This window comes from Crinia signifera, chromosome 6 (assembly GCF_055691185.1).
Source record: "Crinia signifera chromosome 6, ASM5569118v1, whole genome shotgun sequence".
NCBI classification, from domain to species: Eukaryota; Metazoa; Chordata; class Amphibia; order Anura; family Myobatrachidae; genus Crinia; species Crinia signifera.
Window position 1 is genome coordinate 267,719,669 of NC_139222.1, and position 62,418 is coordinate 267,782,086.

General features: G+C 46.1%; 3 protein-coding genes across 5 annotated transcripts in view; 1 reads left to right on the forward strand and 2 right to left on the reverse strand.

The window, feature by feature from the left end:
* ABCC2 (ATP binding cassette subfamily C member 2) overlaps positions 1-23,419 on the reverse strand; it is a 57,047-nt gene extending 33,628 nt beyond the window's left edge. Inside the window, 6 exon segments of the mRNA XM_083149545.1 lie at positions 736-791; positions 2,364-2,474; positions 4,343-4,477; positions 8,077-8,223; positions 8,443-8,616; positions 23,267-23,419. Coding sequence (XP_083005671.1) covers positions 736-791; positions 2,364-2,474; positions 4,343-4,477; positions 8,077-8,223; positions 8,443-8,616; positions 23,267-23,308 — 665 coding nt within the window. The 5' untranslated portion in view covers positions 23,309-23,419.
* A 6,762-nt stretch (positions 23,420-30,181) lies between these two features.
* Positions 30,182-47,058, reverse strand: CUTC (cutC copper transporter). Of its 3 annotated transcripts, none has more exons than XM_083149549.1 (9): positions 47,025-47,058; positions 45,929-46,005; positions 45,742-45,801; positions 44,082-44,291; positions 42,142-42,177; positions 38,832-38,965; positions 37,276-37,303; positions 35,788-35,893; positions 30,182-34,218 (listed from the first exon to the last, which is right to left on the reverse strand). In XM_083149549.1, exons 2-9 carry the CDS (start codon positions 45,999-46,001, stop codon positions 34,107-34,109), a joined length of 759 nt encoding a protein of 252 aa, XP_083005675.1. In that variant the 5' UTR covers positions 46,002-46,005; positions 47,025-47,058; the 3' UTR covers positions 30,182-34,106. The 3 variants fall into 3 exon arrangements, with proteins under 3 accessions (XP_083005675.1, XP_083005674.1, XP_083005673.1); XM_083149548.1 differs by lacking the exon at positions 47,025-47,058 and adding an exon at positions 46,670-46,740; XM_083149547.1 differs by lacking the exon at positions 47,025-47,058 and adding an exon at positions 46,603-46,739.
* A 21-nt stretch (positions 47,059-47,079) lies between these two features.
* On the forward strand, positions 47,080-60,043 carry COX15 (cytochrome c oxidase assembly factor COX15). The gene is made up of 9 exons (XM_083149546.1): positions 47,080-47,275; positions 47,976-48,163; positions 48,702-48,824; positions 49,984-50,170; positions 50,278-50,445; positions 51,742-51,823; positions 58,318-58,472; positions 58,593-58,706; positions 59,652-60,043. The coding sequence occupies exons 1-9, from the start codon at positions 47,192-47,194 to the stop codon at positions 59,781-59,783; spliced, it is 1,233 nt and encodes a 410-aa protein (XP_083005672.1). The 5' UTR covers positions 47,080-47,191; the 3' UTR covers positions 59,784-60,043.
* Positions 60,044-62,418: the final 2,375 nt, after the last annotated feature.

Consider the following 62,418-nt stretch of genomic DNA (forward strand, 5'->3'; position numbering starts at 1 on the left):
TGGGGCCCATTTATCAACGAGATGATAAAATGTGTTGTGTATGATAAATGGTGCTCCAGCTCACAACTGTCATTTTTCAACTACATGAAGGGTTGGGGCTGAATACATGGCAGTTAGGAGCTGATAAATGAGCCCCCATATGTTTACATGGTCAGTTGATTAAGGGATTGCATTGTGTACCCTATATCATACTTAATTACTTTTCAGTGCTCGTCTTGGAATAATCCTGGAGAAATCTTGACATTGATTGACAATTTGGGGGCAGAGCGGACGCTGATGTCATTAAGCTCTGCCCCCATTTCAGTCAAATGCTGTGATTTGCGGCTCTTTGGAGAGGGGGCGGGACTAAAATGAGGAGAAATTATGCGATTTGTGATATTTCAGCCCCGCCCCCTCCCTGAGCTGCCGCGAATGCTTGCATTAAAACTGTGTGGCAGAGGGCAATGCGTGGTGGTGCAGGGAGAAGCCCGGGGTCCAAGGAAAGAAAATAAGTGGGTGATAAAATGGAAAGTTTATCACCAACCAATCAGCTCCTACCTTTCATTTTCCAAACGCAACCTGTGAAAGGGCAGTTAGGAGCTGATTGGCTGGTGGTTTATCACTCTCCATTTTATCACTTTTTAAACTTAGTACATCTGGCCCTAAGGTTTAATACATCCCTCCCCTAGTTATGAAGTAAACATGATGTAAAATGACTTTCCATGTAAATACACACGTAGAAAGGAATGGCCTTACCTTTCATACCAGGTGAAGGTGATTCTACTTAGAAAAGATGCCGTTAATTCTGGGTTCTAAACATAAAAGAAGTTTGCTTAAAATTTGAAATTGAAGAGAAACAGTATTTAAAAAAATATATATCTATTTCATAAAAAAAAATTCTATCGCCAGCCCCCACCAGCGGCCGGCTCTCGCCAGGGGCACGCGTGCACGAGACACTCGTGCGTGCCCCGTGGCTACGGTGCTTTCACTGCCGCCCGCCGACCCCCCTCGGTGCCCCCCGCCATCCCCCCTATCCCTGCCCATCTCCCTGAAGTGGAGACGGGCAGGGACCCACAGCGGCGCCGTCCGGAAACTGGGACGCGTGTGCGTGTGAGACGCAAGCGCGTCCAAGTCAGATGGAGCGCCTCTGCGCCGGCGCTCACCAGTGCAGGCATGCCGGCGATCCCCGGCCAAGAACCAGAGGCGCTCCATCTGTAGGCTACTTCAGTATCACATATAAAGCTGCTCTGCTCCAAAATGGAACACAGCTCTCGGAGATGGGAACGGGTCATTAGATCAACAGTTAAAAGGTCAACCACTATTGGTCGACAGTAAAAAAAAAAGGTCGACACGTGATAAAACGTTGACATGCCTTAGGTCGACACAAGCAAGCAAGGTCAGCATGAAAAAGTTTGTCATGGTGAAAGGTCGACATGAGTTTTTCAAGTTGTTTTGAGTATCTATGTTGACATAGGTCGACATGGACACCATATAAGTGAACCGGGTCCCCTCGCATTGCTTGCTGCACTCGCCATGCTATGTCCACTGGGATGGTAAAGTATGAACAAGTCGGTTAAAAAAATCATGAAAAACTAATGTTGACATTTTTCGTGTCAACTTTTTAATTGTGTTGACATTTTGACCATATCAACATAATGCATGGTGACTTTTTGATGTGTCGACCTTTTGAGTGTCTACCAATAGGAGTTGACATGGTAGGGAGAATAAACGACATGGTGCTGTATTGTCTTCCTGTGATTGGGCAAGATGTATCAAAGTTTTAAGAAAGGCAAAGTGAATTAACCAATCAGCTTCTGTCATTTTACAGTACAAAATGAGACATTTGGAAGCTGATTGGTTGGTACTTTATCTCTCGCCAAGATTTGATACTGATCTCCTCAATTGTGTTAATAAAACAACTTGGCCAAACCACCCCAATGTCACGCCATGTATTCATGTGTTACAGGGGGATGCAGTTACAATCCCGGCGGTCGGGATCCCGGCGTTCAGAATCCCGACGCCGGAATCCCGACCGCCGAAATGCTGACACATTCTCCCTCCGTGGGTGTCCACGACACCCCTGGAGGGAGAATAAATTAGTGTGCCGAGCGTAGCGAGGCAACGGGCCCGCTGCGTGGCGAGCGCAGCGAGCCGGCAAGGGGGGGTGATCCACGTCCCCCCCTTGTCGGCATTTCGGCTGTCGGGATTCCAGCGTCGGGATTCTGAACGCCGGGATCCTGACCGTCGGGATTCAGTACTGAATCCGTTACAGGCTCCATAAGAGAAAATATATGACGTTACCCTGCTCATGTATTTGCCGTACTGTAGTCCCCCTCCCCAATTATGTATGTATGGCTACCATGGGATAACTTTGCTGGTCTTACCTTCCTTGTGATCTCATTTGATTCTGAGATGGAGGAGACGATAATTATAATAATTTGGAGACCATATGAGATGAAAAACAAGCAGAATCGGGGGAGGTCAGGAATATCTCTCTAAAAAAAAAACAAAAAAAAAACAAAGGGAAAACTATATAAGAACAATGAGAACAGGTCACAAGATGTGAGCAGGGGGCTAATTCATGTTTGCTTGCCCTTGCCTACGCAGCTGCAAAATGCTAATGGCAAAGTCCTTTGCAACTGTGTACCCTAAAGCTGGGTACATACTAACAGATATACCAGCGTATTCTTCATACACGCTGCCCAATCTGTTGGGGCTGACTTCACAAATGGGCGGGCGCATCCGCACTTAGCTGTCAATCACCGGTGGATTCCGGCGCGCCTGTACAGGCAGTTGGAGGATCGCCCGTATACACAGTACGATGTTGCACAGCTGATGCAATATATCTGTGAATGACGGCATTCACAAATATATCAATGGTACACACCGGCCAATCGTGCATCGATATATCGGCCGTTCAATTGAAAGGCCGATATATCGGCCAGTGTGTGCGCATCTTTATAAACAGCACCTATGCCATAATTTATCTTGCCTCTGGGCAACTGGGACAAACTTACGCCACTGTATGGTCACTCAGCCACAGGGACTTTAAAACAGCAATGGCCAAACTGTGGCCCTCCAGCTGTTGTGAAACTACACATCCCAGCATGCCTTGCCATAGTTTTAGCATTCCCTACAAGCAAAAACGTTGGCAAGGCATGATGGGACTTGTAGTTTCACAACAGCTGGAGGGCCATAGTTTGGACATGCTTTGATTGGTACCTTTTCTTCTATACACTGCTTGTGGATATTCTCTGAGCAACATTAAACTGTATCGTCCCATCATGTTGATATTTCATCTTCCATGGTATCATCGTTCCATCTACTTTATGCCTTGATGGACTTCTGCCCCTTGATCATTTTGGCTCCAAGGTTTTCAGGAAAGTATTTTAAGTTGTTATTCAGAAGAGATACAGATTCAAGCTCACTGAACATCCTAATGTTTTGTATTTTTCTAGAACGTTTGCGACTATTTGCTTGTAGTTGGGAACTTTGAAGTCCCCCAAACACTTCTTTACAACTTCCTTAAAAGCATTTAAAGACTCTCTTTTAACAGTTTCCATTTTTATTTTCAAACTTGTTGTCTGTTAGGATAAGACGAAACGTGTCAGAGGCTTGGTCTAGTGGGCGCTGGATTGTTATCTCATTTCAGTGCAGAACACTGGCATTGTTACATCTGCCAATCGGAATTTTATCCATCTGTTATTGCTGTCGGCACCACTGGTAAATGAAGGTTTAGGTAAGACCTGAGCCCTTCCCTTGGGTCAGCACCTGTGATCTTTCTGCCTCCTTACAGCCTTCTTGACTGATAGTAACATTTTTCGGCATTAATAGCAAATACCAGCCATATATTATACTTACTCCTCCAGGGTCCTGCAGTGGAGTCTCTGCACTGCAGACAGAAATCACTTGAAAAATGTCCGCCGGGCTAGAGTTTGCTGAAGTTGGCAGACGATCTTGATCTTGAACATTTTAATAAAGTGGCAATAATTTACAAGGCATGTTTTTGGAAAAAAGTTCAGACAGCATCCCGCACAGCCGCTGAGCCCGGAGGCTATGACATTTGGCCTTACAGGACCATTATAAGATTATTTGTTTTTGTATCTACAGTATACAGCATTAAAAAATTAATGGATAGTGAAAGTAAATTTAAATTATATGGGAAAATGGGTATGTCGTGGAATTAATTTCCTTTTTTTTTTTGTACATGTATTTTGACTGAAATCCGCAGCTAGAAATCTATGGAAAAATCCTGCGCACATTTTTCTATATAGCGGTCTCTAATAATGTTTCTTACTTCAACCACACGTTTTGAAACATATATCGTTATTAAAATCAAGGACAAAAGAGTTTTCATTCTTACCTTCAGCGCTTCCCGAATTAACGATTGAAACGGGAAAACCCCACAAACGATAGACAGGGTCCAGAAGAGAAAGAGAGATCCAGAATCCGGGCGGATGCAGTAACGCCGAGCATGGTGAATTAGTAGCACCATGATCTGATTGGGAGAAAGAGGTCCAACAAGGAGTCATATTACTAGAATTCCCAAGAAACTCTATTATATGGAACATTCTGTAAATATGTTCTGATAATAATAGTTGAGGCCTAAAAAGAACACATGTTTATTAAAATAAAATGACTGAATAAAGCATTTACATTTACTGTCAAGCTGGCCACCCATTTGGCCATATATTATGTTGACCACCTGGCCACCCACTTGGCCATATATTATGATGACCTGCTGGCCACCCACTGGGCCATATATTATGATGACCACCTGGCCACCCACTTGGCCATATATTAGGATGACCACCTGGCCACCCACTTGGCCATATATTATGTTGACCACCTGGCCACCCACTGGGCCATATATTATGATGACCACCTGGCCACATATTATGATGACCACCTGGCCACCCACTTGGCCATATATTATGATGATCACCTGGCCACCCACTTGGCCATATATTATGATGATCACCTGGCCACCCACTTGGCCATATATTATGATGACCACCTGGCCACCCACTTGGCCATATATTATGATGATCACCTGGCCACCCACTTGGATATATATTATGACCAGCTGGCTGCCCGCTGGGCCATATATTATGATGACCAGCTAACCACCCACTTGGCCATATATTATGATGACCACCTGGCCACCCACTTGGCCATATATTATGATGACCTGCTGGCCACCCACTTGGCCATATATTATGATGACCAGCTAACCACCCACTTGGCCATATATTATGATGACCTGCTGGCCACCCACTTGGCCATATATTATGATGACCAGCTGTCCGCCCACACGGCTATATATTATGATGACCTGCTGGCCACCCACTTGGCCATATATTATGATGACCAGCTGGCCGCCCACTTGGCTATATATTATGATGACTATCTAACCACCCACTTGGCCATATATTATGATGACCAGCTGGCCACCCACTTGGCCATATATTATGATGATCACCTGGCCACCCACTTGGCCATATATTATGATGACCACCTGGCCACCCACTTGGATATATAATATGATGACCAGCTGGCCGCCCGCTGGGCCATATATTATGTTGACCAGCTGGCCACCCACTTGGCTATATATTATGATGACTATCTAACCACCCACTTGTCCATATATTATGATGACCAGCTGGCCACCCACTTAGCCATATATTATGATGACCTGCTGGCCACCCACTTGGCCATATATTATGATGATCACCTGGCCACCCACTTGGCCATATATTATGTTGACCAGCTGGCCACCCACTTGGCCATATATTATGATGACCTGCTGGCCACCCACTTGGCCATATATTATGATGACCTGCTGGCCACCCACTTGGCCATATATTATGATGACCTGCTGGCCACCCACTTGGCCATATATTATGATGACCAGCTAACCACCCACTTGGCCATATATTATGATGACCAGCTGGCCGCCCGCTGGGCCATATATTATGATGACCACCTGGCCACCCACTTGGCCATATATTATGATGACCACCTGGCCACCCACTTGGATATATATTATGATGACCAGCTGGCCGCCCGCTGGGCCATATATTATGATGACCAGCTAACCACCCACTTGGCCATATATTATGTTGACCAGCTGGCCACCCACTTGGCTATATATTATGATGACTATCTAACCACCCACTTGGCCATATATTATGATGACCAGCTGGCCACCCACTTGGCCATATATTATGATGACCTGCTGGCCACCCACTGGGCCATATATTATGATGACCACCTGGCCACCCACTTGGCCATATATTATGATGACCACCTGGCCACCCACTTGGCCATATATTATGATGATCACCTGGCCACCCACTTGGCCATATATTATGATGATCACCTGGCCACCCACTTGGCCATATATTATGATGACCACCTGGCCACCCACTTGGCCATATATTATGATGATCACCTGGCCACCCACTTGGATATATATTATGACCAGCTGGCTGCCCGCTGGGCCATATATTATGATGACCAGCTAACCACCCACTTGGCCATATATTATGATGACCACCTGGCCACCCACTTGGCCATATATTATGATGACCTGCTGGCCACCCAATTGGCCATATATTATGATGACCAGCTAACCACCCACTTGGCCATATATTATGATGACCTGCTGGCCACCCACTTGGCCATATATTATGATGACCAGCTGGCCGCCCACACGGCTATATATTATGATGACCTGCTGGCCACCCACTTGGCCATATATTATGATGACCAGCTGGCCGCCCACTTGGCTATATATTATGATGACTATCTAACCACCCACTTGGCCATATATTATGATGACCAGCTGGCCACCCACTTGGCCATATATTATGATGATCACCTGGCCACCCACTTGGCCATATATTATGATGACCACCTGGCCACCCACTTGGATATATAATATGATGACCAGCTGGCCGCCCGCTGGGCCATATATTATGTTGACCAGCTGGCCACCCACTTGGCTATATATTATGATGACTATCTAACCACCCACTTGTCCATATATTATGATGACCAGCTGGCCACCCACTTAGCCATATATTATGATGACCTGCTGGCCACCCACTTGGCCATATATTATGATGATCACCTGGCCACCCACTTGGCCATATATTATGTTGACCAGCTGGCCACCCACTTGGCCATATATTATGATGACCTGCTGGCCACTCACTTGGCCATATATTATGATGACCTGCTGGCCACCCACTTGGCCATATATTATGATGACCTGCTGGCCACCCACTTGGCCATATATTATGATGACCAGCTAACCACCCACTTGGCCATATATTATGATGACCAGCTGGCCGCCCGCTGGGCCATATATTATGATGACCACCTGGCCACCCACTTGGCCATATATTATGATGACCACCTGGCCACCCACTTGGATATATATTATGATGACCAGCTGGCCGCCCGCTGGGCCATATATTATGATGACCAGCTAACCACCCACTTGGCCATATATTATGTTGACCAGCTGGCCACCCACTTGGCTATATATTATGATGACTATCTAACCACCCACTTGGCCATATATTATGATGACCAGCTGGCCACCCACTTGGCCATATATTATGATGATCACCTGGCCACCCACTTGGCCATATATTATGATGACCTGCTGGCCACCCACTTGGCCATATATTATGATGACCAGCTGGCCGCCCACTTGGCCATATATTATAATGACCACCCCTATGGCCATATATTGACAACCAGATGACCGCCTGCTTGGCCGTGTAGTATAAGTATTAAAATTGTACTTCTGTTTTCCTCGCAAAATAATACAAATTTTGCCGGGATTTTTTGTATTGGGGAGACTTTGTGGCTGCCACACACCAACATGGCACTGACCACACCTATACATCTCTAACCACACCAACTCAGTAGTCACACCTGCTCCACTTCTCACAATAGCCCATTATTCATTTTCAGCCCCGGGGCCATGTGGCCCTAAATCCAGCTCCTCTTATTACAGAGCTGTTGCACAAACTCCTGAACTGCAGCCTCTCCTCATTGGTTACTTGTGTTACTGCATCTTACCCATGTAACAGTGTGCAGGGGCGGATTAATGTACAGTACAGCGGGTACGATTTTCTCAGGATAAGTGGCCGATTGTTCTTGAACATGTTCCCAAACGGTGATGCCAATTTCAGCAACCGATGTAAAGAAAAGTAACAAGGTGAAGAACTGTGAAAGAGAAAAATCAATTTAATCGTTAAATGTTACTTATGAACCAGTGTGTGTGTATATATATATAAATAGAGAGAGAGAGAGAGATGAGAGAGAGAAAGAGAGGACTGTGGTACCACAGGAGAAACACTGAATAAGGTTGGTGATACCCAATCAGTGCTCTGAACCCGTACAGGGGAGGAGCTTGTGCAGACCTGTAATGACAGAGCGACTCACCTGCTTGGCCAGGTAAAGTTTGGTGATGGGGGATTTCGCTTTCTCCGATTTGCACCAGTTGAGGAGTTGCCATGGAGCGAAGAGCCAAAAGAATATCAGAGGGATCCAGACGAGGACAGTTTGTTGGAAGCATACTGGCAAATCTGGGTCTGCCCTATCCAGGAAGGACGAATTCTGCATGCAGAACATATTGGACACACATTTCACGCTTTGCACATAGGTAGAATTTACAAATATTTAAAGCAAAAATGAAAAACAGACCATTTGATTTCGCGAAGAGGTTTGGCGACAGTTCTATGTTACTATCATAGCCAGCCCTAGGCATAGGCAAACTAGGCAGGCCGCTCATACAATTGAGCCAGCAGCACAGGATCACCAGTGTAGTGGGCAGAGACAGTGGGGGCAGTGGCGGGCAGTAACAAAAATCCCCACCTTCCCTGGAGGGCTGCTGTCCATGCCAAGCCGCAGCAGGTCCTCCTCCCATGGGCCTTTGCGGAGTCCAGCAGAATGAAATTTCACTGACTGACTCCCTGGGGGAAGGTTGTACCATAGTAACAAAATAATAGTAATACTGTGTAGGCAGCATTAATGTGTGGCATTATGTGTATAAGGGCATTACTAATGTGTGCTATAATGTGCAAGGAGCATTACTGTGTGGTATGTGTATAAGGGTTACTATTACTGTGTGGCATTAGGTGCCACAGTATAAGGTGCACTTCTGTGTGGTGTAACTTGTATAAAAGGCACTACTGCGTGATGCAATGTGAATAAGGAGCAACACAGTGTGGTGTAATGTGAATAAGGAGCAACACAGTTGTCAAAAAAAATTCATATAAACAATGAAAATATGCCGTTAAAAAGAATGTGGCTGTTGCCTACAGTCCATACAGTACCGTACTATGCATGATTGACCAGCTGGATTTTTGTGCCTGGCTGATTCCGTTCCTAATATGCCTACTTACCTACCCTTTCGGAATGGCCGGAGGGTCCTGAAAATCAGGTCCCCCTCCCAGCTTCCCAGAAGGGTGGTCAAGACTCCCAAAATTAGCAGTGCCCCTGCATTTATCCCTCGCACCCCCTCCCTCTGCCGATCAAATGCTGGCACATTTGTGGCTCTTTGGGGGAGGGGCTAAAATGATGCAAATTTCATCATTTAGAACCACCTCCCTCCCATAAGAGCCGCGAATCTTGGCATTTACCAGAATGAGTGTGTGGCTTAATGGATGACAAGCCCCACCCCCAGAAACCGCTGCTGAGAGATGCCCGGAGAGGAGACCCTCAAAGTAGGCAAGTATGCCATTATTCCTCACTTGATGGTGTGCCGCAATGATAATGAAGTTTTTCCAACTGTAGTGGTTTAATCGAGGATGCAGTTTTTGGAGTAAAAGAATGGAGATGGAATTTGCTTGTGAATGGTAATGTTGCTGCTAAACCTGATACATTACCATTCCCAAGTGAATTCCAGCTCCATCTTTTGGTTCCAAAAACAGCATCCTCCATTAATCCACTACAGTTGAAAAAGCGTCATCCTCATTGAGGCACAGCACCAATTGAAGCATAACAGGAACGGACTCAGCTGGTGAATCACACACAATACGGTACAGTATGGACGCTAGTCACCGGTCACATCCTTTGTAACGGCATATGTTATACTTGTAGCATTTTCATGGTTTATATGCATTCTTTGTGATATTATTTTCCCTATATATGTTTTTATGAATATGTACATTCAATTTTCACAATATTTCCATAAACCACCAACTGTCGGCAAACGTTGGGTCTAGAAAAACTGCAAAAAAACATGTTGACATCTCGACTGTCGAACTAATGCTTGTGTCAACCTAATGACCCTGTCAACCTAAAGTCACGTTGACCTTTTACAGGTGTCGACCTAAGCCCTGTCGACCTACAGTGGTCGACCCAATGCATGTCAACTAAGTGACAGTATACCCATGAAATAGTATAAATATCCCCGACTCCCTGAAGAATCTAGCAATCTCCCTGACTCCCTAAAAAGTCTAGCAATCTCCCCAACTCTCTGAAGAGTCTAGCAATCTCCCCGACGCCCTGAAGAGTCTAGCAATCTTCTTGACTCCCTGAAGAGTCTAGCAAGCTCCCTGACTCCCTGAAGAGTCTAGCAATCTCCCCGACTCCGTGAAGAGTCTAGCAATCTCCTTGACTCCCTGAAGAGTCTAGCAATCTCCCCAACTCCCTGAAGAGTCTAGCAATCTCCCCGACTCCCTGAAGATTCTAGGAATCGCCCTGATTTCACCAAACCCATGTTATGCAGCTGTTACATTTTTTGGGGGGGGGAAAAGAAATCAGAGATTCATACCTTCACTAGTAAGCCCACTCAAAGCAAATGCTTCCAAAGCTAGTCTTCTTCCTTGTGATTGCCTCTGTGTTTGTGTATGTGTGAGAGAGAAAGAGGTGTAGTTTCACTCGCTGGCAACAGATGTGTGTTTCAGAGTGTTTCAGAGACAAACAAACGGACACTAGACCTATATATATATAGATGATGCACAGAAAGGGAAGGTGTATTACAGGAGTGCGCACAGCAGCTGGTCTGTAGAATTCCTATATAGGGTTCACCTTAACCCCTAACACCAATAGCAACACAAAAAGAATGTAGGAACTACTTAACCAGCGTTTGCTGAATTCAATTTCAGGAAAGCCACAAAATCCTCAGTCCCATGTAATGAACAATCATGTAGGGAATAAGGAAAGATGAATATAGTGACGTACAGTTTTTAATCACATCACTACATATACAATCAGGCACAAAATGACACAAATTCATAAAAAACAAACTGGTATAAAATGACAGGTACTCCTCCTCCCGCTGACCAACGCGTTTCGATTTACACTGAAGAAAGATTCAGTGTGAATCGAAACACGTTGGTCAGCGGGAGGTGGAGTATGAGTGGTGTCGGCTTTGGGAGTCCTGAGGGTGGTGTTTGCCCCTGTTACATACATAAGCACTATTAGAACTGCTTGTCAGTTCTCTCATACTGGTAATTAACCACGAATTCCACCCTGCTCAAACCTGTCATTTTACCCCATTTTGTTTTTTATGAATTTGTGTCATTTTGTGTTGCTATATATATATATATATATATATATATATATATATATATATATATATAGAGAGATTTTGCAGTTCCGCACTCCCAGCCAGCTTTGAAAAACAGCAATTGACGTCTTCACAGCATGAGGGTCAGGATACACTGACACTGTTTCCCCGTGTTCCTTATAAAGCACAGGTTACTAATTGTATCAAGCTCAGCTGTGTTCAGCTGGTACGAGTGCCTGTGTGTCTCAACACTAGGCGCATCATGTGATTACAACGTGCCATGTGATTGGCTATTAGCGGCAGTTCATCGCAAAAACAAAATGGCTGTGCGTTCCAGACGCTTTCCGGTGCGTTCCACCGGTTTTTCGCTGTCTGCAGATATTTTATACAAGTGCAGGTGTGGGTATGCAGCTACATACATAGCGCTAGGCATATCCTAAAGAGAAGGGGCATAAGAAGTATATCAAATCGCACTATAGCCCACAAAAAACGGAGCCAGACAGCTCCTTGTGCACAGTATAAAGATGGCCGTGCGTGTCAGCTAGCGATTTTGCGTTCCAGCAACCTATAGCAAATTGTGCAGTGTCTTATATATAAGGAAAAACTGGGGGACAGTATCAGTTAACAGTTCCTAGGAATATACAGTAATATTATATAAATTTCTTCATGACATTATTTATAAAAAACGTCTTTATAGAAAAAAGACTAAAAATAAGGATACAGATAATACAGGACTTGTCTATTATGAATCCTAATAGGAGGAAAACAATTTTTTAAATTCTCCATTTTCTATACAATGCAATTCATTCATTTAAATATACAAATTATCATGAGGAGTTAATTCACTCAGTTGATCTCGCCCAAGTGCAACATGACTCGTACTTGGATATATGCAGAAGAATTTTTTATATATATATAAACATGCACTTATATATCATTGAGAGAATAGATAATAAATCGATACATAAGGGTGATTAAAGCAGAAGAAAAATAGAAAAAATAGAAAAATAGGGGGGATGTACTTATGGTCCGTACCACCCACTACACCACGACATCATTGATCACCACAAAGTTTGATATAAATTTACAAAAAAAGGGGGATAGTACGTATCAAAGAAAACAATTGAGTGGGTTGTTTTCGTTTAAGCCCCTTGGGGCTACCGTATCAAGATCGAATATCCATCGAGCTTCCAGTTGTTTTAAAGTCTTAACCCTGTCACCACCTCTTGGGGGTGCAGGAACGTGGTCAATAAGCATAGATTTAATGGTTGCCACCTGGTGTCCAAATTCCAAGCAATGTTTGGCAACCGGTTTGTCTGTTGCACCCGTTTCAAGGGCAAGCCGAATGGTATAGCGGTGGTTTGCCATCCGCTCTCGAAATGGTCGTGTCGTCATCCCCACGTAGTATGATCCGCATGGGCATAAGGGAGCATTTGGTGGCTAATCAACACACGCAGCCCCCCATTGAATTCATTATGTCATTAACGGAATTAGTTCTTACAAAGAACCACTTCATGTACGGTGCCGAACACTTTTTACAAGTGAACGGCACCGCCATGGGGTCGAACCTGGCGCCCGCATACGCCAACTTGTATATGGCCAACTATGAGAAGAAGTACATTGTTTCGCCTTATGGCGATAAATTATTATGTTATTTTCGTTTCATAGACGATATTTTTTTGATTTGGTCAGGAACAAGAGAGACTTTTTTGGGGATGATACAGGGTCTTAACCTAGTACCAGAGCCTATCCGCTTCACCCACACCATTGATCACCATACCATCACATTCCTAGACGTGGCAATTTTTAGAGATGGGAATGCACTGGGCTTCACGCTATACCGTAAGACGACCGATAGGAATACCCTACTTCAAGCAAGAAGCCAGCACCCAGTTCAACTCAAGGAGAGTTTGCCCATCTCTCAGTTTTTGAGGGTACTACGCACCAACTCCTCAATGGAATTGGCTACAGGGCAACTTGTAGAGATGCAAGAACGCTTTTTACAACGTGGGTACTCACCACAGATTATCCAGAGATGTCTCAACAAAGCCAGAGCCCACCACCTTAGCCCTAAAGAAATGCAGGATAAGGATGGCAGATTGGTACATGTCAATACATTTGACCATACAGCACATGAGGCCAAGGCAGTCTACAACAAGTATTGGCCATTACTCGAAAGCGACACATCGCTCAAATTGCGTAATTACCCCCCCCCCCCGATGATGGCATACCGCAAAAATGCAAATATCCAACAGATCCTTATGCGCCCAAACTTGAGACCAACAGCAAAGGGCACACAATGGCTACGTTCAGCCAAGCCGGGATGTGTGCGTTGTAAGGGGTGCACTACGTGTAATGCAATGTTAGCAGGAGACACAGTGGCACACCCGCACAGTGGGAAACGCTACAAAATTAAACATCGTCTAACCTGTATGTCAGCATTCATAATCTATATCCTGGTATGCCCATGCGGATCATACTACGTGGGGATGACGACACGACCATTTCGAGAGCGGATGGCAAACCACCGCTGTACCATTCGGCTTGCCCTTGAAACGGGTGCAACAGACAAACCGGTTGCCAAACATTGCTTGGAATTTGGACACCAGGTGGCAACCATTAAATCTATGCTTATTGACCACGTTCCTGCACCCCCAAGAGGTGGTGACAGGGTTAAGACTTTAAAACAACTGGAAGCTCGATGGATATTCGATCTTGATACGGTAGCCCCAAGGGGCTTAAACGAAAACAACCCACTCAATTGTTTTCTTTGATACGTACTATCCCCCTTTTTTTGTAAATTTATATCAAACTTTGTGGTGATCAATGATGTCGTGGTGTAGTGGGTGGTACGGACCATAAGTACATCCCCCCTATTTTTCTATTTTTTCTATTTTTCTTCTGCTTTAATCACCCTTATGTATCGATTTATTATCTATTCTCTCAATGATATATAAGTGCATGTTTATATATATATAAAAAATTCTTCTGCATATATCCAAGTACGAGTCATGTTGCACTTGGGCGAGATCAACTGAGTGAATTAACTCCTCATGATAATTTGTATATTTAAATGAATGAATTGCATTGTATAGAAAAAGGAGAATTTAAAAAATAGTTTTCCTCCTATTAGGATTCATAATAGACAAGTCCTGTATTATCTTTATCCTTATTTTTAGTCTTTTCTATAAAGACGTTTTTTATAAATAATGTCATGAAGAAATTTATATAATATTACTGTATATTCCTAGGAACTGTTAACTGATACTGTCCCCCAGTTTTTCCTTATATATAAGACACTGCACAATTTGCTATAGGTTGCTGGAACGCAAAATCGCTAGCTGACACGCACGGCCATCTTTATACTGTGCACAAGGAGCTGTCTGGCTCCGTTTTTTGTGGGCTATAGTGCGATTTGATATACTTCTTATGCCCCTTCTCTTTAGGATATGCCTAGCGCTATGTATGTAGCTGCATACCCACACCTGCACTTGTATAAAATATCTGCAGACAGCGAAAAACCGGTGGAACGCACCGGAAAGCGTCTGGAACGCACAGCCATTTTGTTTTTGCGATGAACTGCCGCTAATAGCCAATCACATGGCACGTTGTAATCACATGATGCGCCTAGTGTTGAGACACACAGGCACTCGTACCAGCTGAACACAGCTGAGCTTGATACAATTAGTAACCTGTGCTTTATAAGGAACACGGGGAAACAGTGTCAGTGTATCCTGACCCTCATGCTGTGAAGACGTCAATTGCTGTTTGTCTTGAGAAAGGCCACCTGGTGGCCGAAACGTAGACCTACACCCTCTTTTGTGACTGGTAATGTACCAATAAATTTTCCATGATGAGACGCTGGTGAGTGCCCTTATTGGATTCAATAGATCCTACCCTGCTCTATATATATATATATATATATATATATATATATATATATATATATATATATATATATATATATATAGATGATATGAGATCTGACCTATTTAGTATATTTTAAATAAGGTTTCTTGTGGCAACTTATATGGAACCACGTATAAAACACAATACATGAACAAGATCTTACTAGCTGCTTTGGGCATACCTCCCCACATTAGACAAAGGGGAGGCGGGACACTGGGGAATTTTTTTGGGGTGTGGCCTAGCGGCAAGGGTGTGTGTCCTATACTTGCAATGCTCCCACAAGGCCACGCCCCTGTTGCGCCGCTGTGGGAGCATGAAAAGAGCACAGTGTCTATTCACGGATGACAGAGGGGACTCACAACCGCACCAAGCCACCCCCCCCCCCCCCTTGGGACACCGCTAGCCCTGGGCTGGACGCGGGAACATTGCAAAAATTTGTGACGGTCCGTGAATAGCGGGACAGTTGGGGAGGTATGGGGCTGAGTTACATTTGGATGTGAGTCATTGTATGATACACCTCTCAGATGTAGCAGCCACGTCCGCACTTCTAGGTGTTAGCTTCACAATCTCCCTGACATGCTTTTTTCAAAATTAGACAAGACCTCAGCTCAATTTCAGCACTTGGACTCTCCTTCTTTAACTATTACTACTTACCAATGTCATGCTTTAGTAACCTGTAGTTTACTGATGTAACACTTTAGTGTATGTTCTCATTCCTTCCCGAGTAAACACTTTTCTGTGTCCTCCCTGTCTAGGGGAGAGAGCTGCACTGTGTGACACTCAGAGGTAGATGCTGAGGCATTGACTAGGGACCGCCACCGACCATCGATGCTTATAAATCATCAATGGTTTATGGCCAATGTCGAATAGTTTTGCTATCGATGGGGGAGAAAGAGATGGTTTCCCACCATCGATGTCAAGCTTAATTGAATAGTTTTGTTTTTGCTTTTTCCCCAAGGGGCCGGGACACGGAGCATAGCTCCGCCCCCAACACCCACAAAGCCCCGCCCTCTTATTCTGATTGGCCCACAGGCCAATCAATCAATGAAAATGGATGACCATCGATATGTAAAAATATCGATGGTCATCCATTGAATAGTAATACACTATCGATGGCCAGTTGCACTTTTGCCAAAGGCAACAATGGCCATCCCTAGCATCGACAGCTCTACCCTGATACAGGAAGGGGGTATGGTCAATGTGTGGAAGGTGTAGACAGAACCCTCCTTAAAAAATATAAAAAATTATATTCTACACACAGCTATTCTAGTGGGCTGGGAGTCTGGGACTGAGGGGTGTATGGGTGGTATTTCTCCCCATGCAGAGAAAGTAATACTGCTGCAGCTGCCTTTCTCCCCAGCCTAGCATACAGCAGTGTGAATGCATGCCATCACCAATGCATAGAGGTTATCATACATGATACATGTAGGCAGGGCACTCGGCTTATCATTAACCTGATAATACACTATGTGTGTTTGTATATAATGGAGATTACTTAGGCAACTCTTCAAAGCAAAGAGTATACGCCAAACTCTACAAGCTTAAAGCATACAGTTAAATGGAAATATATAACTATGGCCAGGTATAGTTATTCAGTTATTCATGTTGGGACTCTGCTGCTCCTCATCCTGTGCCCGAATCCACCAAATTCTACAATTTATTTCTGTTAGCTAGGAGGATGCAAGCCAATCACTAAGTCACTGACATTTTCACTGCCTCAAAGAGATGCCAGATGGAGAACAACCACCATTTCAAGCATTCGGTTAAAGACCGATTAAAACCAAAAAGAAATGTTGGGTAAAACATTTTCATTGTTGCAACAAGTGGAAACAATTCCCAGAAATTCAGAGGTTTTCCTTAGCTGGCTTTAATTTACAACACTTCACAGCTTACTCCAGTGTATTCCATTCCCCATTGATTTAGAAGTGTCTGTACACAAGTGGAAATACTTTATCGACTTGCTGTTGCCAGTCCGTGTTGCTGTGTAAGAATATCTACACGTTTCAAATTCCTATCGCTGCTGCCGATAACCTAAGATGCCCTTATGGACTCTTGCACACACAGCGGGAACTGTTACTTCTACTAGTTAAATGCCAGCCAAACTGACGGCTTAGTCCCTATCTGTTCCTACCTCCAATTTCTGTCTTCATAGCTCCCTCTCTCTATATCCAGCAGGTTTGAAACATATCAGTTTGCTTTCACTTTCTATTAAGGAGTCATTTGGTCTGTCGAGTGGCCTCTAGCGGTCACTGATGGTACTTCATCTCAGAGGTGAGGAGTATTTAGCCTTTATATATATATATATATATATATATATATATATACACATATATATATATATATATATATATATATATATATATACACATATATATCTCAGAAGTCCAGGCACTCAGGCAGAAAAAGCAAAAACTTGGGTGCACCTCAATCCCAGAAGGATAAGTATAAGTAAAACGTCCGAGGTCACTCACAAGATTGGTAATGCTGCACGGCGGCAGACTTACAGTAAATGAGGCAATAGACACAAGGCTGTGTGGGTCAACGTTTCGGGCTGGTAGCCCTTTATCAAGCATGTCTTGATAAAGGGCTACCAGCCTGAAACGTTGACCCACACAGCCTTGTGTCTATTGCCTCATTTACTGTAAGTCTGCCGCCGTGCAGCATTACCAATCTTGTGAGTGACCTCAGACGTTTTACTTATACACATATATATATATATATATATATATATATATATATATATATATATATATATATATATATATATATATATATATATATATATACATACATACACACATACTAGGAAACCTGCTCAAAGCAAATGCTTCGAAAGCTAGTCTGCTACCTTGTGCTTGCCTCTGTGTTTGTGCATGTGTGAGAGGAGAAAGAGAGGTAGTTTCACTCACTGCCAACAGATGTGCAGCGGGTCCCCGGCGGCTCCCACTCCTTTCTTATCTGGCCAGATGCTGCTGCTTAGAGGGACTCCGCCGCCTCCTCCTCCCTGCACCCTGAAGATTTACAGTACATGGAGGAGATCGTCACTGGTCCGGGCTGCACATTGTTGTGCTGCACGCACGGACTCAGGTGAGGGGGGGGGGGGGGCAGGCGTGCATCAGTACGGGGGTGGGGGGGGGGTTTGCAATAAGAAGCCCATAGGCTTCTATGGGGTATCACCAGCTTTTTCTGGCGATACCCCCACAGCGAAAACCCAGCGTGCGGGTTTTCCATGCATATCAACCAGGGTTTTTAGGGCATTTTTGTGTTAGTGCATCCCACCCAAAGGGAGGAATGTTCTAACAGGAAAGTGTGAGCAAAGACCCGTTTTTGGCTTTGGCGGCATTTCCCATCAACCTGTCCAGCAATACCTGATTTTGGTGTATCTGTACTGTCAGAGGGATCCAATTGGATTCTTACCAGCATCCCACCATGGCCAGGGGCGTAAAGAGCTGTGCCGAGCTTAGGTAATATTTTGGGGGTGTGGCCTAACTACAAGAGGCGTGTCCACGCTGCCTTATGCATCTTTTTTTAAAATAATATTCAGTGCCACAAAGCAATGAGAAGCAAAGATTTGTGCACACTATCGAAATCCAGAGGTGGGCGCGATCAGGCAGAACGGACTGCTGGTTGCAAAGGTTAGTACATATGCGATTAGTATTAGTAGTGATGTGTGACATCCCGCTTCACGTGGGCAATTAGAGGGCAAGTTAATTATTAGTGAGGATTGTAGTTCCTGTCTAAAATGCGCAGGGGCTATTCAATTGCTTTCATTTCCCATTTCTCACCCCCTAATCCATAAAATTAGGGACAGGATACAAAGGGTAAATGAACTAAAATGGGTGTTCTGCTAAAGATGATGTTGCCATAGCAACCAATGAGATTTTATTTATTTATTAGCACCTCCTAGAAGGTAATAGATAGATTCTGATTGGTTGGTATGGCCAACATCCCATCTTCAATAGATCTCCCATTTTAGTAAATTTACCCCCAAAGAGGGCCGATTTTAGAGGCTCCAAAAAAGTTGCTCCATGTCGGATGCTAGAATGTCTGACTTGACCAATATAATGGCGTGCGACGTTTCCTCTCCTTTTACAAATCCGATCCAACTTCTGATGATTTATTCAGCCGGGTCGCTGTGTGCAGCTAAACACCTTAATTGTTGGTTTGCTCCTGGGACAGACAATAGTCCAAATCCCGCGTGCGAGCCGGCATCTGCGATGTGAAAGGGGTATTAGTCTGACCCTAACTGTCATCTGTAACAGAGAAAGGCTGATTGAGGCTGACGTCACTGACCCTCCTCTAAACCGCCTGGGGAAGCCTTCGTTTTTTTCCACCACACCCAGAAAATGACCGGTTTCCGTCCAGAAATGACGGCTTCCTGTCAATCAAACAGCGATGACTGTGACCAAACTGTGTTTACATAGCAGTTGAGGAATTTTGTCGCAATTTGAGGCCGTGCATGCAGCTGAGGCGCACGCCCAGTCATTCCATAATCGGACACAGCGTCCGTAATGTGATGGGAAACGGGTTGCTAGACGTGATTAACCCGTTCACACTGCACAGCAACAAACCGGTAAGAACCCTTCTTTTTACCCAGTTCGTTTTTCCTTGATGCTACCGGTTAGCTGTAACCGGTAACCCCTTTCACATCGCACCAATTACCAGGTCAAACCGGCAAGAAACCGGCATGAACCCGTAATTAGGTGCGATGTAAAAGCGGTATGACTAACTTGGGACAGTCAGTAGCAGCTGAGTAAAATGGTGATATGTAATGAGTAGGCTGCATGAGACTTGGATGTACATTGGAAGACAGCACACTGGTGTTGGTGGAAGTACTGATTACAGCAGAAGCAGATGCTAACTTCCAGCTGAAGAAGAGGGAGTACTGATACAGTCTGAATCCACAATATAGGAACCCTCAGATATCAGATAGGTAATGCATGGCAACTGCTTCTGCCACCGGGGACCAGGAGTACTACGGGACTTCCTGTACTGGCAAGGTACATGTGGCAAGGTGTACAGTAGTTTAAATATGGAGTCATGTACAAAACAGTGTGAAAGCTGTGTATGGCTTGAATTGCTCAGCTGATCTTATCGTCCCTGTTTTCTAGAAGACGAGAGTCAGGATTCTGTGAGTCACTACGCAGACTTGTCGTCCAGCTAGGCCATATTGCTGTGATTGTTAAATATACCTCTCCAGCATCTAGCTGCAGAGAACCAGATTCTGATTGGCAGGCAGTGCTGATATTCAGTACTGTCGGCCAACGGTTTTCAACTGCGCTTACATCCAAATAGCTAAAAAGTTGCACAGAGCATGTGTGCCACCATGTTTGTATCACAGAGACACAATGCAAATCTGCAATTTTTTGCCCGTTTTTTAAGGCAAAACAGATTTGCCCTATTCAGTCGCTTTGACAATATTTCGTCTGGGCGAAAAATCCGGCACAGATTGAATACCCCCCCAATAACTCCAAAGATCCCTTTTTCCTTTTGCTCTTACTTATGTATTAACAGTTTATTACATAACACAGCAAATTCCGTTGCCCTTGGAAACAGCAGTGATAAAACAAACTAGGTAGTTAGAGACAATTAGACAAAAGCCCTGCTCGCAAGCTTAAAATCTCTAGGAATATGGACGTAGAAACCATACTTTCTGTACACACTCTTCTAGAAGTTGCAGGAGGCTCCGGCATTTTTGGGTAGTTCCTGCAACCCCAGAAGAGTGGGTACCACTCTGGCATTTCACCAGCTTCCTAGAAAAGCAGGCATTATACCTAAGTAAGTTCGGAATAATTGGTCCTCGAGGAGGGGGCGGGGCTAAAATTAGGCAAATTGCGGCACAATGATGAGGATGCTTGGCTCCGCCCCCAACAGACCCCCGCTTCTTCCAGAGAGGGGTCTTGAAATGTAGTCAAGTATAATAGAAACATAGAATTTCATGTCAGATAAAAACCACTTGGTCCATCTAGTCTGCCAGTGTATATGCACAAACTAGGGCTATTATTTGTCAGGAGCCAATTAACATAACAGTACATTTTTGGAGCGTGGTAGGACACAGGAGTACCCGGAGGAAACCCACACAAGGACGGGGAGAATATACAAACTCCACACAGTTAGGGCCATGGTGGGAATCGAACTCATGACCTCAGTGCTGTGAGGCAGTAATGCTAACCATTACACCGTCCGTACTGACATTATCCTATCAACAATTATGAAGAAAAGAGAAAGATATGCCAGATAGAGATAATTTATACCATCACCATTTTTACTTGATATTTCTGGGCTGTCTGTCTATTGCAGTCTATTACAGCAATTCTTACTCTATGTTTACATTCATGTTACATAGTATCTTCATTTCATTTACCCTTTCTGGGCTCGTTGCCAGTATTCTTTTATAACAATCCCTTGGTTTGGTTACAGTTACCAAATAACAAGAACACACTGAATTCCTCCTCTCTGACTGATCTCCGTGGAGCTATACACTATGCACATACTATATTTCGCATTATCAGAATAAATCTCAGCTGGAGATTATCTGTTCAGACTGTGGTATTTCTCTGGTAGATTATCCAAGTTTATTGATTTTTATTTCTGCTCTCAAAAAGTCACTAACTGGTATCGCTTACATAAGTAAACGCAGGGAGGGGGTTCCGGATGCCTGGAAACCCCCCTCCTCTTGGCAAGTGGCTACAATTATGACAATAACAACAGTGTGCAGTATAAGGGACAGACCAGAGTTGGTGCACATGCCCACTAGACCAGAGAGTAACTACCAGGAAGAAGAGACAGGAGCCTTACCATGAGGTGGGAGAATGTGAGCGCAGAAAGTGCAGTACTGGTTCCATTATGTTTGCATATTTATTATAATGGTATATTTAACCTTTTCTTGACCACTTATATACATTATTTAAATGTATGATACAGCCTACACTATAGACCAGGGGTTCTCAAAGTCGGTCACTCAGTTCACATTTTCCAGGTCACACGTCAGGTGCAGTCATTACTCATTGACACATTTTAAAAACACAGGAGGAGCAAATTATATCACTTGCAATTCTGTGAGGAGACCTGCAAACCATGCACTGTGTGGGGTCCTGAGGACCGAATTAAAAAAAAACCTTTGCTATAGACCAGGGATGGGGAACCTTTGAGTCTCCAGCTGTTGCTGAACTACACATCCCAGCATGCACTGCTACTGATTTGCTATTTGGCCATGCTAAAACTGTAGCAAAGCATTCTGGGATATGTAGTACAACAACAGCTGAAGGGAAGAAGGTTCCCCATCCCTGCTATAGACCATCTACACTCTTAGATATTGATACTGTATTCCATACAGTATCCAGTGTATAAAAAGACCAATGTGTACATTAATGTCCGGGGATCGTTACTTGGTTCTTCTACACCAGTGATTTTCAACATTTTTACCTGGCGGCACACTAAATAAGATTTAAAAATTTCCAAGGCACACCATGAGATCCCCACAGGGAAAAACACATTGGCCCCCACAGGGAAAAAAACAAACCTATTGGCCTCCCTATAAAAAAAAAAAATCACACTGGACCCCACAGGTAACGAAAATAAAATACATTGGCCCTTTACATGAAAAGAAGAGACCAGCAAATAACAGTTGAACTGGTGGTGGCTGTAAACTGGTTTGGGCATCTCTAGATCTGGGGGCACACTGGAGAACAGCTCAAGGCACACTAGTGTGCCACGGCACACTGGTTGAAAAACACTGCTCTACCACTTCCCAGACTACTAACACTTAGTATATCAGTGTATGTTATTGAAACACCCCAACATTCGTGGCTCAGCTAAAATCCATAACTAGTATAGACTTACCCAGAACACGGAGCCACAGTATTCATCCAGAAGCACAGACATGATTCACCTGGGGTGAGCAGCCTGGCTCCCAATCTTGTCTCTCCCGGTTATTATGTGTTATGTATTCCTCATGGCTGACAGCTGCAGCAGTGTCCTTACTCTGTGATTCAGCAGGTTAAAAGTCGCCCCCCGCCCTCCCGTCTCTGTATACTCCCCAAAAGGGACATCTCAGTTCACCGCAGTCCTATAGCACTAGAGTTGGGTTAAATGTTAACCATCTCCATAACTGATAGATGATTAGGAATAATCTCAGCTACTGGAATACGGTTGTTTTTAGTACATGCAGGGAGTTGACTGTCCCTTTCATTAATTGCAGTAACTCATTGCTTATTAAGCCCGGAGAGGACTTCCGGAGCCCCCTAGTGCCAGTCATTCCTGTCTCGTGACGTAGCGAAGACTCACGATGACACTGGAAAAGAAAGGATTACCTAGTCAGGGATATAATATAGTATATATTAGCTGCAGCGATTGTAGACTGGGGCTCCCCGCACTGGTTATATCAGTGTTGGGATATGGAGAATACTTAAAGAGCTATGTAAATCTTTTTATAGCAATGGTAAGTAGGAATAACCATCATATGTGGAAACTTTTACTTATACCGATGGAACTGCTCCTGCCGATAGAATCACCAATCGCCGCTGTGCGCGGAGGCTTGTGCTCCCCGTTCTGTCGGAGCCCGCCAATGCCCTCTGCCGGCTCCCCCATAGCCCCCACTCGCCCTGCCCTTCTCCCTGAAGCGGAGACGGGAAGGGAATCTTCTCCCCGCCGCTGTGCTGACGGGGACACGTGTCCTCGTCAGATGTAGCTCCTGTCCACCAGCCTGCACCAGCTCAGGAGATCTGGCGATTCGTCAGGCTGGCTGGCGGACAGGGTCTGTACATGCAAATTTTTACATTTGTACTAATTTGTTAAATAAATGATACACTTACAGACGTGGCCACACTAACTCCCCTATTCTTAAATTGTGGATATTTGGCGCATCACAGAATATGGTACTAAGCAGTGCCATATGTTCTTCCACACGGTCTTGTAATGAATAGGAGGTACATTTACTAAGATGGTAGTTCTATCTATTATCGTCTAGAAGGTGCTAAATAAATAAGTAAAATCTGATTTGTTGCTATGGGAAACATCCCATCTTCGATAGAAATCCCATCGTAGTAAATTTACCCCTAGGGGCGGTATTCAATCTGTGCCACAAGGTGAAGTATTAGCACAACATTGAAGGCTGTCAGTTGCGGGGTTTTTTAAAGACGAAACGGCCGTGGATTGTGGAATCCGCGGACGTTTTCCGACAACCTTCTGCCTTTTTGCCGATCCACGGACATTCCGACAAGCGACAGTTGGAACATTGAATTCCGACTGTCGAGTTAGTGACGGACTGTCAACAAAGAAGAAATTACTGACAAACCCCTTGGCGCAGATAATAATCTTTTTCTCTCTGGTCTCTCCTCAATGTTTTACCATAAGATAAAGAGAGAGAGAGAGAGAGCAAAATAGTGTAATACAGTCAAAAAACCAATGTATAGCTTATAAGGCAACACTCCATAGGTAGGGACTCGTACCGTGTGGGAAAGTCTACTTTTTAGGGTAGACTAATATTCGCATATGGGGGAGCGGTCACGTCACCACCAATCGATTATTCTTCAGTAAAATCCAATATACGCATATAAAATGAAGAAAGCTGGTATAGTGGATTAGTGACGGAAGTCGGATTGAATACCCCCCTAGGTGTCTTAAATCCCCGACTCGTCAAAAGTGCACCGCTTGATTACCTGGGCATGGTTGCGGTCCAATTGGTAGATGTGCATGTCGACTAAGGTCGACACAGACAAAAACAGAAATGGTTGACAAGAGTTTTTCATGGTTTTTTTGTGTCCATTTGTACATTTAACGCGTCACTCCTCCTGGAAGAGATGTCTCTCCCAGCCCACTCCCACAGTGCCCAGCCCACTCCTTTGAGACACAAAGACTAATCGAGTGTGCCTGGTGCCACAGGGGTGCAGAATAGTAGATTGTATACAAGTCCTTTACTTTGGCGCCATCACAATGTGGTCACTACAGCAGGAATTGAGCGTCTAATAGTAATGTGTGTAATGAAACAGGAAACCAAATCAAAACTTGTGAATCTTACAAAATTGGGAATGACCAATTGACCAAATGACCAATGACCAATTTCAAAAGGGAGATTCTCCTTTAATCAAAGATTAATATCGGATATACAGAACTTGATGTGTATCAACATAGATGAGTAAGCAATTAAATCACCCACAAAAATCTGCAATGTCATCCCCAGGCAAAGCTGGAGAGAATAACTGGCGGATCCACGAGGACTCCATTCAATGTCACTAAAAGTAGGGAGGAGAGGACTTTGGGTCCAGTGTGCAAAGAGTCTAACAGCCAAGTCATTCCTCTGTTAATTATTAGAGAGGGAAAGTCATCATTCTTATCACCCATTCTTCATAAATAGCTTGTTTACAGGTTGCAAACCTTAACCCACATCCATATGGACCCTATGAATTAACCCCTGAACTGCTGGAAATGTTGGTACTGGTTTCCTAGCACGGTGCGCATCGCATACCATAAGGCATACGATGGTATGCAATGCGATGTTACGTGATGGAAGCCGATGTTATACAATTTTAAATTGTATACCATCGCATTGTATGCCATATACAATGGTATATGGCATATACAATGGTATATGATTTAAAATTGTATAAGCACCCTAATGGGTGTTTTCAATGTTAAATGTGCCTCCTATAAGATAAATAATTGTATAAACACCGTAATAGGTGCTTACAATTTAAAAAGCACCCCCACGCCACCCGTACTATCAACGCCAACCCAAAGCGTGGCGAGCGACCCCGGTACGCGTCCTATGACCTTTTCATACCCCCACTATCCACGTCGGCGTGGAGTTGATATTATATAGTGTGGCGAGCGCAGCAGAATACATGTAAAGTAATACGCGTGCGCTCGTCACGCTTCGGGCTCAGTGGCTTGCCACACTGTATAAAATCAACTCCACGCCGACGTGGATAGTGGGGGTATGAAAAGGTCGGAGGACGTGTACCGCCGCCGCTCGCCACGCTTCGGGTTGATAGTACGGGTAGCGTAGGGGTGCATTTAACATTGTAAGCACCCATTAGGGTGCTTATACAATTTAAAATCGCATCGCATGCCGGCATATGGCATGCGATGCGATGCCGTACGACTCAATATCGTGGGCGCCTTGCTAGGAAACAAGTACCGAATTTATTTTTAATTTTTTTTGTAAATCATAATTACAAAGGTGGAAAATAAACTTAACGCACATCCAATTCAATTGCATTTTTCTAATTCAATTGGTTATCAGTGTATAATACATACTTACTACGTTTTGGGCACCCCCCGTCGCCGCCCCGCCAAGCACCCCTACCCCGCCGCCCATGCAAACCCCCCTCAATCCCCCACAGCCTTACCCATCGCGCTGGTCCCGGCGGCTCCGTTCTTCTGCTGAGGACCACCAGAAAATGGCCCCCATGCAGCAGACAGTTTCAGAGAACTGTGTGCTATATGGGGGCGGCCATTTTGTGGTGGTCCTCATTAGAAGAACGGAGCCGCCGGGACCAGCGCGATAGGTAAGTCTGCGGGGGATTGAGGGGGGGGTTTAACTATAGCACCGCAGCCCCCGGCGCCCCCACATGCACAGCGCCCCCCCCCGCGGTGGCGGGGGCTGTGGTGCTATAGTTACGCCGCTGCATACTTGCTAATTATGTCAGAGAGACTCTGAAAATAATGATGATCTCTATGGAGGAAATTTACTAAGATGGGAGTTCTATTTGACATGGGCTGTTGCTATGGGCAACTAATCAGAATCTACTTATTTATTTGGCACCTTCTATAAGATAATAGATTGTATCTGATTGGTTACCCATAGCAACATTGCAGGTGAAACAGAACTCTCATCTTCATAAATTCCCCCCCTATGACTTGGAAAAGACAAGCAATCTCCCCGAGGACAGGAGCGGGTTTGCACAGCGCAATAGAATCATGACGCTATTATAATCTGCTTTCCCATGGAGGAAACACTAGGGTGGACAATAAGGAGGCTGTGTGCTACAATAAAATGGCCGCTACACTGATGGCTTGGCTGCAGGAAAGGTTGTGTGCCCAAGGAAGCATTAGGAGTGGTGGGTTGCTCATTATTGTGCTGTTATGATGATGGGATCATTTTTATGTGGAGGCCTGGAGCTCTATACCATCTGCCCCATTGTTAATCTGGCCCTGAAGGACACAATGACAAAATATTATCTCAAAACTGTAAACACAATGGAAGAGGAGACATATAAAATATATTTGAAATATAAAATGTGGTTGAATAAAAAAATTATAATAAATGTTATTAAAGGGAACAGAATGCAGTGAACGGAAAGAAATCACTGTTCAAAAAATCCACATTGATTAAGACTTCTCAGAAGTAAGGGTCTATCTTTCTTGGAGTCGAATTTGCAGTCACATGATCACGTTTGCATCAAGTAGTCTATCTTTTGGGCAGGTACAAATTGATTGTAATATGCATACTAATGAGAGTGGGAACAATGTGAGAACGTTTAGTATACCGACTCCAGCATTCCGACTGCCTTCAGAAGACGAGCGCCAACATTCCGACTGCCTTCAGAAGATCAGCGCCAACATCCCGACTGCCTTCAGAAGAACAGCGCCAACATCCCGACTGCCTTCAGAAGAACGGCGCCAACATCCCGACTGCCTTCAGAAGAACGGCGCCAACATCCCGACTGCCTTCAGAAGACCGGCGCCAACATCCCGGCTGCCTTCAGAAGACCAGCTCCAACATCCCGGCTGCCTTCAGAAGACCAGCGCCAACATCCCGGCTGCCTTCAGAAGACCAGCGCCAACATCCCGACTGCCTTCAGAAGACCGGCGCCAACATCCCGGCTGCCTTAAGAAGACCGGCGCCAACATCCCGACTGCCTTCAGTAGACCAGCGCCAACATCCCGACTGCCTTCAGAAGACCAGCGCCAACATCCCGGCTGCCTTCAGAAGAACAGCGCCAACATCCCGACTGCCTTCAGAAGAACAGCGCCAACATCCCGACTGCCTTCAGAAGAACAGCGCCAACATCCCGACTGCCTTCAGAAGAACAGCGCCAACATCCCGACTGCCTTCAGAAGAACAGCGCCAACATCCCGACTGCCTTTAGAAGAACAGCGCCAACATCCCGACTGCCTTCAGAAGACCGGCGCCAACATCCCGACTGCCTTCAGAAGACCAGCTCCAACATCCCGGCTGCCTTCAGAAGACCAGCGCCAACATCCCGGCTGCCTTCAGAAAACCAGCGCCAACATCCCGACTGCCTTCAGAAGACCAACGCCAACATCCCGGCTGCCTTCAGAAGACCGGCGCCAACATCCCGACTGCCTTCAGAAGACCAACGCCAACATCCCGGCTGCGTTCAGAAGACCGGCGCCAACATCCCGACTGCCTTCAGAAGACCAGCGCCAACATCCCAACTGCCTTCAGAAGACCATCACCAACATACTGACTTTTGTGAGAACACCAGCGCCAACATCCCAACTGCCTTCAGAAGATGAGCACCAGCATCCGGACTGCTGTCAGAAGACCAATCCCGGAAATTCGAATGAACTAGGATGATAACGTCGGAATATAGACAGCTGGCATATCGAATGTAGGTCATCTGGGTGGTATAGGCTGTGGGCCAATGGGGGTTAGGCGGCAGGGTGCATGGGTTAGGGTTAGGCACTAGTGGGGAGGGTTAGACTGCAGCAGAGGAGGTTTAGGGGGGTAGGGGGGAGAGCATTAGATTCCTGTCGGAGCCACATCTCGGGAATCTCTGTGTCAGGATGCCGGAGTTGGTCTTTTGACCACTCGCATCCTGACCGCCGGGATCGAGTACGTATCATGTACTGGCAGGCACATGCTCAGTCTGCGCTGAGAAGCCATCTTTGACATCATAATACATGGTATGCAAAAAAAAAAAAAAAATCCCTTTTTATTTAATAAAATCACTGCGGTTATAAAATAAGACACAACACTAAATTGTTACCTTATTCCACAGATGAGAACAAAGACCCTCCTCCCCACCCACTGCAGCATGAATAATGGAACTGTCCCACCAAAAGGAGGAGAGTTGAAAGGTATGGGTAATCTGACATTGCTTCATGATAGGAGTAATGTTGCCAATAGAAATCACTCAGATTTATAGATATAATTCTATAGAATGTTCTAGATGAGGGGTGGTCAAACCTGTCCTCAAGTTCTACCAACAGTTCACATATATCAGACAACCTGTGGATCTATAGTAGGAATGAATGCAGCATTTATATCAGGCAACCTGTGGATCAATAGTAGGAATGAATGCAGCAGGTTTGAAACTGTGACAGTTAGTAATGACTACAGCTGTGCACCAGCTAGGGAGTCTGGGAAATGTGACCGTTAGTAATGACTACAGCTGTGCACCAACTAGGTGATCTGGAAAACATGGACCATTGGCAGATCTCGAGGACCGGTTTGGCCACCCCTGTTCTAGATAATGCACATAGGGGTGGGTTAGGCTGCAGGAAGGTAGAGTTAGATTATGGTGAGGGTTGGATCAGGCAGCAAGAGGGGTGGGATAGGGTTAGAATTAGAGGTAGGGTGAAAAAATTGACAGTGGGGATTCTGGCAGACAGGGATTCCAGTGTCGATTTTCTGACTGTTAGAATCCCGATTACCGGTATTTCATACCCAAACCCTTACATAACAGGGTTACTCGGAAAAACAAATAGTTATCTAAACAAAGGCAATATATAACTTTATGGTATTTCTCAGCAATAAGTTGGAAAAAAGAGTCCAGAAACAGCTACCGGTAATGCAAAACATTTTTATTTGGTTAAAGATTTTTTATTGATTTCTATTACAATTAACCAGAAATATAGTTACAACCACAGGTGGAACAGAACGTTTGATTTAAACACTGCGTTTTCTCCGACCTTCTAGCATGAAATGGCTCAACCCAATGCACATCCAACATATATATACTGTAATACGGACACGCTCCCCTTCCTGTATGTATAACATACAAGCACACCTCCACCCAAATGATACATTGTACTGCTTCCAGGTATATAATAATTGCCATGCAGCACCCAAATAACACATAATGTACTACAGCGTGATCTTCTGCCGCGTCTCTCCACAGCTAAATACAGGACACGCACAGATTAACAGATTATTTCCACTTTATAAGACTGCACAAAAGAACTCGAGATCTGATTTTTAAAGCTATAGCACAAGTTGAACCAACCTGATCAGACAGGTAACGAGGCTTTTGTGGACAAATCTAACAGGGAAAAGAAATGTGTTCTATCCCAGACAATTCCTGCTATGTCTTTACTCACACCTTTGTTACAAACAGAACACAATTTGTCTGACCACACTAAGACATATATTCATTAAAAAGGGACGATATTAAAGAGCTAAAAAAAAAACAAATCGGGGTTGGTTTTTAGTATAATTCCCCCTTTAATTTCAGTGGTCTGCGTTCAACTTTATTAGCAGAGCAAAAAAAAAAGCACACAACTGGGCAAAACCATGTTAGAAATAGTTGGGGGGTGTGTTCAAACCGAATTCTAAATTGCACTGTAAAAATAAAGCAGCCAGTATTTACCGTGCATGGAAAGTATATATAACCCACCCAAATCTAACTCTCTCTGCACATGTCACATCCACAACGTGATTTTGTCCAGTTTGAGCTTTTTTTGCTTTGCTAACAAAAGCTGAATTAGCCCCTTAGTCCAGAACAATTTTTGGTTATCAGAGGCCAAAACTTCTAAAAACTTTACAGCTGAACCCCTTTTAGTCAATAACGTAAGGCTTTCGGGGCAGAACATGTATAATTTAAAAGGACTTACACAAAGCTTCCATGTAGTGGTTAATGTGTCCCCCGCCTTCAACATTTGACCAAATAAAATAATCTACCTGGACGATATGAAGTCAGGAAGAACAAGCAATGCATTTAGTGAATAGCAGAAAATAAGATTTATGGTCTTACCTTGTTAATAAGTTTCTTTGAGTCCATACACTGGGTATAGAGAGGTGAAGGTGGGGGCACCCAAGTTACCATTGTACCCAGCATGCCCCAGCCTCCCCCTCTCTCCTATACACCGCCCTCTGACCCTGACTCACCAGTTTTGTTAGCAAGCCAGGGTAGCAGCGGAGCTAGAGAAAAAGGAAGACCACACACACACAGAAACTCGCAGGCCATGCAAACATGAAATCCCTGCAATAGGAAGAAATGCCCACAAGTCAGGTGCATTTGGGAGGGCGTCCTGTGCCCCCTGTGGACTCAAAGGAACAGATTTATCAAGGTAAGACCATAAATCCTATTTTCTTTCTCATCTAGTAGGGGACACAGGAGTGAATACACTGGGACGTCCTAAAGCTGGCCCCTCAAGGGCGGGGGAAGCTCCTGGACTGCGCCAAGGACATTCCAACCAAACAGAGCCATGGGACTGCAGAAGAGCCACAATGATCCACAAATGATCCTGTAGCAGTCCCAGAGATCTGGACAATAAGAGCAGATCATTGAGGCAGGGCACAATGTAAACTCCCTGACGACAAAGGTGCATGGCCATGACTGCCATCCCCTTGGTGAAGACACATGGGGCAGTTGACAGCCCAAAAGGTAACACCTGAAATTGGAAGTGGTCATCCAGAATGGCGAACCTCAAGAAACGGTGGTGGTCTGGTCTGATTGAGATGTGCAAGTATGCATCCTGGATATCCAGAGATGCCATGAAGTTTACTGGAGTAAGCATTATAGAACGAAGAGACTCCATTCAAAACTTTGAAGAGACTTCCCATTTTGACCTATCCTTGGGAGTTAGTGGGTAAAAGTCAACTGCTTGGACATCTGGAACCATACAACCTCTAACAGATCCTCCAATTGAGCTGACGGCGGAAATTGTGCAGGCTCCATTTCATGACTTTTAAACAGCGGAGCTTTGCTTCTAGGTAGAAGCGACGTCTTTAATCTGAAGAACTGACCTAACCTCCTTTAGGGGAACCTCAACCTCAGAGAGAGACAAGGATGCATCACGCGCTAAGGCGGGCGGGGGGGGGTGGGGGGTGGGGGGATTCCTGTCCTGAAAAGGAGTCGAATCCAGAGTCCTCCACAGATAGCGGATGGGAGCGGTCTCGTCTAGCAAGCCTGTGCCTGGCGCCTCTGCCGTCCATAAGCTGCTGTACTGAAGTAGAAATACTAGCCAAGCCCTGTGCTAAAGACTGTAACCAGGGATGTTCAGTCGTGGGGCCACTGGGACAACTGCGCTGATGCACTGTCACTCACAGCAACCAAGGACGCAAAGCAAACTGGAGGCGTAGCTGATAAGTGATCCACCAGCTGCAACATTCCCTGCGTCAACGTGGAAGCCAAGGCAGGTTCCTGTGGAGGCACTACCTGCAGAGGATCTTCTCTCTGCTGGACACAGCGGGAACAGAGATGATCTGCATCGTGAGAAGAGAGTATGTTAAGACAAACTCTACAGGTATGAGGCACTGGAGTAGCTGCCTCCTTATCAGGTCTGACCTTTGGGGGCATAATGTACTGTAGCAAGTACTGACGGACCCTGAAACTACAACTTAAGCACACTCTAGTAATACTAGAATAAACACCCAAGGAAAGTGTTCATATGTAGGGAGATGGCAGGCCAACACAGTAAGGTATCGTTAAAGCTTAACCCTTTGTGTGCCAATGTTGGTGTGAGAGATGTGCAAAATATTTGCTAAAAATGCCAGCGTCGCTCACAGTGACTGTTTATTTTTGGCGCCATGATTAAAAAAAAACTTAAATGAATGAACTTCAGATCATTTGCCGGCAATAACTGAAGTGATCGATATTCTTAGACTTTGACCCGGGCATTTTTAGCGGATATTTTTCAAAGAGATTAAAATGGCCACCACGCAGCCTCTGAGGGGAGAGGTGAGGGACATACAACTCATGGCGAGCAGTCAGTTAGGCTGCAAGCAAGCCCCAGGGGCGGAAAAAAAAGCTACAGGCAGCCTCCAACCCACTCAGGTGCCAAAACCATTGAGGACCCTTTCTGTAAAAAGTCACTGGTGGTCTAGTGGAAGGGTGCAGCATCGCCAGACCCTCCACTGCACCTGCCCCCACCAAGTGGGAGGGGATCGCCGCAGGGAGCCCTGCCTTACCTACCTGGCATCAAAATACGGCTGGTGGGACTGCATGAGGCCCGCTGCGGAAGTCACCAGCCAGGTCAGTGGTGGTGCAGCCACCACCGGGTGTTGGAGCAGGGGATCAGATTAGTAAAAAAATATATATCCATGGGGTTTTCAGCAGCAGCAGACTGGTGAGCCAGGGACAGGGGGCGGGGTATAGGAGTGGCTGGGGCATGCTGGGTAGGTGCCCACTTCGCTCCCTCACCTCTCTATACCCAGTGTATTCACTCCGGTGTCCCCTACTGAATGAGAGAGAAGAAAAAAAAGGTCCTTTACAGTGCAATGTGCTAATTCCCTTTCCAGCATTACGGGTACGGTCCAGCCACTGATTAACAGACGCAGAACATTACGGGTGTGTGGGTGAATGAGCTCAACTCTCAGACACTAGATTGTACATGTAAAACAAAGAGCCCATGTGCTGTCATGCATTATCATCCATAACAATGTCTGTCCTCTTATCTACCTATCCAACCAGCCCAGCACAGTATGGCAGGCAGCGGTTTCTTCCGTGTTGATGCAACACCTCATTCTCCCAGGAGGATGGCGCGGTTTGCCTTAGAGGAAATTCTTTGCCATAGCATTCAGCGTCCTGACTTTTGCCACATCAGCAACCTTGATAGAATACTCGGAGGTAGAAAGTGCAGCTCCCATAGATACGCAGTTGTTTCTGGCAGAGAAAACACATCACAGCATGTTGCAGTAGCTCATATACTGTAGCCAGACAGATGCTTGAAAATGAAAACTTGGCTGTCCATGCACCAGATCACTTGAGAACAATATGTAACTGTCAATAAAGTTATTGCAGGGTTTGCCTACAGAGGGCAGCACTCACAGGCACTACAGTTTCAGATAGGCCCTAAACATCTCCCTACGCACATCCTGCTAATTCGGTAAATGACCACCACAATGGTGGTCAGTGGCACGAGTGTAACAAGCTCCGTGTTGTTGGTCCCGTGTGGTTCTGACAAAATAGCAGCTAGCTTTAAAGTGGCAATTAATTTTAAGGTGCAAACAAACTGGTATGCATGAAAACGAATTGCCACTTTAAAACCAGCAGGTGTAGAGAGTACAATGGCAGAGCAAAGCGCAATGGGACTATACAAAACTGAACGTCCGGCCAGTAACTAGGGGTGTGGGAGCGATGCCAACACCAACGGGCACTGGAATTGCACCATCTCTGTTCCACAGCACCTGCATTTGGATAGCAGCTTGTCCGGGACTGCACCCTGCCACCAGGAGCAGTGCTAGACGTGCCTAGATGCTCTGGAACCAAGTATAAGGTAGTAAGGGTGATGTAGAGTGATATACATTTCAGTTGACTGATGGGGTGTAAATGGGCTGTTATAGGAGTTTTCGTGTAGTCTAAAGGCCCCTATAGACTTATGCGACTTCTCGGAGGGAGAAGTCGCATAAGAGTTTCCTTGAACCGCCTGGGAGCTTCCTGAATGGCAGGAACACATGTAATATAGCGCATGCGGTCATTTTGGGGCAGATGTAACATGTGCAGAGAGAGTTACATTTGGGTGAGTTATTTTGTTTCTGTGCAGGGTAAATACTGGCTGCTTTATTTTTACACTGCACTATAGATATCAGTTTTAACAAACCCCACCCAAACCTAACTCTCTCTGCACATGTTAACATCTGCCCCACCTGCACTGCGCATGGTTTTGTCCATTAGAGAGAGAATTTGCTTTTGCAAGTGAACCAGAATCAGGCCCTAATGCTTTAGTTTTTCACTTGTGTGCTTCCCTGGGGTGACTGGCTTATGTCGGCTTTTTTTGGGGGTCCCACGCCCCGTATTCAAATTTAGTATTGATGCGCTAATATTTCTTGGCCAATGATTACACTAAGAACCTCGATTGCTGATCAATTATGTGGAGCGCGCATCTGAACTGTGTGTTCTTCATTTAAGCCAGGCATGTCCAACGTTGGCCCTCCAGATGTTGTGAAACTACACATCCCAGCATGCTTTGCAATAGTTTTAGCATTCTCTAATAGCAAAACTGGCAAAGCATGCTGGGATGTATAGTTTCACAACATCTGGAGGGCCAACGTTGGACATGCCTGATTTAAGCAGAACGGTTTGAAATAAAGATTGCTTAAACCTTATCAAATATCCACGGAAATCCAAACACACAATAAAAACAGAATATAAAAAAACCGATCCACAGCTTAAATAAACAGACAAATGATTATAATAATGCGTATCCCGAATCTATGGCTCTGTGCTCCGTACCTATATTTCATTAATGACTCCTTGGTAGAGCGAGCAGAACAGTGGAACTCCTGAACTCCTGCGCCCTCCAGGATTCTGTGCAGGTTCCGCTCTGTAATACCACCACCTACAAGGCCACAACACGGAAAACAGTCACAGGGTTTAGGGATTACATTTGTTACTTGGTTATTAGGTGATATTTTTCTAATAAATACATTCCACCTCTGACCATCGCCTTATCTGTAGGGATTACTTCCTCTTGCGCCTTCATTCATGACTTCTCTTGTGCTGCTTCCCTCTCCTCCGGAACTCACTCTCCTGCCTATCAGACAGACTACCAGCCTGTGCCGTTTCCACGTTCCCTGCTCTTCAGTCATTCGACCTTCCTCCTATTGTTAACCCTTTGCAGTCCAATTTTTTTTTTTGCAATTTAAACAGTCTGGTTTAAATGAATTGTAATTTTAAATTTTTTTTATTCAAAAATGGTCTACATTGAATGATGTTAATGTTCTTATTTTAAAGTGGTTTACCACTGGATCTGCTACTAGTGCTAGGACTGTTGAGCCTGACTAGACGTTCGACCTGAAAGGGTTACCTCTCAACGATCTGCCCTTCCTCACCTCCTAGTTACCCCCGGACTCCATTAGTCTGTAAGCGGTCACGAGCAGGGCCCTCCTTCCCCTTACACTCTTGTGCACTATCCATGTTGCCAATCACAGCCGGTGTCTATGATCCTTTATGTCTGCCCTTCTCTGGGCACTGGGTCTTTGAGTTATATTTATCATTTATTAACAGTTTCTTATATAGCACACACACATGGGTTTCAATGTCACTCACTATGATGTCCTAGCATTTCACTGCTTAGTTTATCCTTAGGTACCATCTGGTTGTACTTTTATATTGAGATGGTTGTGTTTCAGTTTGATGGTTATTCCTGTAATGTGCTACAGACACCAGGCGGAACCATATTAAAAAAATAAAAGATAATTTCTCTTCTAAAGGACAGTTCTAGATTTGCCATTTTCCCCAGATCTGAGTCAGGATGCCTACTGTGGGAGCCAGGCGCCTACTGTGCGAGCCAGGCGCCTACTGTGCGAGCCAGGCGCCTACTGTGCGAGCCAGGCGCCTACTGTGCGAGCCAGGCGCCTACTGTGCGAGCCAGGCGCCTACTGTGGGAGCCAGGCGCCTACTGTGGGAGCCAGGCGCCTACTGTGGGAGCCAGGCGCCTACTGTGGGAGCCAGGCGCCTACTGTGCGAGCCAGGCGCCTACTGTGCGAGCCAGGCGCCTACTGTGCGAGCCAGGCGCCTACTGTGCGAGCCAGGCACCTACTGTGGGAGCCAGGCGCCTACTGTGCGAGTCAGGCGCCTACTGTGCGAGCCAGGCGCCTACTGTGCGAGCCAGGCGCCCACTGTGCGAGCCAGGCGCCTACTGTGGGAGTCAGGCGCGTAGCAGGGTTTAAAGAGAAGGCATTTAAGGCGACAGAAACTTTCTGGTATATATACACCTACCTGGCATCACTATAATTCTGCCTTTAGCCTACAAGAAAAACAATTCATGTTATTCCTGAAATGCGGATACAGGATTTGCACTAGGAGGATGTAGAAAGTAAATGCATATATAACAATGTCAGTCTGCATACAAGTAGAATGTTTTACACCAATACCATAAACTATACAATATGATATATGTTGCAGGTAAATGCAGATATTGTACATTTAATCCGAACACAAGGATTTTACTATACATTAAAATGATAAAGTATAAGAAACTAAAAAATCAGGTATGAGTCAGGGTCACAGCACTGATAGGGTTCATGTTCCCCCCTCCTGCCCATCCCAGCGGATGTGCACAAAACAATCTGTAGCCAATCAGATCACTGCAAGTTCCATAGCAGCATAGGGGATTTCTGGAGAGGTATGATCTAATTTGGTGGAGAGACCGGACCTCTTTGTCGAATCAGGTGAGGACAGGGGCAGTGACCTGATGTGAGGAGGGGAATGGAGGCAGCAAGTAGCCGAAGACTGCGTGTTATACAGTGGAAGGAGCAGGGTCTCCCAGCAGCACAGAGTACATCAGGAGATGAGTTATGTGTCAGTGAGGACAGGGCTGCATGTGATAGATGCAGTGACATGATGAGAGGAGGGGAATGGAGGTGGCAGGAAGTCACAGACTGAGAGTTATATAGTGGGAGGAGCAGGGTCCCCAGCAGCACAGAGTATATCAGGAGATGAGTGATGTGTCAGTGAGGACAGGGGCAGTGACATGATGTGAGGAGGGGAATAGAGGCAGCCGGCAGCCACAGACTGAGTGTTATATAGTGGGAGGATCAGTGTTTTCAGCAGCACAGAGTATATCAGGAGCTGAGTGATGTATCAGTGAGGACAGGACTGCATGTGACAGATGAAGTGACATGATGTGAAGAGGGGAATAGAGGCAGCAGGCAGCCACAGACTGAGTGTTATATAGTGGAAGGATCAGTGTCCCCAGCAGCACAGAGTATATCAGGAGCTGAGTGATGTGTCAGTGAGGACAGGGCTGCATGTGACAGATCTAGTGAAATGATGTGAGGAGGGGAATAGAGGCAGCAGGCAGCCACAGACTGAGTGTTATATAGTGGGAGGATCAGTGTCCCCAGCAGCACAGAGTATATCAGGAGCTGAGTGATGTGTAAGTGAGGACAGGGCTGCATGTGACAGATGAAGTGACATGATGTGAGGGGGGGGGGGGAATGGAGGCAGCAGGTAACCAAAGTTAGTGAGAGTTCTACAGTGGAAGGAGCAGGGTCTCTCAGCAGCACAGAGTATGTTAGGAGATCAGTGATGCGTTAGTGAAGACAGGGTATATTTATGCTGTGGGGGAAGGGAATAAGGGCAGCAGAAAGTTAGATACAGTTATTCGGATCACCCAATAGCACAGAGTAGGATGTTAGGTTTCTTTCCCAGCCGCACATGACTTGATAAATACAGCTCAATAAACTATTCGGGTTTCCTTCCTAGACTGGGAAGGATATTTCTGCTCATAGACAATTAGCGGTCAGGCCATGTAAACAGCGGATCAATCTTACCTGTTCAACAAGTCTCTTTATTAATGGTAAACCTTCCAGCGCAGAGCTGTCACAGCCACTGGTCAGCACTCGCTCAATGCCCAACGAAATCAGAGTTTCCATAGCAAGGAGAGGGTCATAGACCATGTCGAAGGCTGCAATGTAACAGTACATACAGTAGCCCTATGTTACAAGGAGTCTGTTATCATATCACTGTAGCACAGATCACATGCTAATAACAATGACAAATTACTGGAGGTGGCGGATGTTGGGGGGAGGAGTTGGGGTACATGTTACTGGGGAGGCTGCAGCCCTGTAGGCCTTGGGTAAAATCCATCCCCGGTGGTGGGATAATTGGGGAGTTAGTGGTATTGCAGAGTGAAAATATCCACAAAGTACTGATCAACTGCTGGGTCAGTCACGTAGAACAAGTCCGGTTTTAGAAATAATATGGATCTGAAGAATGTTTTCGGTACTTATGTATTATCTGGGCTCCCATGTTAAATGCACCCCATTTTTTCCTACCCCTACTATCCAACTACGCATGGAGTTGATTTTATATAGTGTGGCGAGCGCAGTGAGCAACCGTGCCCGAAGCGTGGTGAGCGCAGCGAGCCCCGCGAGGGGACGCGGTCTCATAAGAAAAACGGGAGTCCAGATATTACATAAGTACCTTGTTTTCATTTGTTAATTTCAAAAGGAATGGTGATCAATAAAACCAAAATCTCCCATATTGAGAAAAAAGATTCCATTCAATTCCAACCAGTCCATAGGTTACGCATAAAGAGCAGGAATATGTATTCATTGCTGTCACTCTGATTATTCAAAAAATCTACTTCTCCATCAGTTATTTGAAAAAATGGGGCAGATGTATTAAGCCTTAACAAGAGATAAATGCCAGGGTGATAAGGAGAGATAAACGTCCAGCCAATCAGCTCATTACTGACCTTTTTCAAACCCAGCCTGTAACATGGCAGTTAGCAGGTGATTGGCTGGACGTTTATCTCTCCTTATCACCCTTGGATTTATCTCTTGTTAAGGCTAAAGGCCCCCATACACTACGCGATTTGGCCCAGATTTCACCCGATTCTGGAGGATTGGGCCGAGAAATCGGGTGAAACTGGGCAAATTGCGTAGTGTATGACATCCGATCTGATCCGATGCGCGGTCCCGTGTACATCGGATCAGATCCGGATGTCGGATGGTCTGCACATAAGATTAATCATGTGCAACCATCCGGGGGAGTGACAGGAGCAGGCTGGGGGCGGGGTCCGGTCCTGGGTACCTGTAGGTGCAGGGTCAGGAGCGGGGACCGCAGATGCAGAGAGACCGGGTGCGCGGCGCGAGAATAGAAAGAAATCCCATTCAAAGGACTGGGCGGCCGCTGATTGGCTGAGTTCTCAGCCAATCAGCGGCCGCCCAGTCCTTTGAATGGGATTTCTTTCTATTCTCGCGCCGCGCACCCGGTCTCTCTGCATCTGCGGTCCCCGCTCCTGACCCTGCCTGCTGCAGCGCCGCTACATCTGAAGAGGCTGAGGCTCTCCCAGTGCACAATACAGATTACAGCCTGCACCTACAGGTACCCAGGACCGGACCCCACCCCCAGCCTGCTCCTGTCACTCCCCCGTTCGGTCCCCACTCCCATCCTGCCGCTTCCCCCCCCCCCGCCCCGCCTGCAGCTCCCCGGATTTTTCATGTGAGAAATCGCAACCGATTTGTCACATGTAAAATATGGCACATCAAGTGCCAAATGTTATCAAGCTCCCCTGGGGAGCTGCTGGGGAAGCTCAGGGTAAATCGGGGCTGACTTGTCCTTAGGACAAGTCGCCCTAGTAGTACATCTGCCCCATAATCCCTTTTCTATAGAGCTCTGATAAGGTGAATTCATGACAACTTGTAAACATATAGAAGGTATTGCCTGGCTTATTAGCATCAATATCAAATGGCAATAAACAAGTCATGTCACGCTGCCTATTGTAAACAAGAGACATTTCTCCTGGTACCTGCTGTACTAATTTGCTACCTAGTCTACAAATTGGCATCTTCATTCAGAATGTGCTGGAAACTATCCCAAAAGAAAATTACCACTTGGCCAGACTAGATGAGCCAAGTGGTTGTTATATGCTGTCAAAGTCTGTTTCTATAAATGTCATCCCCCATCCGTATTATGTCCAGAGAGGCCAAGACTGCACAAACACACAGGTGTTCCAACTTCTGTGAGATAACTATTCCCACAATAAAAGAGGACATCACATAGGTACTGTATGTGGGACATCACATAGGTACTGTATGTGGGACAAGGAAAGGAGTCTCTGATGCAGCCTAACGGTCCCAACTGTTTCTGTGGCCAGATGATCATTATCTCCCGCAAAAACAAAATCGACATGTCGACTGTGTTGACATTCAGGTAAAAAAAACTGTGAAAAACCCAATGTCAACCTTTTCACTGTCGACCTAGACATTGTCGAACTAATGACATGTCGAACTTATGACCTTTACACCTAATGACTGTCAACCATCGGGCTGTAGACCAAATGATCCCAACCCATTCTTAAGGGGTGCACAGTCACACATGGATAGGCTGCTGAGTGCATTAAGCGATTTTGCGATAATGCACTGAACGATTTTGACTAAGTGGATATTTTGCAAAAGGCTTAATACACACAGCCATGCGGCTAGTCCAAATTTACTTACACTCTATCGCCCGTATTGTACTCACGCTGCGATTTTGGAGAACCTTCTAGGTGATTTTTGACTATCTAACCAAAATCGCACCATATGGACACGGCTTTAGAGGAGTTAACGATTGCACAGATTCCGCTCAGGGAGAAAAACAGAACTTACAGGGTGCTGTAGTGGGCGCTGGAGAGTTCTTCTTTCCTGTCCTGACATGCCCAGCTCTGTAGTGGAAGGGCTTATGGCGGATTCAGTATTGAATCCCGGCGGTCGGGATCCCGGCGTTCAGAATCCCGACGCCGAAATCCCGACAGCCGAAATGCCGACAAGGGGGGGACGTGGATCGCCCCCCCCCTTGCGGGCTCGCTGCGCTCGCCACGCAGCGGGCCCGGTGCCTCGCTACGCTCCGCACACTAATTTATTCTCCCTCCAGGGGTGTCGTGGACACCCACGGAGGGAGAATGTGTCGGCATTTCGGCGGTCGGGATTCCGGCGTCGGGATTCTGAACGCCGGGATCCCGACCGCCGGGATCGTAACTGCGTCCCCTTATGGCTACCTCTCACCTACTACATATGTCCACGTCAGCACATGCTTTAACAGATTATTATATAGGTTACATTTACACTATAAATATAAATCTCTGATCAGGTTTACCTCGGTGGAAAGTAACCGGAAGTGGACGGGAGACAGCTAAGGAAGTAAACACAGGAAGGTCAGTGTACACAGATAATACTACATATATCTCAGGAAAGAGAAGTATCCCCCAGTGTGCTCAGAATGTCAGGTATTATTTCTAGTTATATAGATGTATACAATAAAGTGAATATAAAAATCAGCCGAATACAGACACATCAACAAAATACTACAAATATAAAAACAATCACATTGCTTATTCCAAACTTGACCATGGTCAAATGTAAGTAAAAGGAAAACCTTAATGTTAATAACCCATATTAGATAAGACTCATTGCTCAATTCAGGTGATCAGCAAATTATCAAGCAACTGGTCTAAACCATGTTGCACTGCAGGGGTGGCAAATGTAACATGTTCAGAAAGATTTAGACTTGGGTGGGTTACATATTTTCTGTGCAGCATAAATACGGGCTGCTTTTGCATGTAGCACATAATAGACCGCTTTATTTCTACACTGCAATTTAGATTTCAGTTTGAACGCGCCCCACCCAAATCTCACGCTCTCTGCACATGTTACATCTGCCCTGTGCAGTGCAGTATGGTATTGCCCAGTTGCTTGATAATTTGCTTTACCTACAACCACGGACCATCCCCTAAGTTACATGACCTCATTTGCTCAGATAAGCCTCACGGGTGCCGGACGGCTCCTCGACAGTCGGGATTCCGACAGTCATTACTCTGACATCGGAATCCCGACTGCTTCCTTGTGGGGGTCTACGACCCCCATAGAGGGAGTATAAAATAGGTGGCGAGCGTGCCCACAGCGAGCCTGCAAGGGGCTTCATTGCGCTCCCCCTGCTGTGCAGTCGGGATTCCGACGTCTTAGTAATGGCTGTCAGAATCCCGACTGTCGGTGAAATATACCACAACCATCCCCATCCCCATACCCTCCCGTATGATAGAATGCGAATGTTGCATATTACAGTGATGGTAAAGTCAGTTTTTTTTAATCTAGGGCCAAATGAATCAAGCTTCAAAAAGTGATAAAATGGAGAGTGATAAACAGCCAGCCAATCAGCTCCTACATGTCATTTTTCAAACTCAGCCTGTAACATGGCAGTCAGGAGCTGATTGGCTGCTTGTGTATCACTCTCCATTTTATCAATTTTTGAAGCTTGATATATCTGGCCCTAGGTATTTTCCTCTTCGATTGAACCCTGCCTATCTCGGCAATCCTACAAACACCAACATAGAAAAAATAGATAAGAATTAGGATACAAAATCTCCCCCTACTGTCACGTGCGGCTTCACATTAATAGCGTCCAACTATTCATCTCTGCATTTTGAACATTTTTTTGCACGATAAAACAACAACGCATTTCTTGAGTGCAGAGGAATGGGCACAGGGCCAAGGGTATACATTGTTATTTTATGCCCACATAAAACTTGTTAGCTACATCTACGGCAAAGGAACAGATTTTGAAATGCAACGTTTGTTTTTTTATCATTCAGCAGTAAGGATGGTGTAATGGATAGTATTACTGCCTGACAGCACTGAGGTCATGGGTCCGATTCCCACCATGGCCCTAACTGTGTGGAGTTTTTATATTCTCCCCGTACTTGCTTGGGTTTCCTCTAGGGTACTCCCGTTTCCTCCCACAATCCAAAAATATAATGGTAGGCTAATTTGTGGTAGGGAATACAGATTGTAAGCTCCACTGGGGCAGGGACTGATGTGAATGTTAAAATATTCTCTGTAAAGCGCTGCGGAATATGGTGCCTGTCTTTGTGTTTCCCTCCTATATCCCTATAGATTGTAAGCTTGCAGCAGGACCCTCCTAACTCCAAGTCTGTTGTTACCCAGTTTGTTTTATCACTCTCTACAATTGTAAAGCGCAACGGAATCTGCTGCGCTATATAAGAAACTGTTAATAAATAAATAAATAAAATAATTCTTTACCGAGCAGATCCATGCACAATTCTGTATCAATTCTCCCGTCTTCTGTCAGGGCTCCGAACACCAGCCCATCGGCGCCGTGTATCTTAGCTAGCCGGATGTCAGCCTTCATGACTTCCACCTCTCGGTCGGAGTACAGGAAGTCTCCCCCTCGCGGCCGAATCATTACAAAGACTGGAATTTGGACGTACTGCTTAACGACCTGCAAAAGACCTAAAAAATAAACAAGTGGTTTGTGGTGCGCTATATGAAGTGCTATTAGAGGTAAGAGAACGAGCTGCTAATGTTATTGATGGTACTTTTCCATATTATAGCAGAAGAATCACAAGAAATAAAACCTAGGTCGCATTGGCGGAATGGGCCTCAGCATATTAGTTAGTACATCGATTCAGAGACCACTTTATCGGTCCTCATGGTACGGAACAGCAAACCAGAATGAACACGGATGACTGCACCATTACAGCCGGGGGGGCACTCTGTTGTGGGTACAGCTCAATCTATGTCTTTGTCTAGTTTATCTGAAGTTTACAGAGTAGAATCACTGACCTGTCTGATCAAATCCTAAGCCAAACCTGCAATGGGTTCAGCTAGGTGAGACCGCTTTATAGAAAATAGGAGTCTATGGGGCAGATGTATTAAGCCTGGTGAATAGTGAAGGGTAGACATAGTAGAAGGTGATAACGCACCAATCAATAAACTCCTAACTGTCATTTTTTCAAACATAGCAGATTGGCTGGTGTGTTATCACATTCTACTTTATATCCATCACTTCACCAGGCTTAATACATCTGTCCCTATGTACTAAGCGAGGAAGGGAGATAAGTACCAACTTATCAACTGCCATGTTACAAGCTGTTTAAAAAATGACAGTTATTAGCTGATTGGTTGATACTCTCTCTCCCTCTAAGGCTTAGTACAAAAACCCCTAAACTCCTTATATGTATCAACAAATAATATTACCATAGTAATTAAAGTCTTCACACTAGGCTGTTTTAGTGCCATGCTGGTTTTTTAAATGGTAAAATGCGCCCTACTAAAACCAGTTGTCGCCTGAACAGTTGCCATGCACATGGCATTTATTCACATCAAGAAGAGAGCTTGAGGGAAAGCGCAGCACCTACATAGGTGCCAGGTACGCCCTCATCAGCGGTGTCTGAGTCTGGGCACAGCCATAATACATTACTTCTGTTGAGCTTCAATAAAAATCTGGCTTCTTGCTGAGGCTGGTTCCGAGTTAGGACACCTGGGCAAATGCATTTATTATTTACGCATGCAGGGTAAATACTGGTTGCATTTGCATGCAGACTACACAGGCTAGTGTTACCCAGGTTCAAACGTTACTTTTTTTCTGCTTTACTCTCAACTGATTCTGCCCCAATGACCAATGGTCAAATTACCCATAGCAACCAATCAACTTCTACGTATCATTATATAGAATGTACTTGACAAATGTAAAGTCAAAGCTAATTGGTTACTATAGGGAACGTTCTCACTCTTTTAAATGCTTGATACATCAGCTCCGTAATCAGCTATAAGATCTGCGTTGGATGTTTCAGTCATCCCTCGGTTGGTGGTCAGCACGTGGCCTTCGCAATCCATGTTGCGGTTGGCCCAATAAGCCTCTCAGAGATTTACATTACAATTAAAGAAAGTACAGGCTCACCTATGGTAGGTGTGATTCCTCCTTCCAGCAAACTGGCACACAATTCAATACGCCCGGCACCTGTTAGAAACAGGACAATGTTTATGTACGGAAAGGGAAATAATAAAGATAATAAAAAAGGACACATAGGATGACATTAAAAGAATGCACTCTTCTGCCTTCCGGATGACATTAGACAGGATCTCACCTCCCCGCTCGGCATTCACAGCAGACTCCACGGAATCTACACAGACCTCCATTAGAAATCCTTGATCCGCCATCTCTCTATACACAAACACATAGAATAGTTACACAAACTGCAAGACAGACCTGGACACGGCATGGCGCGCTGCGGGTGTGTGCGAGTATAACATGGGTATGCTTATAACTATTCTATTGAGTGCACTGTACAGGTGGCCTGTTGTGAGGGGCAACATTATAATTAAATGCCGTTAATTATCAGTAACTTGAGAGACGGCTACCATAGCAATGTGCAAATATAATAAGCCTGTCCCTGTTTAATAGGTCACCGAAATGCAAGGTACACTCAGGACACGCTAAGATCATAGGGTACACAACGTATGTTACAGACAGCACTCCGCCATTGCCGCTGCAAGTGATACTGCAGACATGGAAGGATCTGTGGACACCTTAACATAGAAGACATGCTGCTGCTACTACTGCACAGGCTGGAGGGGCCCTTGGCTTGCAGGGTGACCTAGGGACAAGCACTCCCATTGGTGACATAACACAGCACACTGGTTGTAGTATTATCAGTCCATTTATATCATGTAATATATAAATGTGCAAAGGGGGAGACAGGGAACAAGGGGGACACAGGACATGTCAGGGGGGGAGGAGGGGAATATATGGATCACCCACATGCTGCATCCTTAGAGCGGTCACATATGCAGATCACACTCCCATGGAACACAAATGGTATGTTTACCTCCCAGCATCACCATCCCCCACTCCCTCCGCCCAGAACGCACGCCGCAGCGACCCCTCGCACCCCGATTGGCTGCCCCGCCAGCTGCCTACTTTGCTATTGGACGTCTCGACACCTTCGTTTAGCCCGATTGGACAGCGTTATGTCCGCCTCAGCGCTGATTTGGCAACTCTTACTACTAGCGTCCTTTCATTGGGCGAGCGCCTACTGCTTCTCATTGGACGGAGGCCTATTTTTCCTGCCGCGCCATTTTGGTTGAGGGAAAGGACATGATTCTATGGTCCGATACGTGGTACAATTACAGAGATCCAGCTGTAAACTTGTTTCTTTCGTGTAGATTAAATCTTATTATTACCGATCTCGATGGAAATTGAAGCCGCGTTCGCCGCTGACCACTCCCCCCCCTGGCGTGAACACGTCGGCGTCGGACGTGATGACGACGGCAGCAATATGGCTGCGTCCAGGAGTGACACTTATGTAAAGAGATGTTTATAGATGTGATGTAAGCATCTGACACAGACCATGTTTCTTCTTCTCACCCTGCGCTCAGGCCTGGCACATAGCAGAGCCCAAGCTATACGCTTCACCCACACATCAGGAGGCAAGGTGACTGCTTATAGGCCTGTATACAGGGGGTATTCTGTCATCTGTATGTCTCTTATAGTATGTGTCGTGAGTTCTGCATGATTGTTACTATGGTGTGTCTGTATGGCTGCTGGGAGGGGGATAACACTGCATGGTTGCCAGTAAGGCCTGTTGGTCAGTGGAGGAGGGTGGTCACACTGGCTGCTTGACTGACAGTAAGGCGGTGACACAGGGGGGCTACTTGGCTGTTCCTGGTGGAATGGGGGGGGGGGGGGGGGGGCGCTGTCACAGGGGCTGCTTGGGTTTCAGTGGGGGTGTGAGATCACTAATGTACCAAGGAATACATATTCATTCACTATATTCTCTGTTGTTTCTTCAGATTATTATTATTCTTTTCAGATTGATTTTAAATAATTAAAGTTATATTTTATGCATATGTTTTTTGTATATTTGGACCTTTTACAAATTAACATTCACCTAATATTCTAATGAAAAAGTTCAGTGATATCCCCACACAGTAATACTTTTTCTTCATGAATAGTTTAAATATAAGCAGTATAATTGCTTCATAGACCTGCGGTACCTGCTTGGTAATCAAGGCCATGTAAATGTTTTCATCACATTCAGATGAAGCGTTCATACATTATTTTAGGATACAGTTTGAGGCTCGATGAAGGATTCAAAAGCGACTGAACTGTTATCCTTGGTTATTTCATAACAGAACAGCCTTCAGTGGAAGCATACAATCCAGAAGAGATGGAAAAGCAGCGTGGCATCCGAGATGGTAGCACCATCCAGAGCTGTAGTGGGCTCTGTACCAAACTCCGCTGCAGACCGGATCATTGGACGTTGGCTTCTGGCTTGCAGTGGCATGGTAGCCGGAGCTGTAATCCTCGGTGGAGTAACTAGGTAAGGAATTCTGTGGGAGGACCTTTATCTTTAACATTTTGTATGTTATTTTATTGTCTATAAAATGATCACCTACTTATTCTAGCTCCGTATACACTATTATAATCTTACTATATTATAGATTATTATAGTTTAGTATACACAGAGCGGTCTGTCGCTGATTGATATACTGCTGATATATCAGAAATATATCGCTCAGCGACCAAATTGCTGAGTGACATTTTCATCAGCGACCAATGATGGTGGCTGCTGAAATCGATACTCTGCCGGGAAAAGCCGCTGGTTGCAGGAGGATGCTCATACGACCACTGCAGGTCTGGTCGTAGGAGTGCGCTCCCGGCGACCGCTGTCCCGTTCACAGGGGTTATGGTTGCTCAGCAACCATATCCCTGGTAATTGTGGCTGAAATAGCCATGTGTGTACAGGGCTTATTGGGAATATCGCTGAACCTAGAACTTGTAGAGTATTTTCTCCATATCGTTTCCATCAGAGATATAATGTAAAGCTATACATCCTCTTCTCTTTTGATATTTCATAGGTTAACTGAATCTGGACTTTCAATGGTTGATTGGCACCTGGTAAAAGAGATGAAGCCACCAGGAACTCGGGAAGAATGGGAAGCAGAGTTCCAGAAGTACCAGCAGTTCCCAGAATTCAAGATGTAAGATGTGGCGACTAACATTGGCATTCATTGGTTCGCAAAGACCTTTAGCTTCATGGTCTTATACTAAAAATGTCAGGACCTTGTTTTATATACAATGGAATTTTAGTGCCCAAGATTTTATTATATGTGACTACATTTAATTTCTTCTCTCTGGGATATCTATTAAGGGAGGTAAAAATGGGTGGTCCAGGAAGGGTAGTGGTGGGGCCAATTCCATCTCCGAAGCCCTACCCCCATTAACCATTGTAGTGGGGGGTAGGTTTGAAGACATGATTTCTCTTGCATCATTAAGCGCCTGGTCTGCCTGTTTTATTGGAGAAGGTGGTGGGATCTCTTGAGAAAGTGTCCAAATCTTTGGGGGAATTAACTAAGATGGGATGTTGCTATGGGCAACCAATCAGAATCTACTTCTTATTTACTTAGCACCTTCTAGTAGACAATAGACATTATCTGATTGGTTTCCCATAGCAACATCCCATCCAGGTCTTTGGCGGGTCAGAGGTGGTGTAACTCTGTCACGCCGTGTCCCTTTACACGGGATTTCTACCCAGGTCCTGAACTGGGTAGAACACGGCTAGGACCTGGGTAGAGGGCGGTTTAAATGGGTACGCCGGGTCAGATGACCCGGCTCCCATTTACATGAATAGGGGACGTCCAACCTGCGGACCGCAGCGTCCACAGGTTGGACGGGGGGGGAGGAGAGAACGACAACGACACACAGCCTGCGCTTCTATACTCTGGAGACAGCAGCGGCGGCAGCAGAGGAGGTGAATGGATGCCTGTGTGTGGCATCCATTCACCTCCCGGACGACGGCTGGGGGGGTGCACGGGGGCTGGGGGTAGCCCAGCAGCTTACCTTGTTGCTGGGCTGCCCCCAGGACGATGATCGGTGTATCCGCGGGGATCACCGCGGTCCGGCGCTTGGAGATGATGTGGGCACCGCAGTGTAAATGGAGTAAATCCCGCATCCAACCCGGCTTGGATCCTTCTTCCGAATGCCGGGTTGAATCCGGGATTTTTGGTGTAAAAGGGGTATAAGTAAATTCCTCCTTTGAGTATCCTGGTTATTTCGGGAGACCAGGCAAAATTGGCTCTGATTGGCACTTTTCATTTTTATTTTTTATTTTTTTTTATTCCTAAATTTCTTCTGTTTCAGTTTGAACCACGACATGACTCTGAATGAGTTCAAGTTCATTTGGTATATGGAGTATTCGCATCGCATGTGGGGTCGAGCTGTGGGCCTGGCTTACATTTTACCCACCATCTACTTCTGGAGAAAAGGGTGGTTTAACCGGGGCATGAAAGGTCGTGTTCTAGGCCTGTGCGGCTTCGTTTGCTTCCAGGTAACCATCTGTGACCCGAGAGGAGTTGAATAGCCGCAGCCTGGCCTGGGGAAAGATCTCTGATGCCAAAACCCGACTCTCCGATCCTTATATATCTCTTCCCACAGGGTTTGCTGGGCTGGTACATGGTGAAGAGTGGGTTAGAAGACAAACCAGATTCCTATGATGTGCCACGGGTCAGTCAGTACCGCCTGGCCGCGCATTTAGGTTCCGCGCTAGTCCTGTATTGCGCCAGTCTTTGGACAGGCTTGTCTCTTCTGCTCCCAAGACACAAGGTACAAGTAAACTGTTTTATGTTATTGTTCTGTCAGTCGCCACTAATGCTGATCCTTTCCTTACTCTACTTCTTTGTTAAATGTACAAGTTGTAGATACAGCGGTTAGGTCTGAACCAATATACAGTGATGTCACTAGTTCCGGGTGAGTTCTTAGAGAGTACTCTTCTACCCCTTTTAGACCCGACAATTACCCATCACTCTGGGCCTTATTCTGCTTGGTGCGGTCGGATGCGTATTTGCGGACAGGAACCGAGCGTTCTTAGCCCCGCCTTCTGTACGGATCGCTCACTCGGTCCGAATGCGGTAAGACGCAGACCGAACGGAGCGCGAGTGGATTTATCATGTGAACATCTCCTCCATCTCTGGGAACCTCCCCCATCATTCGATGGTCGCAGACCATCGAATGCAGGACCGAGTGGTCAGGCAGCACCGAGTGCTCCAGACCACTTGCGTATTTCTCAGTGCAAAAGGAGGGATATGGGCGGGCAGCTGGCATCCGGCTATGTCATATGTCCGCCCCCCACACGTGCGTCACGGCCGCATTGCCATACGTACGCCCATGAAACGCGGGGCGTATGGTAATGAGCCCAAACAGCCCTTTACGCCCCTCTCCACCCCCTGTTTGGAGTGTACAACATTCACGCTGTATTTGGACGTGCGCGGCATTCGCACATGCACAGATATGCCTCTGCACATGCGCAATCACCAAACATCGGCCGTCCGACCGCACGCGGACAGAACCGCACCAAGCAGAATAAGGCCCTCAATGCCGGGTCATTGTACCGGGTGCAGTCTGACCCTCTTTTAAATTGCGCAGCAAATTACCAGGTTATAAATGTCAACCTGGTATTTGCTGAATAACGCGGGTATTTCTTCAGTGCAAAAGGGTCAACCCTGGTAAAAAGCAGGGTCTGTGACCTGGGTTGACCATTTTACATTGAAAAAATTACCGGGTGAAGAAGATTTGATTTTCGAAGTATAAGGGGTATGGGGGTGGTATTATGTCGGAAATATCAGCACATACCTATTTATTTCGGCCTTTTTTGCCCGCATTTCCAACTGTCTGTTAAAAGTCGAATCTGTATTGTCAAAAAAAACAGCCACTAAACTGTTGAATCTTTAGCAGTTTTCAACAACAAAAAAAACACCCGTGGATCTGCAGGTATAGATTGCGTAGGTGGAATGTACATTCAACCTATTCTTGTTGAAAAAAGTACCGATATTTCCGATGGCATTATGATCTTTGTAGTCCGTTTTTGCACTTACAGCTTCTTCTTTTTACTTCTCTGGACAGTTACTTGAAACCACACAGCTGCTGAAGCTGAGGAAATTCACACACTGGACCACAGGCCTGGTCTTCCTCACAGCACTCTCAGGTACATCAGTCCTGTATGACCATTGCATAACTGTATATATGGCAATTATAGGGAGCTAGTCTATTGGTTTGAATTCAGTTCCTGTCTAAAGTGACTGGGAGCTACTTAATTGTTTGCGTGACCAGGCCCGAGGATGCACTTCCTGCAAATTTCAGTTCGCACCCCCCTGAGGTCCACAGAAAGTAGGTCTTGGGGGCTAGGCTCGCCCAGCGCTTATGGCAGAGGCTGTTAATTGTGGCTTTGATGTGATCACAACTTCATGATAACTACCAATACCTGGCAAGTGTCTTTGAATGAAGCATACCTGACACAGGCACAAGTTAACAGTGAGCGTAGCCATTGGATATTCATATTTGTTTGGTTTCTTAACCCTTTGCTGTGAGCGATCCTCAAAATAACCGCTAAAAATCCCAGCATCGCTCACAGCGACTTCTTTTAGTATAAATAAATACAAATACAGCCAAGCCAATTCATTGAATTTTCGTTGAATGTTCCCCCCAGCATTGCTGTGAGCAACGCTGGCATTTTTAATGGATATTTCCTTTTCAGGGTCCATGGGTCCCACAGGGGACATCGGGGTTGTAGGTGGATCCAGGGGGTCTTAGGCACCAATCAGCGAAGCTTTTAACGATTTCCCAGGATGCCCGGGCCCTCTCCCCTACAGCCCCGCCTCCAGGCTCATCTAGCCAGTTTTTGTTTGGTGCCTGCAGGAAGCAGACGCACCTTTTGTATCAGCACTGAGGTAACCCCACAAAGCTATTGTAAATTTTTATTTTTATTTTAAATCTGCCGCCTCGGCGTCAGAAGATGCTTTGCGGCTGAGGCTGCTCACCGCCGTCAATCACTGACGGCGGAGCGAGCTGCTGCATCACCCTCCCGGCGCCGGCTACGTCCAATGACGTCTGTCACGGAGGACCTCGGCGGGGAAGACCGCGACGCCTAGCACCGCCGACGGTCTCCCCCAGGCAGCGTGGCCGGAATCGAGGGCAGGTAAGGCTCCACCTGGAGCGCAAACCGCTGCTGTACCACGCTAGCGTGGGAGACGCACGCGGTAGCTGGCGTGGGTACAGGCCTCGGCCCGGGACCCCACGAGACCACCGGGAAATAGCGCAGACCGGGTCAGAGGGGACCCCATTATCGGCTACATTATCCCCGGTGGGGGAAGTCCAGCAAGGGGAGGCGGCGTCGGGTCTGCAGCCCCTCCCCCGGCTTTGGCGCCAATCTCAATAGAGATCTGCCGTCCCATTAGTCGTGACTTTTGTGCCCGCCCCCCCTCTCTCGGACAGGCGCCATTTCTGCAGCAGCACTTCCAGAGAGCGGGCACACTTCTCCCCTGTGAAATCGCCTACAGGTTCAGTAGCTACTTTCACAGCCACCCTTATTCCCACTTTTCTCCATAGAGTTAAGCAGTTGACACAGGGTGAGGTAGTCTATTTCTGACTAGTGTGTATGTGACTTGTGCTAGATTTTCACTTCTTCTGTCCAGTGATCTGTCCCTTCATCTCTAATATTGAGGCAATACCTCATTGGTCACAACACTCAGTGATATCACTCTAGGTTTTCCTTAGTGAATTATCCTATTGTGCACTGTCAGCTCTCCTTGTCAGTGTGTTTTACACCAGGGCGTCAGCAGACAATCTCCTCAGCTCTTGTCCTGCAAGGGCTGTGCTGCAGGTCTGTCTGATATGGATGTTGTTCAGGATGGCCTGTGTGTCAACTGCATATCCCCTGCGCAGTCCACTGCCAACAACAACCCCCATAGGCAGCCTTCCAACAATTGCTGGGTACTCTTGTGGATCGCTTGCCCGCCACTATTGCTCCCCCTGTAGTCCAGCCCCCTCCACCTTGGGTGGATGCCCTGTCGACCATGGTGCAGACCTTGCAACAGACTACGGTGGCTATGCAAAAGCTGCTGCCCCAGACTGTACAGCCTAGTAGATCCCTGTTAACTCCGTTGCTGGCAGATACACGGGATGACACTGATACTGACGATGGTGGCGATGGGGGGGATGATGTCGACAATGCAGGTGATGACATCAATTTGGATGATGATCAGGATGACCCCATGCCCATGGATACTCCTGCCGCTCATGCAGAGACTCCTGACGTGGCAGCCCTGATACATGCTATCAAAGAGGTGTTATTATATGACCCTGAGGAGCCTGAACCTGTCGCTAAGACAAAAGATGTCTTTAAAAAGCAAAAGGTCCTTAAGGCCCAATTCCCACATTCTGATTACATAACAGAAATTAGGACAAATCAGTGGGAGGAGTTAGGCAAGAAGGCCAGCATCCCACGGAGGGTTTTAAACAAATACCCCCTCCCACCTGAGGATTGCAAACCATGGGAGATACCACCCTCAGTGGACCCCCATGTTACAAGACTGGTAAAACCATCGGTGCTACCTGTTTCATCTGGGTCCAATCTTGGGGACCAAACTGACAGGCGCCTGGAACAGGCTCTTAAAGCCACGTTTTCCTACACTGGTGCAGTTCAAAGGCCTACTATATCAGCTACTTGGGCGGCTAAAGCTATTCTCCCGTGGGTTCAGACCTTGGAGGAGGAGCTTACACAGGATGCATCTGAGGATGCTAAACTGTGTATTCTCCATATTAAACAAGCAGCTTCCTATATAATGGACGCCATGTCGGATGCTGGCACACTAGCAGCCAAGGCTTCAGCTAGTTCTGTGTTAGCTCGCCGCATCATCTGGCTCCGGCCTTGGAAAGTGGATTTAGAGTCAAAAAAGACCCTGGAGTTACTACCCTTTGAGGGTGAAACACTTTTTGGAGAGGAACTTAATAAAATAGTAGCCTCTCTGGCTGCAGCTAAAACTGCATGTCTCCCAACGGCCCTTCCTCAAAAGTCTAGACCCGCCTTTCGGTCCTTTCGCCCACAGGGCAAGGCCAGAGGCCAACCTTTTACAAAGCCTTCCCCCTCACGTAAACCTGGTAAGGCAAAACCAAAGCAGGCTTGGGCTGCTAGACAGGCCCCAAACAAGCCTGACAAGCCTTCCGCATGACGGGACGGGCCTCCCGCAGGGAGAGCCCCAGGTGGGAGGCAGACTTCTCCTATTCTCACAACGGTGGCTGTCCACGACAAAGGACGCCTGGGTGAGGGAAGTGGTGTCTCGGGGCTACTCCATATCCTTAAAAAGGACACCACCCAAAAAGTTCTTTTGCACAGGCCTTCCACACGATCCTGTAAAAGCAGACCACCTGCAAAGGATTTTGCAGTCCCTACTACAGTCTCAGGTTATTGTCCCCGTACCTGCCCACCAAAAGGGACAGGGGTTTTACTCAACACTCTTTCTGGTCCCAAAACAAAACGGGACATTCAGACCCATTCTGAACTTAAAGGCGCTAAACAAGTCAGTCAGAGTGTCCAAGTTCAGAATGGAAACGTTGAGGTCAATAATCCTGGCACTGGAGGCTGGAGATTACATGGTATCCCTGGACATCCGGGACGCATACCTACATGTCCCCATCCTCCAGGCACACCAACAGTACCTGAGATTCGCGATCCTAAACAGGCACTTTCAATTCAGGGCTCTGCCTTTTGGACTGGCTACTGCCCCGAGGATCTTTACGAAGATCATGGCGGTAATGGCCTCCCTCTTACACCAGCAGGGCATTCGGGTATTCCCTTACTTAGACGACCTCTTGCTGGTGGCGAAATCGCCGGAAATCCTCCTGTTGCACCTGCAGACAACAATTGCAACGTTACAAGACCACGGGTGGCTCCTAAACTGGGAAAAAGTCCACCCTGCTTCCATCACAACGCATGCTGCACCTGGGAGCTCTTCTGGACACCAAGGCCCTCTGGCTCTTTCTTCCAGCGGACAAAAGTGCTGCCTTACACCAGCACATTCGCAAATTCCTCTCCAGCCAAACGGTCACAGTTCATTTTGCGATGAAAATCCTAGGTCGGATAGTATCCACTTTCGACATGGTCGAGTGGGCCCAGTTCCACTCTCGCCCTCTTCAGAGTCTCATCTTGAAGAGGTGGGACGGCCTGACCCATCATATCAGGACTACCTCCTTCCAACTGACACAGGAAGTCCGGGAATCCCTCCAGTGGTGGCTACAATCACAGCACCTGTCAACAGGCTGACCATTCTGGTTCGCCGAATGGCTGGTCCTCACAACTGACGCCAGCTTGCGAGGCTGGGGAGCGGTAGTAGGATCCCAGTCCTTGCAAGGCGTATGGACAGTGCAGGAGTCCAGGCTGTTCATCAACGTCCTGGAATTGAGGGCAGCGTACAACGCTCTGCTCGGAGCAAGGGACCTGCTCCAGGGCAAACCAGTACAGATCCGGTCTGACAACACCACGACGGTGGCGTACATAAAACGCCAAGGGGGCACCCGCAGCGCGGCGGCCCTACAGGAAGTTTCCAGAATTCTTCTGTGGGCGGAACAAAATCTCCTGGCACTCTCAGCTGTCTTCATCCCGGGTGTCCTGAACTGGGAAGCAGACTTCCTGAGCCGTCAGGACATTCATCCGGGGGAGTGGTCTCTCCACCCGGAGGTCTTTGCCACTCTGACAGACAGTTGGGGCGTGCCGGACATGGATCTCATGGCGTCCAGGCACAACCGCAAAGTGGAAAGGTTCGGATCCAGGACAAGGGATCCTCTAGCCGAATTCACAGACGTTCTGACAGTTCCATGGGGATTTCATCTCCCGTACGTATTTCCTCCAGTCAACATGATCCCAAGGATCATCAGGAAATTCAAAGTGGAACGCGGGAATCTGATATTGATAGCCCCATTTTGGCCACGCAGGCCTTGGTTTGTGGACTTGCTACAAATGTCGCACCTGCCACACATTCCGTTGCCATCTCGGAAGGATCTGTTGTCTCAGGGTCCCTGCCTACACCCGGACCCTCAGCGTCGGTCTTTGACGGCGTGGCGCTTGAAACTACCTTACTGAAACAGAAGGGTTTTTCCTCCAGAGTGGCTAGGACTATGGTTCAGGCACGTAAACCGTCGTCGTCCAGAATCTACTACCGGATTTGGCACACGTTCTTTTCTTGGTGTACTTCCAGAAAGTACAATCCCAAAGTCTTCAAAATAGCCAGAATTTTGGCTTTTCTTCAGAAAGGCCTAGATATGGGACTGAGGCTGGCATCATTAAAGGTACAAGTTTCAGCCCTGTCGGTCTGGTTCCAAAGGAAAATTGCGCTTCTACCAGATGTCCGCACTTTCTTTCAAGGAGTACTACATGTACAGCCACCATATACTCCTCCTACCATGCCTTGGGACCTTACGCTAGTATTACAGGCATTGACCAAGCCACCTTTCGAACCCTTACAATCAGTGGATCTTAAGTGGCTTACCATAAAAACGGTCTTTCTCCTGGCAATTTCATCTGCTAGGAGGGTCTCTGATCTTTCGGCCCTGTCCTGGAAACCTCCCTTCCTTATCTTCCATGCGGATAGGGCGGTCCTGAGAACCAAACCATCACACCTTCCTAAGGTTGTTTCCAGGTTCCACCTGAATCAGGAAATAGTGGTACCGGCCTTTACATCAGAATTTATCCCAGCAGGAACACCTTCTAGATGTGGTCAGGGCTCTGACCATATATGTGGAACGTACTAGAACAGTCAGGAAATCTGACTCTCTTTTTGTCCTGTACGGGTTTCACAAAAAGGGCTGGCCTGCCACAAAGCAGACCATTGCCCGCTGGATTCGTATCGCCATCCATCAAGCGTATCAGCTGGCAAAGTTACCTATCCCTGTGTCAATCAAAGCACATTCTACCTGGGCGGTTGGTCCGTCTTGGGCGGCAAGCAGAGGAGCTTCTGCCGAACAACTGTGCAAGGCTGCAACGTGGTCATCTGTCCATACTTTCACTAGATTTTATGCTTTTGACACGTTCGCCTCCCAGGATGCTTCCTTTGGTCGTCGGGTTCTTCTGGCACCTCAGGCAAATTCCCTCCCTTGAATATATGGCTTGTGACATCCCCGATGTCCCCTGTGGGACCCATGGACCCTGAAAAGGAAAAGGAGAGTTATGGTAGACCTACCTTTGTTAACTCCCTTTCCTTGAAGTCCATGGGAACCACAGGGCGCCCTCCCTTTAATTTGTGGTATAAGTGGTATTATCCTTATGTGACCTGCAATGACCATTTTTTGCTCGTTAGCTCTTATGTATGTATGAGTCTATGGGCATGTGTGCCTGTCCTTCTCTCTTCTCCGCTTCCTGCTTACGGCTTGTTACTAAAAACTGGCTAGATGAGCCTGGAGGCGGGGCTGTAGGGGAGAGGGCCCGGGCATCCTGGGAAATCGTTAAAAGCTTCGCTGATTGATGCCTCGGACTCCCTGGATCCACCTACAACCCTGATGTCCCCTGTGATTCCCATGGACTTCAAGGAAAGGGAGTTAACAAAGGTAGGTCTACCATAACTCTCCTTTTTGAGGATCTCACAGCAACCTTGGCACTCAAAGGGTAAATTTATATCTCTGTGACATTTTAAATTTTTTTTACCAACGCAGGTGCCTTTGTCGCAGGACTGGATGCTGGTCTTGTTTACAACTCCTTCCCTAAGATGGGGGAGCGCTGGATCCCAGATGACCTTCTTGCCTTCTCCCCAAAATTAAAAAACATCTTTGAAAACCCCACAACCGTACAGTTTGATCACCGCATCCTTGTGAGTGACATCGTTCCATTTCTGTTCTTTTATCAATAAGACACAGAATATAGCAACATTTTATTTTTTCCTGACTATCCCGCATGTTAGGCGTGACAGTGTTGTGCTTCTCTTTTTCAGGGGATCAGCTCGGTAACAGCCATCACCGGACTATATTACTACTCCCGGAAGGTCCCTCTGCCTCGTAGAGCAAGGTTGGCTGTGAACTCTCTGATTGCTGTGGCTTATTTACAGGTAACCCCCAAGGTTTCTCACCGCTGTGCTGAGATGTAGTTCATAATGTCAGAATTTTCCAAGAAAAAAAGTTTGTCCCTTCTTATATTGCATGGAAGAAGGAAGAAAAAAAGCATTCCTGTTAATTTAGTTTTATTACACTTTTTCTATTTACATTTTTTTTTTTTTTAATTACTTCTTCCTTTTCTTTCGTCCTTCTTCCTTTTGTCTGTCTTCGCCTTTTTGGTTGATCTTTCTTTTCATTATCTGTCTGTATTCCCATAAGGAGTCATTTTTATTCTTCATTTGAGATTTTTTACAAAAAAAAGTGTCATTTATCTTTAAGCTGACTGCTATTGGTTATTGCACCTGAGCACTAAGGGCCTTATTCTAGTTCACTCTTTCTGACAAAATCCTTCTTAGATGGACAAAACCATGTGCACTGCAGGGGGGCAGATGTAACTTGTGCAGAAAGTTAGATTTGGGTGAGTTATTTTGTTTCTGTGCAGGGAAAATACAGACTGCTTTATTTTTACACTGCAATATAGATCTCACTTTGAAGTAAAACCCCACCCAAATCTAACTCTCTCTGCACAAGTAACATCTGCCCCACCTGCAGTGAACATGGTTTTGTCCATCTAAGAAGGATTTTGTCAGAAAGATGGAACTAGAATAAGGCCCTAAGGGCCTGATTCAAAGATGTATGTCAACCCGATTGGTTATTCTCCCCTCCCTTAACTGTAGTTAATCTAATGCTGCAGCATTTGGGCAGCGACAGCATGCACCTCGTCGTCCCTGATTTGCAGGAGTGGCCGAGCTCTGTGTCTTTGGACGCAGATAACCTGCTATCAGAAGAAGATTTCTGGCGGCCAGAGGGCCAAGGGCTACAACCAATGGTTGCGATGGGAATCAGGCTGACACACTGGCGGCCAATCGGACTAATAACTCATTATTTCTCTCCTGCAGGTTACACTGGGCATCAGCACTCTGCTCTTGTACGTCCCTACTCCTTTAGCAGCTACTCACCAGTCCGGTTCACTGGCGCTCCTCAGTATGGCGATCTGGCTCATGAACGAATTGCGGCGGGTACCAAAATAGCGGTTTTCAGAATTCCATTGTAACCGCAATGGGCGGAAATCAGTTTAAGAATGTTACAAAAATTTATTTAATGACCTATTTTACCACTTTATTTCCTAAAAATATAATAATGTATTTGTACATACTTTTTTTGATTTTTATTGTGTTTGTTTTCTATATTGCTTCATAAATGCTCTTTTATATATAAAAAGAATCTACCGATCTGAAAGACTCTTATCGGTAAATGCAAATCATGTTCAAATAAAACCACTGAACATTTGGCCAAGTCCTGAAATTGCGAGAATGGGAATTATCCTACTGATCAACTTACATCCCATGTCACAGCTAGGAGCTGATTGTCTGGTTGTTTATCACTCTCCACTGCACAATGTGTAGTGCAATTACTTGGCCATACTTTTCTTTGAACAGAGCTATAGTGAAATAATTGATTAGCATATTTACAGGGGTGGGGAACATTCAGCTCTCCAGCTATTGGTGAACTAAATATCCCAGCATGCCCTGCTGCAGTTTTGATATTTGGCCATGCTAAAGCCATTGCAGGGCATGCTGGGATGTGTAGTTCAACAACAGCTGAAGGGCCAAAGGTTAACCCTTGTAGAGAATAATGGATTTTACCTACAGAGAATCAGTGTTACCTCTGGCATATCAGAATAATTCTACCACTGTGTACTTCAGCTGCCCAGTGTGGCTATCTGGCTCAGGAGTGCATTGAGATGGCTACCAAAATAGCAACTTTCAAAAATTTTTGAGAATAAAGAAAAATAATAATCACTTTGCTGGGTCCGGCAGCTGTACCGAGATTGCTACGTACTGGTTGGCCCACGATATGTCACATGTGTTTTATCTCCATAAGGAAAAATCTGTGCTTGCATATTTTATGGGACCACAGGGTTTTTATGTGGTAGTGTTTATTTTAATAAAATATCTAATTAGTGTTCCCCCGCAATGCCCCCCCCCCCCCCCCATATCTGGAAAATATCGCCCCCAACCCTGCCTTACCCCTCAAATGTGGCACTGCTGGGACCCACAAATCTCCTTGTCTACAGTCCGGTCTCATCGCTTCTCCTGGCTGCTGCTTGAAAAATAACCATCACAAAATGGTTGCCCCCTAACAGGATGCCAGAGGTAGCTGCATCCTCAAAGAGTGTCTGTTGTAAGGGGGCAGCCATTTTGTGATGGTAATTTTCAAGCAGCAGCCAGTAGGAGCGCCGGGTCCTGGACTGTAGACAAGGAGATTTGCGGGTCCCGGTGTCACATTTGAGGGGTAAGGCAGGCTGCTAGTCCTGAGCAGTGCAGCATAACAATAGCCCCGCAGACCCCCAGTGCCCACACTTAGCTCTGTGCCTCCCTGCGTCCGTGGGGGCTATTGTTACGCCACTGCTCCTGGTGTACTACATGTCCTAGTACCAGTATATTCAAGTAGTTTATTGCTGCCAATGCTAGTCTGGTCCAGCAGGCACCAAGAAAACTGCTTGCAGTAAGAGGGGGAACATAGCCTGAGGACCAGGATTTCATCCAAGTATTGTTGTATTTCTTAATGCGGCAATCATTTCAAAGGCAAAAGCAGCCTGGTTATAACTACAACCATTCTCTGATGAAATCCCAGACTTCTGCCTTCTCTATTACATTTACCACAAAGTATTGATCACTAATGAACAAGTGATGAAATATAAGACTGATCATTTTGGTATGGTTCAATGGATTCAAGGTTGACAGGGTCAGAAGTAGAAAGGCCGCACTGGGCTCGGAACAGGTTACTGGTCATAGTCCAAGGTAAAAGATGGAAGGAAAACTTGTGTCAACCATTGTCATGCGTGGTTATGCGCTGACCCCCGCCGACCCCTCTGACCGCATTGCCCTGCCCGGGCAGTGCGATATGTAGCCATAGGCTACAATGGGCTATCGCCATATCAGAATGGCGATAGCCCAGGGGTGCGAAGCTGGGCTGCCCGATGTTGATACATAGGGCAGCTTCGCATCCCCCATAGAAATCTATGGGGGATGCGGCGGGTGGCGATTCAGGGGGGATCGCAGCAGGGATCGGAGATTCCTGCTGCGGTCCCCCTTTAATACATTTGGGGGATACTAAATATTTGTGGTTAACCCCCGAAAACTGATGTTTTTTGGGGATTTAGCCACAAATATTGCTTGATAAATGCTGCCCTGTATGTAATATAAAAGGCTACTGCTTCTCACCTCGATGAGGTGAAATACCGCCACTGACCACTAAAGGCCACTTTGTGGCCCAAATGGCTCCTTTGTGTGCTAATAGCTAGATGTCATAACAGTAAGTGAAAGCAATTTTTGCAGGGACACTGATCTGTTTCAAGCTGGCTGGATATGGAGAGAGGGAGCTGTGAAGGCAGAGACTGGAGGTAGGAGCAGATAGGGACTGGGGTGGAGAGTTTGTGGGCTAAAACTGTCACCGCTCAAAGGGAAGGTTAATGGCTGGTATCAGTTACAAGATAGTTTCCACACTCGCGCTGATTCTGAGTCACATGTTACAGCGACTGCCTTAGCGTCTCGCCGTAGTATAATCTACAAGTATATACTAATGTTAGTATCAGCCCTTTCCCTGGTGTATTAGTGTGTGTGCAATGTGCAAGGTGAGGGACCCCTACTTTGTGCATCGTTA

Excerpts from the sequence above, each read along its gene's own strand:
- CUTC (XM_083149549.1), bottom strand. The coding sequence starts at position 46,001 with ATGGCGGATCAAGGATTTCTAATGGAGGTCTGTGTAGATTCCGTGGAG. Across the intron at positions 42,178-44,081 it reads ATTGTGCATGGATCTGCTCG|CTGTCTCCCGTCCACTTCCG; the intron begins GTAAAGAATTAT and ends TTACTTCCTTAG. Across the intron at positions 35,894-37,275 it reads CAGAATTATAGTGATGCCAG|GTGGTGGTATTACAGAGCGG; the intron begins GTAGGTGTATAT and ends GTGGCCTTGTAG.
- COX15 (XM_083149546.1), top strand. The coding sequence starts at position 47,192 with ATGTTTCTTCTTCTCACCCTGCGCTCAGGCCTGGCACATAGCAGAGCC. Across the intron at positions 48,164-48,701 it reads ATCCTCGGTGGAGTAACTAG|GTTAACTGAATCTGGACTTT; the intron begins GTAAGGAATTCT and ends GATATTTCATAG. Across the intron at positions 58,473-58,592 it reads AGTTTGATCACCGCATCCTT|GGGATCAGCTCGGTAACAGC; the intron begins GTGAGTGACATC and ends TCTCTTTTTCAG.